A 60,948-nucleotide genomic window follows, 5' to 3' on the forward strand; every position below is an offset into this window, starting at 1 on the left:
AGAATTGGGAATAACCCACACAGTACTGCTTGGGCAGATAATGCAACACAATCAGTTGCTGCCAATGAGCAAAAAAATTGCATTTGCACATGCTAATTACAAATTGTGATAAGAAGAGAAAAAAAAAACCCAAGAGCAATGAGGAAGTAGGTTGTAAAGGTAATCACATGATGGAGATAATGACAGCGATCCACTGATCCCTAATGGTACCACTGATAAAGAAAGTGATGCTACTAGAAATATCTGAATTATTATAAGGCCAGTACGCAGCTCTATCCAGCATATTAGCTCATCCTCCACTCTGATGGGCATGTATGGGTGCAGTGGTGGGATTATGCAAATAGCAAATTGAAGAAGCCGGCGGTTTCCCTGGCAGTCAACTTCAAAGAGGCCCAGGCTGGAGATGGAATTAGTGCTTTGCCTAATCCCACTGGAGGAGGGTGGGAGGGGGAACTGCACTTTATTAATGCACCAACAAGTTTAATCAGAGACGGAGGAGTGGTGGGGGGAAAATTACAACATGGTGACAGAATGTGGAAAAAAATAAAGGAAGTGAAAAAAGGTAACAAGAATAAGAGATGCAGAATGGAGGAGGGAGTGTACGGTGTGATCGTGAATGGAGAGGGGGAGAAGAAGTGCTACACAGCGAGGAGTGGATCAAAGAGAATTTTTATGGCAGACCTGGAACACTGATTTCCCACAGTTGCCTGAACACTGATCCTTTTTTCTGCCAAATCACCACACCTGATATTCAGTCTAACAGCAAGAGCACATCAGGACAAGAACAGCAGCTTTACAACAGATCGATACACACTGCAGATATTTTGTGTTAGGAAGTTGTTCTCAGTGTAACAGCTCCCACAGCAACCACACACAGCAAAATTCTGCTCCATCTTCCAACCACTGGGATCATTAGTGATTACTGTCCAGCACCTCAATGTTTCCAAGAGAAAAATGGTCTTTATTAATATGTAGGGAATTGGTGTGTCTGAATTCACACTGTGACCTTTACAAACCAAATGATAAACTGTAAGTTGCTGCTACTGATGATGGTCCTGCGGTGGCATAGGGAGATTTTGCAAAGTCAGCTGTCTGTCTAAAACCTTAGGCCACAGTAAAGATCCTGGAAACTCATTGAATCGGGCCGAAAGTGCTATCCACAAAGTCTGCTGATAATGAAAAAGCCCTTACACTTCTAGCAACACCCTCAGTTGAAAACCTCCACTGTGAACATGAAAACTAATGTTTAGATTCCGGTGATGTTGGATTGTGTCTCAACATTACTGAGCAGAGCAGTTTGCATTTACGCACAGCAGCTATAATTTAATTGTTTAAATTTCCTACTGTGACACGTCTTATTAATGTAAATGTTTTTCTGCAGCAAACAGCCATTGCACAAAGATTCAGTATTTCAGTGAAATATTAAATTGGATTGAATAAATAGTGCAGTAAAAACATAGAAATGTTTTCAGGGTTAGAAGCTGGAATGTCATTTTAGATTTGCGTTTCATTACAGCTTCAAATGACCAAAGTTGACCAGACAGGAGATAAGAACTGCTCTTAACACTGACTAATGTGCAGCAAAAAGCTGCTGTGATTTAATAAATGGGCCATTTCACAGCACTAACTAAGCAGTAGAGAGTCAATGCTGTGTTTTTGGTGACCACCGGTTGTGAGATGAGAATAAGATCTTGAGGTAAGTGTACATACATTATTATTAAATGGGTTCATAAATTGCTATTTAACATTTTTAACTTTAACAAAAATCACAATTGAAATGTTGTCTATTTGACCACCAGATTTTCAAGAAATCCTCCATCCATCCAGAGGGTGGGAGTGTACTGTCCTTACATATGGAAATGAAACGAATAATTTAACCATATTTCCTCACAACAATAACCAACTATACAGCAGTTGAGGAAAACTTACACTATAGCAGATGCTTAAGTAAAAAAGCTGTAAAAAATTTAAGGAAACAATTCTTTCATCGTTTGCTTCACCATTTGCCAGTACAATGGAAAGTAGTTTATTATCTTAATTAAAGATAATGAATCTTAATTATCTATCTATGGATAGACTTCAATTTGTTCATGATAATGATGAATCCTCCATGCGCACAAAGGTTAGCTATGGGGTTCTACAAGGCTCTGTGTTAGGACTAATACTTTTTACTTAATATTTGTCTCCTTTAGGCAACATTATTAGAAAACACTCCATAAATGTCCTTTGCTATGCTTATGATACCCAGCTAAATCTATCTATGGAACCAGATGAAAATAAATAGTTAATAAAGCTTAAAGCCTACAAGACATAGAGGCCTGGATGTCACACAATTTTTTACTTCTAAACTCAGACAAAACTTAAGTCATAGTATTTGTGCCCAAAAATCTCAGAAATATGTTGTCCAACCATATCATTACTCTAGATGGCATAAGTCTGGCATATAGTACTACTGCAAAGAACCTTGGAGTTATTTTTGACCAGGATTTGTCCTTTTCCTCACATATAAAACAAATCTCTAAAACAGCCTTCTTGTTCTTCCTCATAGCACCATATCATCCCAGTAGACCACTTCGATCTCAGAATGCAGGCCTACTTGTGGTTCCCAGAATTTCCAAAGGTAGTATGGGAGGTAGAGCCTTGCTATCAAGCTCCTCTCCTGTGGAACCCGCTCCCAGTTCAGATTTGGGAAGCAGACACCCGCTCTACTTTTAAGTTTAGGCTTAAAACCTTCCTCTTTAATAAAGCTTATAGTTAGTTATAGTTATGCTTCTATAGGCTTAGACTGCTGGGGGACCCACCCCCCATTGCACTGAGCTCCTTTCCTCCTCTTGACCCTCTCTCCTCTCCTTTAACCCCTCAATTGTCACTGTATGACATTAACTCTGTGTTTTCTCCCATAGTTGTCTTTCTCCTTCGCTGTCTCCCTCTCTGCAGTATCTGCAGTGTGTGTATCGATCTCTGTCTCAGGTCCTACCAACCTGCCAGATGTTTTGTTGTTGCGTTAGTTGCTCTTTTTCCTTTCTCTCTTCACTTTCCACTCACCCCAACTGGTCAAGGCAGATGGCTGCCCACCCTGAGCCTGGTTCTATTGGAGGTTTCTTCTGTTAAAAGGACTTTTTCCTTTCCACTGTTGCCTAGGGCCTGGGCACCCCTCCAGGGGGAATTATTGGGTTCTCTCTATACATGTTTATAGTCTTGACTTTATTCTGTAAATTGGCTTGAGATGATTTTGTTGGGAATTATAAATAAAGTTGAATTGAATTGAATTGAATTGAATTGAATTGAATTGAATTGAATTGAATTGAATTGAATTGAATTGAATTGAATTGAATTGAATTGAATTGAATTGAATTGAATTGAATTGAGTCATCATCTCTGCTCAGAGGAAATCATGTCTAAGTGGAGTCCAGCCCTGAAGACACAGGTGGAATGTGACCCAGACAACATTAGGACTACCATAAAGCAGAAATGCTTGAGCCAGGCCATCAGGGTTTTGATGGCAACAAACGAAAGGCACAGTTTGTAGGATAGCAATAATCCACTGAAGCTTCACTGTGTGAGGTGATCACTGTGGCAGAGGGTTAGGAGATCATGCAGGATGATAAATTGTCTCTCCTTTTTCCCGTCTGCTGGTGAAGTGCCACCAGTTAATGATCAAGTACTCCAGAAAGGAGCTGGTCCTAGGAGATGCAGACATCATCCTCTTCACAGTCATTAGCATTGATGAAGAACTCTCTTTTGACTATAGGACAAACAAGTGTTTCCTTGTGACTGAACCAGTCTCCAACAACAAAGCAGATCCAGATCCAGACATCTTACAGCTAAGACTCTTGTTATTAATAATACAGATGTGGAAATAATTGTTTTCAAATGTTGTGCGATGTTTGCATTGAGTGTATTAATAAGCTTACTGTGCCTTCCTTTAAGGTCCTGCAAATGACATACTTTATTAGGTACACAACTGCTTGTTAACACATTTATCTAATCAGCCAATTCCAGGGCAGCACCTCAATGCATTTATGCGTGTAGACGTGATCAAGACAATTCGCTGAAGCTCAAATTATGCATGAAAATGGGAAAGAAAGGTAATATAGAACAAGGCATGGTTGTTGGTGGCAGACGTACTGGAATGCAGTTGGTATTTCAGAAACCGATCTGCCTGGTTTCTAGCGTTTACAGAGAACAGTTTGATAAAGACAAAACATCCAATTCCCTGGGTGGAAATGCCTTGTTAATGCCAGAGGTCAGAGGATAATGTTCACACTAGTTTAAGCTGATAGAAAGGCAACACATACAAATAAACACTAATAAACACTGTTTCAACAAAGAAACAGTAGACAGTACAGCAACTCTAAATATATAAAATTGTGTTACTAACACATCAGTTCATCCATGGCAACACCCTGGCCACTTCAGAGATCTTATTATTTAGCAAACTTCATCCTGCAATCTCCGTTGTACAAGCGCCCACCTCCTACATACCCCCAGACCTAAGTTACGGACTATGGGAGATCGAACTTTCTGCTCAGCTGCCCCCACACCTCTGGAACTCCCTTCCTGAACATTTAGCGCCACAAATGCCAGACTGATGCAACTTTATCCCTTAGGAATCTGCGGCTGTGTTTTTAAACTTTTGATCATGATCATAGTCTCCTTCCTGTACACACTGCAATATGGAGAAAAAACCTTGGAAAATGAATTTATTAGAATAAAACACAACACATTAGCCTAAAACAAACAGAATGCAAATCAGCAGATTGTGTTAGTTAAATAATATTGTCTTGATGGACAATCTTGTTGTGAGTGTTTCAACAGGGGTGTCAAATTTGGACCACTTAACAGCCATTTTTTGGGCTGCTTCTTGTTGCCATTCTGCTCTTACTAAAGGGCAGTTATATACAGTACAGGGGCAGGTGTGCAGCCACAATTACCCCCATAAAGCACACTTCTCCTAAAACCACATCAAAGGTCAAATCGAGAGCCAAGTGTATCCCACAATTCACCACAGCACCTTCTGCCCCACTGTAAATTGAGAATAAGCTGCAGAGGTTTTAGAGAGGTTGGTTTGAGAATAAAGAATATTATTTTTCCGCTGTTGAGGTTACTTTAGATAGCTCTTAACTTGAATTTAGTCACCATTATTAGTATGCAAAACTACAGGCCATAGCTTCCTACTAGTACAAATGTTTCCTCAGGGCCACTCTGGTTTGTCCATTCTAGGCCACTGTAGAAACATGACGGACCAATAGGGTGAAATCTAACCTCCTTCATGTGTAGATACAAAAGGCTCATCCTAAGATAAACCTCTGCAGTTCTTATTTTAGGATGATGACACATTCATGAAAAGATAATTATAAATACTATGATTAAATTTTTGTTAAAAGAGCCTTGTAAATCTCACACACTGTACCTTTGAGAAATTTTGTAAACAATAATTTCAAAATAATATCATCTTATGTCTCCTTTATATACAGTACCTGCTGTACACACTAGATAACTGTAATCATTACTGTGCTCCTCAGTGTCTGATTTCTGATGCTAATGTATGCTGTGTGGTTGAACTTATATATTTGTTTTAAAACTATCTCAGCTCTGTCGTTTATGAGTGAGAGCATGTAAAGAGTGTGTCCCAACCCACCATATGCTTAAATGACAGGAGGAGTCTGTGGATAGACGGAGCTGGCAAATTAAACAAGAGAGGAAGCAGACGGTGATGATTATGACACCACAATATCCTGTTATCTATGAGGAGATCATCATGAACTCTACAAAGCAGAAGTGAACTTGTTGGAGTGCAAAAGCTTGTGGGAGTACATCTGAGTACCTTAGTTTCAATGGCGAACCCAGTTTCTAGTCTGGTATACATTAATCCTATTTCTGTTTCAGCAGCAATTTACCTCAATTTCACAATTGTTTTTTTTTTATTTTTTCATTCATATTATAACTTGAAAATTGAATATTATATCAATATTAAAGCAGTTTAATAAATTCTGTTTATTTTTCATTCTTAATCTTTACTTTGAATTTGTCTGGAAATGCATCCGAACCAACACAGAAAAAGAAACAGAGAAAGCGTCGACATGCCTCAGAGAATAGACTGCTCACTGTCACATGTATCTCCTTTATTTATAGGATCATGGCAGCGTTCCTGACTCACACATCAGCCCATTTGGACTCATATTGTATATGAGTCCAAATGGGATATATGATGTGTCTGAGTGTATGTGTGTGTGTGTGTGTGATAATTTGCTGCCTCACTCTGTATAACATTACAGCATCTCTGCATGGATTTCCCAGACTGCTTGGAACAACTTCAGACGCTCGTGCTTAATCAATAAGGCAGTGTAGATAAATTTAACATAATTAGAGTTGCAAATATACAATCTGTAGTGGCCTTTTCCTGTTTCCTGGCATGCTGGTGTGAGGAAGCAAGAAAATCAATTTCAATCGCAAATGACTCACTTCTGTGCATTTTGAAGAGACAGTTAAAAACAAACAGATCACTCTTTTATAAAGTCTGTGTTAAACATTGATATAAAACAGAGAAAGAGTGCGTAAAACTACTGGACTGCAGACTCATTCTCATATTCGCACATGTGCTGCAGGTGTAGCAGGCTCCTGCGATCGATTGAAGTCAAGAAAGTTATGTTGCCCACTAGCACCTTCACATGGTCATTTGAAGGAACTGTGTCTCCATCAATGCATCCATCAGTCTCCACTGGATACGTCCTCAGCATCAAACTGGTTAACACCAAGCTACAAGCAGCTAAAGAGACATGTTTCCTTTAGGGGTTGGTAGAGACCAAAAACTGTGAATGTTGGGTGTAATGTTACATTAATATTTTGTTTGTGTTTGTTGTCCTTTCAGCTTTATCCTGTGAGTTCAGGGTCGCCACAGCAGATCATTGATTGCATGTTGATTTGGCACAGTTTTTACGCCGGATGCCCTTCCTGTCACAACCCACCCCAATTTCTACCGGGCTTGGACTGGCAGTGCACACAACAGATGTATTTTGTTGAAAAAATGACTGCAAGTGTTTAAATTTGAGGTTGCATGTCAAACTGAGCCTAATAAGCTCAGTGCCCTGTGTCCTTTGGTATATCAGATGACATGTCACAGCTGTGTTAACAACGTGTTTCCACTGTCCACAAATGCAGCTCGTCTTTGACTTTCGCCAGCTGCTGTAGTTGGCTTACTATGAGAGTGATACCCTGGTCCCATCAAAGTTTGGTCAGTGACTAAAACCTTCTTGCTCTACCAGAATGCATTTCAGCTGACGGATTACCTCCTCAGTGAAAGGTCACAGGACAGAGGGAGTGTGTGAAGAAGATGGGAATTGAGCTGGTTGTGCTATGTAAACTAAAATGTCATTACTAAGACGGAATTACAGTGACACTAACATATTACTGTTGCCACACAAACATTTGAAATTATTGCAGTACTGTAGCCCATAAAGAACACACTGCACTAGATTTTCAAGATGTTAACTTAAATCTGAAGAGAGTGTAAACTGGCCACCAGTTTTCAGGCAGCTATTAGTTTCAGTTGATTCCAAACATCTGGGTGCATGTTTTCTGTAAGCACTTCTGTCATTTGTCTTTTTCCTTGCCTGTGATCATCCCCTCTCCACTCACTAGATGTCCCTCTTGTATTTCTCGTTCACCTCTGGATTCCCTGCTCACCAACACACCTGAACCGCATTGTTTATCACAGCTCTCTGCACCTCACCTCGTTTCACTCAGACATTAACCCACAGTTTATGGGTTACTGGTACAGTGGTGAACTGGTTAGCGCTACTTTCTAACAGCTAGAAGTGTGGCCAATTTTTACCTTTGTGTGGAGTTGGCATGTTCTCCCTGTGCTTGCGTGGGTTTCCTACAGGCACCCTGGTGTCCTCCCACAGTCCAAAGACATGTAGGTCGTGTTAATTGATGACTCCATATTGCCAGTAGGTGTGAATATTTGTCTCTCTATATTGGTCCTGAGATAGACTGGTGATCTGTTCAGCGTGTACCCCACCTTTCGCTCTATGACAGCTGGGATAGGCACCAGCAATAAACAGGATAAGTGGTTAGAGATAATGGATGGATATGATCCAGACAATTTGCACAGATGTTTGCCTTATTGTCTGATGGGTTTCTGCCTTAGCAGTCCAGCCAGTTCCTTATTTAGTTTAGTGGATTTCTTATCTTATTTTTGGGGGATATTTCCCTAATTTTGGATTCCTTCCTGGATTGTTCTGATTTATTTCATGATATATGCAGTGTAAAACCGTTTCATTGACTTTCAATTGGAAATACAATAATGAAATAATACTCCAAAGTACACATGTTGCTAATTTATTTTTGTAATGACCAGTTATATTTTATGCCATTTAATCCAAAGCATTTTCAGATGTCCCATCTGTTTCTGCAGTACACTGCGGCTTTTTATGACCTACTCATAACCAACTTGAGTCCCATTTAGAGCATTTTAAAGTTGTTAAAAAAATCAGTACATACTAAACAGCTTCTGACTTATAATTTGGACCCTCTATATGTCCAGCTGGTGTAAATGACCAGTGCTAAAAAATGGCTCCAAAGTCATGGTCACATCTACAGTCTAAGTAAAGAGTGAATAAGGAAAAAATTGATTCAGCTCATTTTGTTAAACAGTCTGTTTGTACCTGGATTTACTTAATAACAAATCACTCCAAATGCAAAACATGCGAAAATAGCTGATTTAGTGTTTTTTAAGTGATAACGCTGCCAGGCTAAGATGGGTGTAATGATGGAGTAAAATCAAGTCAGACTAATGGGCTTCAGCTATTCTGCCAGCATGTTATTACAGCAAACGATCCCTAACTCCTTCACCTAATCAGTCCAAACAACTGAAAACATCTGGGTGTGTAGAGCCCCTAAGGGCTGAGAAGGGCTCAATAATGTTCGTAGTTATTATCCAAACAGGATTTTATTCTCTGAATCAGTAAAATATAGTTTCTGCAGAGAGAAAGCTTAGGAAGTGCTGACTGAGGACTGCCAACGCTAACATTAATGTGTCAAGCTTTAACACTGCCCTGCAGTTTTGACTTCGCTCTCATTATAGTTGGTCTGGAGCTGATCCGCACTAATCCACTGCTTTGATGTTACGTACATATATCTCCACTTGAATTATGATCACACACTGCAGCCTCCTCTCTCTCTATGATGTTTGGAAACATACTGGAAGAACACAAAGCATCCCTTTGACAAACTGTCTGGTAAGTGTGTTTGTATTTGTGTATTGGATTTCTTCAAAAGAACCATTTGAGTTTCTAGATATCGGTTAAAAATTATTGTTTTTGTTACTGAAAAAATTCAGCATACTCCCCAGTATGATTTGTTATAATGAACATCATTCTGCATATTTTGCTGTTTAAGAGCTGTACCATATTTGTCCTAAGATGTAGTTTTAATGTTTTATAGTGGAGCAGTGATGTTTGTCCAAAAATTGGGGCATATAAACTTAAGGAATTTCTCAATTTAATGTGCCATCAAAGACCAGGATGATAAAAACACAGTTGTAATATCACACTATGAATAGAGTTATATTAGAGCTATACTACATATTACAGTTAGTTTCAAAAGTGTTACTGTAAAGCAAATATTCAAATTTGTAATTTGGATGCCGAGTTTTTACAGCTAATGATGGCCTGAAGTCTGTAATCCTTAGACATGGTAGGATGCCGGGTTTGTTCCCTGGTGATTCTCTGCCAGGCCTTTACTGTAGATCTCTTACCTCCCTGCTTGTTTTGGAATGTCTTGTCCTCAGTTATTTCTTTGGCAGGTGAGGAGAGGAGGAGAGGAGGAGAGGAGCTTGGTAGCTAAAGGTTCTGCTTCCCATTCTACCTTTGGAAATTCTGGGGATCACCATTAGGCCTTCATTCTGAGATCCAAGTGGTCTACTGGGATGATATGGCAATGCAAATTATGGAGTGTTTTCTAATAATGTTGCCCAAAGGAGACGTATATGAAGTAAAAAGTATTGGTCTAAACACAGAACCTTGTGGAACTCCATAACTAAGCTTTCATGTTCCAGTCTCTTTAATAAAATGTTGTGATCAGTGGTGTCGAATGCAGCACTAAGATCTAACAGAACAAGTATAGAGACGAGCCCATTATCTGAAGCCAAGAGAAGTATGTTGGTGACTTTTACCAGTGCTGTTTCTGTACTATGATGAACCTGAATGAAAGTCTTCATACAAATTATTCATGTACAGTTGGTTGCATAATTGCTTTGCAACTACTTTTTCAAGGATTTTTGAAATAAAGGGGAGAGCGGATATTGGTCTGTAATTGGCTAAACACCTGGGTCAAGACAGGGTTTTTTAAGTAGTGGTTTGATCACAGCTACCTTATCGGCTTGTGGTACATAGCCTGTTAGATAGATTGATGATGTCTAATACAAATGTGTCTATTAGGGGTAAAGCTTCCTTGAGCAGTTTAGTTGGAATAGGGTCTAGCAGACAGGTTGTTGGTTTAGATGAGGTAATAATTGAAGTTAACTCAGTGAGATTGATGGGTAAAAAGAGGGACTGGCCTTATTGATGATTCTACCACTGTTGTACATGAAAATCTATCTGTAACATTTTGGGGGAGGATCTGGTGAAATCTTTCTTTAATATCTAAGTCATTGCTGCTCATAGTTAACGGAATATTAGGCTCAACAGAACTATGGCTCTTAGTCAGCCTGGCTACAGTGCTGAACAGAAACCAGGGGTTGTCCTTGTTTTCCTCTATTAATGATGAATAATGTGCTGTTCTGGCGTGCAGAATTATCAAAATGATAATAAACTGGTACAGGAGTAATGTTAAGTTGGCTACTCTCCATTGTATTGACACATGGTGAAGCAAATGATGAAAGAATCATTTCTTTAAATTCATTCACAGCATTTTCACTTGAGCTCCTGCTGTAGAGGAACTACTTTCTTACTGCTGTATAGTCTTCTTCTTTTCCTTTCAGCTGTTCCCTTTCAGGGGTCACCACAGCGAATCACGTGCCTCCATCTAACCCTGTCCTCTGCACCCTCTTCTCTCACACCAACTAAATTCATGTCCTCCAGCAATTGTTGTATTCTCCAGATACAACAATTACATGGCAGTTTCGTCTTTTTTTGTTTTATACATGAGCTTTTTCATAACTGATTCCAATATCAAAGGACAGAGGATTCTGTTTTTCTTTATGAGGCACATTTGGGATTAGGACTATAAATAAAAATGTATTTGACCATCTTTATTCCCCCATGGAATTGTTGAGGCTATCGTTCAACAATTCTTTAAGCTGTGTGTTCAGTACACTTAATAATAGACATAAAGAAAAAACATCTCTTGCTGGAGAAAATGTTACACACACTGTACATGATGGTGTCTACAGTAATCTTCTTTGATAACAGAGCATAGTACGGGTGGCTGGGAGTGCCAAACACTTCAGGACTGTTTGATTTCACATGTCATCAAATGGTGAGAAGAGGCTGTGAAGTGTGAGCCAATGAGTCTGTTTTGTCTGTTTGTAGAAGCTGGAAGGTTTCTGACAGTTTTCAACCAATGAACCTTAATCAAGGTTCGATTTTGTTATTGTTATTTTATTTCATTTTCATTGTGTTCTCAATCAATCCAGAAGTATTAGGGTTTCAACCTATTTAGCAATGCTTATCAAATTATAATTAAGAAAAACAATTTAAGAGAAACATGAGGTTTCCCTTACTACATTGATGGTGTGTTACCTGCTGAGGGTCCAGGGAAAAACTGTGTTGTATGCTGCACTGAGAAGAATTGGGAGGCAAATGTTGCTTCTGGAATGTAGTAAATAAAACTGACTTGACTGTGGCCTCCATAGTCATGAGGTATAACGCACTGCGAAACTAATCACACTCTATTTATTTATATCTATCTATTTTTACAGCGTTGAACACGATGATCTTTAATGAGGGCTTTATCTTTGCTCTGCTGTACCTATTACATCTTTTACATTATGATGCAGGTGTTTTCTGAAATTTACAACAAACACCTGCAAGCTCTAAACCTCTAAACCTGGAAACATTCACGAGACAATTCTCAAATATCACTGTTTCACACCTCAGAAAAAGAATCTGGGCTTTTATGTCTCACTTGTTTTTGCCTTTACTGCCCTCTAGTGTTCATTGACATTAAATACGATTTAGTGCAACAGGAAAAGCAGTAAATATAACCAGTGTAGCAACAATTAAGTTAGAATTACAATACCAGACCCATGGGTGTGTTTAATATATTTTTATATTCTATTCATATAATATTATGTCCAGACACAATATTCATGTTGTCACTCCCAAAGACAACCTCAACATCTTAAGCTCTGCTAACTCCAGCTCTGCCTCCTCCCTTTTCTTCAGTGTCACTGTCTGTAAGCCAAACAACATCTCTGGTTTCAGCACCGTCTTTAACACCTTTCCTTTCATTCTCGCTGATACTCTTCTATCACACATCACACCTGACACTTTTATCCACCTGTTCCAACCTGCTTGCACTCGCCTCTTCACCTCTTTTCCACACTCTGCGTTGCTCTGAACCGTTGACCCTAAGTACTTGCACCTCATGACCACCCAGAGTCTGACTCAATTCCTCCCTGAAAACTACTAAACATTCTTCCTTTTTCAACTTCCACCACTTCACCCTCTGCTCTGCCTTTGTCCTCTTCATCTTCCTCACCACCAGAGTCATTTTGCACACCACCATCCTGTGTTGTCTGGCTACACTCTCCCCTACCAATACTTTACAGTCATTGATCTCTTTCAGATTATAACATCGACACAAAATGTGGTCCACCTGAGTGCTTCTACCTCTGCTTGTATATGTCACCCTATGTTCCTGCCTCTTCTGAAGGAAAATGTTCACTACAGCCATTTCCATCCTCTTTGCAATGTCTTCCTGTCCTGAAGACCAAACCTGCCCATCACATTCTCATCACCTCTGTTCTCTTCACCAACATGTCCATTGAAATCTGCACCAATCACCACTCTCTCACGTCTGGGGATGCTCTGCATCACTTCATCTTACTCACTTCAGTATTTCTCCTTTTTTTTCTTACTCTCATCCTACCTGTTGGGGATAACCACTAACAACATCGCCTTCAACTTCCAGCTTCAGACTCATAACCCTGTCTAATTCTCTTTTTACCTCTAGAACATTCCACACAAACTCATCTTTCAGGATAACTCCTACTCCATTTCTCTTCCTATCTGACCCATGGTAGAACAACTTGAACCCTGCTCCTAAGCTTCTAGCCTTGCTACCTTTCCACCTGGTCTCCTGGACACACAGTATATCCACCTTCCTTCTCTGCATCATGCCAACCAACTATCTAGGTTTCTCTGTCATAGTCCCAACATTCAAAGTCCCTACTGTCAGTTCTACACTATTGGCTTCCCTCTTCTCGTTCTGCCTAGGGACACGCCTTCCTTCTCTCCTTCATCGACCAACAGTAGCCCAATGACCACCGGTACCCTGTAGATCAACAGGGCTAGTGGTGGTCGTTGTTAACCCAGGCCCTGACCAATCCGGTATGGAAGTCATTTTCTGTGTGAAAGTCATGATTCACATTTTTAATTTGGTATGTGTTTTACATTGGATGCCCTTCCTGACAAAACCCTCTGCTATTATTCAGACTTGGGACAGGCACAGGAAGACTAATTAACTGCACTAATCAGTAATTGTAAAGTAAAATTAATCATCTACTTTGGTTTTATAACATGTAGCTCTGGAGCTCTACAATGAGGCTTATTGTTTGAAAAATGAATCTCATGCGACAACCCCAGTAACAAAAAAAAAAAAAACACAAAAAACAAACCAAAAAAATACTTTAGCTCACTTAAGATTTGGTCATCTGATACAAAAGTTGTTATTTTCCATATAATTTATCGTATGTTAATCACAGAACTTTTTTTACACATTGACGGCTCATAAACTAAAACATGTTTCATGCCATCTACGGTGTCTGTATCCAGACAGTGCAAAGATACCTCAGTATGTGTGGCCAAAAAATAAAAAGTCAACTACATGTTAACTGACATTTAGTTTTTATTGTGGTCTCAAAATTTAGCACAGACAAATGAAGCAAGCCATCACAATATTAAGAAGTACTAGCTTTACTGAGGAATACAGAACACTATAGCAGTGACAATGAAAATACCCTCATGCAGATTGTGTCTTATACGCAGTTTAAAGCAGGATTTACAGCAGCATGTACCTAACTTCATCTACAGTATGATGAGGCATATTGGCCCTTATGCTCCAATACCACAAATAACTGATTTATTATCATAAAGGAAACTGTGTTTTTATTTTTACAATAGTGTAAAGCTGACCATAGCAAAGCAAAACAAAATGCAAGCGGGAGATAAAACCAGCATTGACATTCACTGAAGAAAACAGCTGCATAATACTGACAAAAAGCCTTAACATTCACTTCAATGTGACAAAGTTATTCAATACTATTAAAACACAATCAACAGTGCAAGCATGGCAGTAAAATAATATACATTTTCAGTTTTCTGATGAAACATTTGTCAGAGCTGTCAGCACCACACGCATTGTGAACGCTCATGAATAAATACAGTGGTGAAATATTCAAAAGAATCTGGAGAGAAGTGCACGTGTCAATTGTGAGCTTTTGTGGATTTTTCATTCAGTGAAAATGAATAGTGTGACTCAGAGCTGACATAATCAAGCTGATGCTCAATGGCCAGTAGATGTGATTTCATTTCGGTGCCCTTTATCAGTCTTGCCCAAGTCCATCTCATTAATTTGAGGTCTGTGTCACTTTAGGAGAATAAGTAAAAAGTTGAATTCAGAATCCATTAAACATTCCCTTTGTTTCTTCCAAACACTTGGACGATCACTGGTAGATCTTTACCTGTCACGGCTGATGTTACAGTAGCAAAGCTGAGATAATGCTGTCATAAATGACATTAAATATTAATAGTTACAATCATCCTATGAAGATAACTGCTATTTAAGCAAAACTTGAAGCAAATAAAATGAGAGTTTAAAAAAAAACTTCAATTATTCAGGGTTATTTGTTTTAGTGTCGTTGTTGGTACTTCGTAACTGTACTTATTTTTGGAATCCGCTATCAGGTCACCCTTGGAAAATGTTATAATGATGCTTTTCTGGTCAAATAAAAAAAATTTTATAAAAGCATAGCTAATTGTAGGGAGCTGACTGTGACATACAGTAACAGCGTGTTGACAAAATGACATTTTAAAGCAGGATTTTTTTCATATTGAGGAGTAGTTACTCTTTTGTGACACTGACTGACTGGCTGGTCAATGCCTCCATCCTTAGCCTTTTGAATTTTCACTGCCTGGTCTCCCTTTTGTTACTATGAATAGCCTTATTCAGTCTTTATGGAGCAATTCAACATTTATTTTTCAGGCTGTTGCACTTGGGAGAACTACAGTAATAGCAGATGCCCTCTTAAAGCTGCTAGGTGTAGCATTTTACAACCTGAATAAATCACTGCCAAGCTGACTGAAATATGTTAGTGTAAGTAAACGAAATCATGTTGGAGAAGATGTAAAACCACATTCATGCTTAGGAACATGATCACCTACAGTATCCCAAGTATCTTTGGCTTTCCAGATTGACAAACATGTTGTCTCTTCAGCAGATTCCCTGCCAGATGTGGACCTTGTTAAATGCAGCACAACAGCTGCCAGTAGTTAAACTGTTTTAAAAATTAATGTGGTAATATTTTACGTCTCTTAATGTTACATTTAGTGACCATTGAATAATCTGATTAGCATTCCAGCTCTGAGTCTGAAAGCAGGACATATACTTAGGCACGCATGGTGCAAATAAATACATTTTAAGAAATGTGCAGTGAGATGAATGTAAATTATTGCTTTGGCTGATATGACAGTGGACAAAGTATTACATTCAGTTAATTGAAACAGAGTAAAACAATCATGAATGCTAGCTTAGTGAGAAATATTTATAACAGAATACATACATGGGGTCAAATCAAAGGCCTTTTGCAAACATGTAAAAATGTTCAATAAATATTTTAAATATATTTAGTGGTTGCAAACATGTAAACTGTGCTGCCTAATGCTGCACATTCAATAGATGCGACTCAGCTGAAGTCTGAAGTTTTTAAAATATTTATGAACATCATTGAGCAGGTTTACTTCAATTTGAGCTGACAAGAAACAAACTGCTACTGTGGTTGTTGAAGTTCTCCACATTCAGTATTTTGGAGTAGAAATCTTCAGTCTAAATATCAAGCTTGAATAAAAGATACAGTACAATCTACAGGAGAGTTCATCCCTAAGTTAAGGGATGAACTCTCCCTATAATGTTAATAGCTTATAACAGATCCATCATCAGCAAAATTCCAGTTAATTTATATATAGCTCTTCATTTTTAATACAAAATCTGTTTTGACACATTAAACTCATGTCTAAAAGCTCAACCAGCTAATTGTCAAAATATTTAGAACTGAGTTCACTAACTTGCAATCTAAAAGGGATTTTTGGCTGAAAAAATTTGGTTTGTTGTTATAATAAGCAAAATAGCTAAAGTCTGAGGAGTAACAGCTGTGATACAATCTTCACAAATCATTAAAGCAACAGATAATGAGTTGGTGATGGTGTGGTGCAGCCTCCTCATGCACAGCTACAATCGCTATGGTCATCTCTGATGCTGGTGGTCTAACGCTGCAGTGACGGCGTAGAGGCAGTGTGTGTGTGTGTGTGTGTGTCTGTGTGTGTGTCTGTGTCTGTGTCTGTGTGTGTGAGCTGTTGGCAGTGACGCAACATGACGTTAGCTGGGACAAAGTGTGCTGAGCATAGAGGGAGGAGAGTCTCCCCAGATGTGTCCAGCTGTTTGAAGAATCATCTGTGTGAGTGTAAAGGATTTTCATATTTCAGAATTTTAGTTGACCTACCAGACACCTGGGGAGACCTCAGTCAGGATATGAGGACTCAGTGAGGGGGGTGAGGGTCACAGGTGAGCAGTGTGTGTTTTTAGAGGTTGATCAGGTGGAGGTCAGAGGCAGAGAAGTGGGGGCACAGAGCCATGTCTGGGTTCTTTAGCTGTCGCAGGATCCTCCGGTGGAACTTGGAACGAACCCGGTTGAACTCCATGATGTCACAGGGATCCTCTTCGTTCCAGAAACGGTGAAACTCCTGCATCAAGTAACCTATCAAGAAAAGTTAAAACGTTGATCCTTCATGTTCCTTGAAGTCACTTTTATCAGTAGTTTGAAAATTAACAATGAATCAAAGGGGATAATAAGAAAGCTCACAGAAAGTCTGCTGGAAGTGCAGCAAGCTGGGCATCTCTGGGGCCACGTTGTACAGGTGGGTCTTCAGAGCTCCGCTCACCAGCAAAGAGTAGGCCAGGTCTGTGATGTTGATGCCCACGATGGCAAAGGAGAAGCTGCATGAAGGTAATAAAAACATCCTTGTCAGAGGAGTGTGGGTATTAACCTCTAACAGCTTTAACAGTCCCAACCTTTTCTCATAATGTCAAGGCATTTACATATTAAATATCATGACAGAAGAGACAGAAACAGATAAATGTAGAACTAGGACTTAAAAAGAAAAGGAGCATTTTAGTGATGTGGTGAATTCCTTTTTAAGTGAATGTCAAACTCAAGCAAAGAAGAATGTGTTTGGTTTTTCTCAAAAAGACAGATAATAGAAAATAACAAAGAACATAAGTTCTTCGTCTCAGCTAGTGTGAGACATACCAGAGACATAAGTAAAAATGTAAAAATCATGTTTTCCTGCAAAAAGTTAAAATAAACTCACTTTAAGCTATAAGTATATAATAAATAGGAATATATTGAATGTATTTTTAGGCCTGATGCAGACTGGAGCCTGAGCAGGAAGGCAGCGGGACACACAGCAGTAACACACATCTTGCCTGTCTTAACACCCACAGTGTCGTCTTTTCTGCTTAAATATACACACACTGGTACTGAATACACTCACATGCACACACTGGCCCAATGGTAACGTTACTGAACCCTGAAACTGCTTTACTGAGGCCAAATATACACAGTCATCCAGTTTTGCCTTTTTATACACACTCTCCACACACACTCTCCACTGCACATGACACTTACCCAATAGCTTTGTCGAGGTTCTTCTGTTCCCATTCAGGGTTGGTTATCTCACTGTGAACAACACACACTTAAGTCATATACTGTCCACACAAAAAACAAAAAGTAACAGAGATATTTTTTAACTCACAGTAAAAACACATTTAAGAACCCTGCTTCACCAAATCAGTGTGTTACAGTATAAAACTGGAAATATTTATAGTTTGTACTGTGTTTACATTGTCTTCTATGCCTGAAGAGCATAGAGCCACATTACAGAGCATCACTGATGTAAAATATGAGATAAGTCTGAAGTCCTCAGTCAGTATTGTAATTACTAAGACTTTTATTACTAGTGTTTTACATTGTTTAATTACAGTGTGGCAACTCACAGTCCAAATAGCAGACTGACTAATACATATTTTTGTTAATATCATATGACTGTATATTTGTACTATATACTCATTTCATTCATAGTATAATAATTATAAAATGATGTACAAAGTCTCAATTAAGCTTACACCTCACTTAATTTACATTAATGTCTTTTTGCAGAGTAAAAAAATCTAATAATTTATAGTGTATCCATTAAAACATAGAACAAAAGTGATTTCTCAGTTAATTGTGACTTTATATTTTTACCAAACAAGCAACACTTTAACATAACATTTTTTATGTGATATACCTGTTTTTTATATATCACAATGTTGGTAAAATGCACTGCAGCTGTTTGAACACGATCATCAAATGCTACAAAATCTACAACATATTCAGTATTTTCTGAATACTCTAATGTCTAAATGATGATATAAACCTATAAAACATCCAGAATACTTTGATATTGAAATAAAATAGCATTTTCTAAATTTCATGCTGTAGTGTCTCTCTTCAAACTCGTTGTATGGCTGGGATGCTTTGCTCTGTTTTAGCTTTCCACTGTATTTCAGGCCAATAAGACAATGGGTTATTAGAATAATGCATAAATCGTGCTTAATGTAGCTTTGAATTCCACAAATCAACTGAAAGCAGAAAGACAGGAATGCAGCAAAAACCAAGTAAATGAAAGTGAAATTGAGTACCTTGGCTTTCTGTGTGTGCTCCTACAGTGCATGTGACAAACAGAGAAGGTGGCATGGGCAGAAAGGTGAAGGTGGAGAAGAAAAAGGACAGTCCTCATTTGTGAAATGAAACAGCTCACTGAGATATGGATGACAAGCAATACAAGCAGCAGCAGTCAGTAAAAGATGATGCAGTGAATGGCTTCAAGCTATAAGAATGAGAATAATCAAGCAGAATATGGTAAATGTTGAGTTAAGTATGATAAAATGAGGATTGAGGAGATACACCAAATGACTGGTAGAATTTTTAAAGGTTCCTTTATATTATTTTTGGCCACTAGGAGGAACTAAAACAAAAACAAACGTGATCAAATCCACAGTCTGACAACTGCAACATACTGTAATAAGGACATATGGCACTATGTACAGTACTGTATATATGGTGCTGTACAGTCATTAGTCAGTATTTGTTGTTGTCTGAATTAACTATTTATGACCTGTATTGTCCACATAGCTTTATGTTGTAGTTGTATTCTTTGTATAATATGGGGATTGATTTTAATGTGTTGGTGACCAGTGTTGTTTGATTAAGATGCCAACACTAAAATCATCTTTTCTTTAGCTTTGGATCTCATTACCCTGGAGTCAGCAAACAGAGAAACATTTGGTGTATTCCCTCAATATCGCCATGTTTGGTAGAAGTTGAGAATAAGAGCGCTGACATACTTGTGCTTTGGTTGCAGGGAGTCGTGGAGCATCTGCAGAGCAGTGGCCTTGTCATGTTCTGCAAAATACCTATGTAAAGATGAGAGAAGCTTTAAGAAAAAAGACTTAGGAAACATCTGAATGTCCCACTTACCATTGCGTAGATACTTATATATTGTAATAATTCGTATATAGTTGGCAGTCTGCAGATTTTGTATCAATAATTTCCAAAGGATTCTTAGGTGTACATCCTTCATCCACAGCATTAACACTAAAAAGATCAATGGCTTTTAGCTTGTCCCTTCAGGGGTCACTACAAACGGAACAACGGTCAACTGCCAGAGGGGCCACAACATTAACCTGATCACTGTATGTATTATTAAAGTGAAATAATGTAAAAAGTAAAACTTTAAGGATCATTGTTTTAAATAAAATGAAGTGCGTGAGAGCTTACAGCAGGTTGTGCAGACCCAGTAAGCCCATTCCTCTGAAATCTGTCTTGGGATCACTGCCTTGGAAGCCGATCTCACACCACTGTTTGGAAATGCGTCCAGTGAGAGGAGTGTCAGGACGCAGCTCCTTCCATAGCTGCAAAACGTACATACATGGCTCAGCACAATGTGCAAGATTTTTGGTTTTAGGTTTTAGAAAGCTAAAAGAGTTTATTTGGTTGTGCATGGACGATTGGCTATTTTCAGCTGTTCAAATTTAACCGAATGTAATGGATGTTGAAATAGCTGAATGAAACAGCATGCTAAATATAATAGGTAGAGCTACACATATACTAGGTAAAATGTTGCATAAACAGTTAAAATAGTTTCTTTTAGAATAGTCTAAAAGTAATAAAACTGATACCACAGAGTTGTGTACCTTCACCAGCATGTCTTCGTGCTCTGGGTTTTCACAGTCGTAAGGTTCCTTACGCAGCTTCTCCACCTCTGCCACCAGGCTCCTGTAGCCCACTATCTGCAGCAGGCTGGCCTGCAGCGAGATGCCCAGCCTGGGGACACACAGGACGGGGAGTGGCGTTTGTTACTTGTGGAGTCAACTAACTTGTTTGAGCACACTCATTTTCTACTTAGCCCAGTTTGAGCCGCCTCGCTCACAGGTAGCTAAGTGCTGACTGCTGAGGCAGAAGAATACTTTTTCACTATCTACCATCATTTTCACAGCTAGTCAGAGACATACCAGTGATATTCTATCCTTTACCAAGTAAAGTAAGGAGAGTTTAACATGTAAAGCAGCGTCTCACTGTGGGTTGGTGTCAGGGTTAATCTTCTTCAAGGCCATGATGTCATCAATGGCTTTCTCCACTTTATCAGAATGAACACTGAGGGCAGTCTGCAGTAGCTACGGATCATAAGACCAGAGAAGACACCAAAGGACAGGCAAAGGAGGAATCAACTAGATGACAGAAAATAAAACAGACTGCTGCTTCCTGAGAAAGCTGAGTAACCTGCATTCTACTGGACAAACTGATTATGAAACAGAATCAAAAGATGAACACATACCTCATTCTTTGAGTACTTCAGAGATGACTCTTTTCGATTTTGAATATAGTATTAGGACAGATATGAAATTAAAAATGAAAAATTGTGTCATTAAAATGCTAAAGTCATTCCTCTTTCTGAAGCTTATTTATGAATAATAGATTAATCTTATTGGGTTCATAAACTGATATATTAATGAATTAAATAAATTCAAATGTAAATATATTTTTGTTAAAGAAGAAGTGTGTGCACCAACCAATCTTGAGGGTCCTGCGGGCTCCATGCTTGTTGTTGTAGCAGATTCGTTGCAGCTCGCAGCGTCCCGTAAACTTCCTGACAACAAACTTCAGGACCCGCCACAGTAATTTACAGTAGAGGAACAAAAAGAACTGGGTCACCACTCTACAGAGAAGAAGAGAAGAAGGATTAGACTGATAGGCAGTTAGAAAGACAAAGATGACAAATACAACTCTGGTTTTTGACTCTAAACCTAATCATGAACTGTCACACAGGTTTCTGATGCTGTTCAGTATCTCTAAGTTTTGTGATTTTAAATGACTTTAATAAAAAGAAAGAACTATCATTCTGTGGAAACACTCTCACTTCTACGACTAAAGTATTATTCACCTACAACCCAATTAATTATCTGAAAAACACATTAAAGCTGTAAGCAAATGTCAAATTTAATTTTATACAGATGTGAAAAGAAGAAGAAATATAATATAATATCCACTATTAACTAAAAACATAATTTGTCACTAATATGACAAATTTTCTTCTGAAATTTGCTCAAACTCTAAAACAGACCAAATGCAAGAAACACACAGAAGATCAGCCTGACATAGATCTGTGACAGATTACAGGGGGGGGGGGGGTTGTTTGTATGTTTTCTGTCAAATTTAACAAAATAGAGCATAATAATCATAATCATGATGATTGCAGCACAAACACTCCGACAGAATAAGGGAAAAGAGAGACGTGAAGAGACAGAATGAAGGCTTGGCATTAAAGAAAAGAGCAGGCAGGAAGACGAAATAAAGGAAGTCAGAGAACTCGTGCTTCACTTCTTGTCTACCAGGGGAGGTTTTTAGCAGATCAGTGTGCTATTTTTACAGGTAACACTCCGAATGAAAATGGAGGACTGGACGTCACTCTGCACTGGAAGTTGGAAAGTAAGGTAACAAATTAAATGTTGTTTTAATCTGAATCCTTATTAACAAAGATCAAGGGAAAAAAACATTTTCACTATTATCAAAGCAAACACTGGCAGAAAATAGATCAGCACAATACCTGAACTGACCAACACAATGAGGCCGTCTTGTCTTGTCAATAACAATTTAATTCAGAAACCCTGTAAATCCCTCTGGTGCTGAGGAATCACTACTTAACATCATCTCCCTTCACATTAAAAAGAAAGTGCTGTAAGTGTTGACCAGGGAATGAAACTGACAACTCACATAGACACACTCATTTTCTTAACCTTCAACTAGTGGTGTAATATACATGTACAGTAGTAACCAGTGCTTAAGTACAGTTTTCAGGTTTAATACATGTTAAACTACCAGTAGAGTTCATGTATTCATGAAAAAGGCAATAAGCAGTTTGTTTAGGTTTCGATGTACCAAACTTCACTCTGTTCCCCTGTGCCCTTGTGTACTAGCATTTTGAGAGACTAAAAAAACTCTGATGTGGTCAGTATACCCAAACTCTGCTGCCTTGATTTAAACTGCTGTGTTTTTAAACGTGTCACTTGCGAGTTTCCCAATTGTCTGGAAGTACTGGAGAAATATTGTGATCAGCCAGAGCCATTAAAAGGTGCTACATTAATCATTTTTATGTTCTTACAACTATTACCAGATTCGGTTTGGCAGCATCAGTATATCTACTCTGCACAAACAAACACACCCATCAGTGAAAAAAAAAAACTCTGGCAGCTCCTATGGGCCTTAACAGTTAATTTAAGGTTAATGAACCTGCAGTAAATACCTTAATTATCAAAGCATAAGGAGATTTATTCCTTTAAGTAGTACCACAAACATCACGGAAAGAAGGAGAGGGCAAAAAATTATGGGATTTCTGCAAAATGTGGCTTAAACTGGGAGAAAGATTTTTAAAAGCACTGGTGAATGTGGCTAAAAATAGCAAAGTCAAGTGTTTGTGTAAGCTGCAATTTGTGCTGCAATCGATTTAAAATGCATAAAACAGCAAATGGTTTAATGCTAACTCTCTGTTCTAAGGACAGATCACATATCTGAAAAAATCCCAGAAAATGTTTTATTTATTTCACTTTTTCATTTAAGACTAAAGTATTTCAGTTTGTTTTTTGGTTAACCTGATCTATGGATTAGTCACTCATGACTTGACTGTAACCTTTAATTCCCCAGTTTATCCGTTATTTCACTTCAATGTTTCAGATGTAGCTTCTATTTTCCCTTTTAATCTTTTTTTTCTTACCACGTTATACCTTAGGTCCAGCACTTGTTGCTTGTAATCTATACATCTTTATGTATATATTTGGACATAAATCAAAGCTTTACAAATGCACTAGTCATGAGTATTATGTCTAACTAATGTCTGGGGTTCTAAATAAAGCAATATCCTTTGTTTTTAACATTATACTACAACTGTTTTAAAGATGACAGTTCGTATTTTATCAGTAAGGCGTTAATCATCATCTTCATATTAATTTTACTGAACCAGGTATAAAACACAGCTAGAAGAACAGATAATAGAAGAGCACTTAGTATACATGTGCTCAGTAATTAAAAGGGCTTCCTCTCTAAACCACCCACTCAAACCAGTTCACACCGCAACAGCCACTTACTGGCCACACAGTATCCTAACTGATGGTGAAGAGCTTAAATGGGAGTCCTGGGAATACACGGTGAACTGCTGTATTTAGTATAAACACTGCAGTAGCTCGCGAAAAGACATTATTAAAAGATTGTAGTTGTACATTTACAATGAATCCTTCGTGTTTGGACAAAAAATGTCAATCCTGCCCTGTCAATAATGTAATCTCGCTGGTATCTCGTTACCTCAGAAAATGCTTCATCTTGGCTGCGGTCACCTCTCAGGAGCCTTCGGTGGGTTTCAATTGAGTGATCGCCTGAAAACAGAGGAGACGACAGTGTTTTTCAGGTTTGAGGATGAGGCCGACACAGGCGCTCAGCCCGGGCCCGCTGCTCCGGAGCTGTCCGTGGTGCTTAAGGATTAAAGCGCGGGGAATCTGCGGCTTAAGATCGTGCGGCTTGCAGCGTTAGTGGACAATAAACCAGAAACACAAACGGGAAACTGTTGCTGAACGTGCATTTTGCCCTTCAGAGAGGCATAATCCTATAAAAGCGGCCGAGCATTGCTCGATCGTCTCCGGTCGGATAAGCAAATCACTAGAGCTGTGCACAATCCGTAGCAACAGACAATTACGACAACCTCGGCTGCACACACAATATATGCACGAAATTGGTGCAAAAATAGTCAAAGCTGTCTCTCACCGGTGTGAAACTATGTGAGGCGAAACGATGTGATGCGGCAGGGTGCAGCGTTTCGTCCTCTTCACTCGGCCGCAGTCTGCTTTTCCTCCATGACAGAACCTGACTGAGGCTGCTCAGGAGCTTCACACTAAAAGCTGCAGCACAGCAACGCAGGCTCCAACTTTTAATATATGCTTATTTTCCCACTTCGTTTGTGTAATGCTTTAATAGGAGCTTGTATTCTGATAGCAAACGGCAAAGGACACATTTGTTTCTTGCTCAATATTGCACTCACTATTCTGTAGGTTATATACTGGCTCTGGGAGGGAGAAGCTGCACTCGACCATTGTTGTAAGCAGTGCGCGGGTCTTAAACAATCTGACCCTTCAACACACTTCCTCCTGTTCGTCTTTTTAACCCTGCGCAAAATACTGTTTGGCCACTTGGAGGCAGCAGAACAAGCTGTGAGCACAACAGTGACCTTAACCCAGAAAGATAATCTATGAAATATACATTACCTGCCAGTTTGATTTAAACAATGCTAAATACGAACAAAAACATATAAGTGAAAGATTATTGGCCCGTATTGTTTTATAAGTTTTATATAGAGGGAACACTGAAGAACTAACTAGAGACTAGAATTACCACATATGACCACTATGTCCTGCAAACCAGTCACGTTACAGTTTGCATGCATGTAATGCTCATATTCTTATCAGTTCATCCATGAGTCCAAGTGAACATTTGTGGTAGGTATAATTAAATTCCTGACAGGAATTTCTGATTTACAGCATTGACAAGAATGGGATGGACGTGAATTCACATCAATTCAGACTTTGACCTGTTTACCATTAAAACTGAATCAGGTGATCTTTGGGTCCTGGTAGATGTGTGAGATTTCAGGAAATTCTCAAAAAGAGTTCCTGGAAGTTAAGGTCACCGTTTACAACAATGGGACAGATGTGAGGTCACAAGAATCTTGACGTTGGACCTCTGATCCCTCAAATTGTAATCAGTTCATCCTTTACTCCATGTGAATGCTTGTTGTAAAAGCACAATAGGGTTAGAATAGGAAGGACTAAAGGATTGGACATGATATGATGGTGACCACAATTTCGTCCTTGGGCAATACACTGAACGCCAAGTTGCTCCCAGTGGAGTCAGGTAAGCAGCTTTGCATGGCAGCCACCACCACGTTTGTATGTGAATGGGTGAATAAAAAGCAATGATGTAAATTGCTTTGGATAAAAGTAATATATAAGTGGCCATTAAATTAGTCCATCAAAAACTGGATATTTTTGACAAATTTGAAGAAATTCCCTCAACTAATCAGGTAATATTTCATTAACAACAATGGATGGCCATGAAATCACAGTGACCTTGACCAACATTTAATGAATTTACCCTATGGTCAAAGTTTGTGAAGAAATCTCTTCAATGCATTACTGTGTGTGCTTTATAAATAAAATGAATTATTATTATTATTATTGCATTAACAAAAATTGAAAGGACATATTAGAGGGACATGGTGTCAGAGAGACCTTAATCTTTGGTAACAAAAATCCAAGACATTTATACTTGAGTCCAGGTGGTTGTTTGTTTCAAAATTTAATACATTTTCCCAAGGCATCACAGAGAAATGGACAGACATGAGGTCACATTAACTTTGAGCTTTGATCCCCTCAACATATCAATTAATTCTTACTTCCTGGTGGATATTTCTGCTATATTAGGTATTATTGTTATGCATGTGAGGTCACAGTTACCTTGACCTTTAACTCCCAAATACTGATCAGTTCATTTATACATCATTTATACAATACATCTAGCTACAGTTGGCATAGTTGGCACCATCTGGCATCGTTTATGGCAGAGGCATAAAATGAAATGAGCAGCAAATAATTTTCATCAACTAGACACATGGAATGCCTCCCTTTTGGAAATGTATCAAATATATAGTCCATTACCTTTGCAGTGGGTCTCAGGTTGAATCAAGAATCTGTAATGTTTTCATTTAAATGTCAAAATAATCAGAAGGTTTGAGGTTTAGAGACACAAGATAAAATATGTGAAATTTAAAAAAATATATTTAAGAGTCTAGGTTGTAACTTAAGACAATTATTATCTCCTTTGTACAAGAAATCCAATTTTACTGCAATTATTCTTTTGTTTCAAATGACTATGGATTTGATGAACTTCTTAAAGGCTTTTTAAAGTTAATTTAACCTGCAGCCATTGTCCATATGTTATAAATATAGATTAGTCTCAAGTTTTCAACAGAACATTGCTGACTAAGTAGCACTCTGGTAGTAGAAAACATGGATTCAGAAGTAATAAAAAAGCATAAAAGCTGCAATTCTAAGCACAGAGGGGCTTTCTCTTCATTAAATCCTTACTATAGTCAAGGATATTACATGGCACCCTGTGACACTTTTTGCAAATGTATCAGTTTTATTCAAAGCCCAATTAGGGAAACCAGAAATGTTAACACTTTCAGAGGATTAACACTAAATAATGTTTTGGTCACAGACTGCCCAGTAGTCTTCTGAAAGAATGGGTAAAGGTATCTAAACCACTTTTCAGTAAGATACAGCATGAAAAAAACTTTTGGGGTGGGCTTTCAGAAGACTAGTGAACAGGCTTCTTACAGTACGTTTGCTAACTTACGTTTATTTAGCAAATTATTTAAACGTGATGAAAATGCTTTCCTGTCCCTTAATAGTAGACTAAGATCAGAAATTTTTTAAATGTTTACTGCTGTAAATAAGTCTTAGTAATCAAATTTTCCCTATGATTTAGATCTATTTATAAAAATGGCTTAAGACAGTCTGTAGGGAAAAACATTTTTAATGTAGAAAATACTTTTTGTAACTGTTACCCTCTGATTTTATACATATGACATTGTCACAGCTCAGAATTGTTCCTTTTTTTTTAAAATCCCTTTTGGAAATAAGGAAAGCTGTTGAAGCTCTTAATCCAAGAAAACCACCTGGACCAGATAACTCAGACCCTTATCTTTTAAAACCCGCAGCTGATTTTATAGCTGAACCCATTTCTTTAAAGGTGGTGACTCAACTGACTTAAACAACTATCGCCCCATGTCAAAATTGCCCGTTTTAATTAAAATAATTGAATGTCAAGTAAATGTGTTGAAAAAGTATCATCATACAAGTATTTGAGTTCCTGGCTGGATGACAAACTATCATTTTCGGAACACGTGTCTCCTCTGCTGAAAGAATTGAAAGCAAAAAAGTAACATTTTAGAACTTTGGCAATACAAGTTAGAGAAAGCTACTATATATAAGACTTCTAACAGCACCAGAGGCAACTTGGGAAAAGAAAGAAAACACCTCATAACGGTTCAGTGTTCATGGACAAATACTAAAATTTTACACTGGATTGTAAACGGCACAGCTGATTGATTTTATAAAATATTAAATGTATTCATATAAAAAGGACATATGACTGACAAGAGACTGATCAGTTTTGGTACAATAAATATCAGTAAAGGTAGGCACACAGTTTGTGTTGAGCACTTTACAGTACAGTAAGCGCAGTAACAGATGCCATTTAGTGTGTAAAAAAACTGCCTTTAAAAATGGCATATAAATAGATATGAAACATATCAATGCAAACTCTAGTCAAATGGAAGACCGTGTGCTTCTATGACTGTGTTTATACTGACCGTTGTCCACCGACTTACAGTACAGAAACAAAAAAGCTTCACTGCCTTCATCTCAGGACAGAAAACCAGCCTCTTCTCTCTTCAGTCAGTTTCAATCAAAGTGCAGCAACAGCTGTGAGTGTCTCAGTTCTCTGAGTGTCTCTGTCTCCTGCCAGGAGGTGGTCTGATGAGCTCTCAGCTGTGTGACCACCTAACACTTCAGTGGGGTCGTCCTCAGGTAAAGCAGTGTATGTGGGAACAGCGTTGAACATGATGAAACCCACAATGATGACAACAAGGGAGATGATGTACAGGGCTGAAAACTGGATGAGACAGGGGATAGAGGTGTTACTAATACTTTCAGGATGAAAGGTTCTGTGTATTTGTCTGTGACTCCACTTTACCGCATACAAGACATTACCCTTACATTACCAGTTTCTACCAATATTTACCCCACTACTCTTCTGTTATTACCAAGATGTGAAGGGCTACCAAATATATGTATATATATTTCAGTGTAACCACTGATAATATAAGATTGCTTTTTCTTCAACACAAGCTGGAATGTTAAACAGGTTTCATGGCAAAACAAAAATAGAACATAAATGTTAAATGACAACAGCACCACTGCACCAGCAGTCGAGACACTTACTGTGTAGTCAAAGAGGAAGAGGCCACAGAAAAGGCTGAAAAGGTCAGCGGTGAGCAGAGAGAGGTTGACAGCAGTAGCGCCGGTCATCTTCATCACAACAGGCATGAAACTATACAGTCCGTACATACACAGGGCGTAGCCTGCGAACAGCATGGCTGCACAAACAATGAGTGGACTTTAGTTAGACAAGGCTTGTTGTTGTTTAGTTCAATTTTTAATCATATATCTTGCATCATGTATTAACTTAACAAGACAGAAAGTTAACTTACAAATATGAAGATCCCACTTTATTACTGCTATAGCATGGGTTTCCAGTACAGCTCTGCAATGCCAAGGAACATGAAATTATGATGCTGTAGAAAACACATTTTTCATATTTTCTTGTGATACACACGAACGCGTGGACATTGACTAGTGCCGTGTGACAAATTTTTGACAAAGTGTTAAATATCATGTTTTGGTTACAGTCCTTTGAGACCAGGATTTGGCCATATTTCAAATATATTTTAAATCTGCCTCACACGTGTTACTTTAGAATTAAAACAAGTTTACCCTTCATGCTAGACTTATGAATTGTAAACAGTGAAGACACTGCTGTCATGGAGGGGGAGTTCAGAGGAAAAAGACAACATTTCAAATTAAACACCATACCGTAAGTAGTTAATTAGTCCTTAAGTGAGTATAAAGTCCTTTTGGTTTAAATGTTCAATGTATGACACTGTATGACTGTTACTGCTTTTTACTTTAGTAAGCTTGACAGAAACTCCACAGCTGTGTTTGATCAATGTTACTACTTAATGCACGTCGGATTTTGAAAACGGATGTGTTCCATATTTCAGAGAAATTAAGGAAGGAAGAGACAGGGAGAGAAAGTCAGGGTGCTACATGGAGAAAGTAACCTAAACAAGTCGATGAAGGAGTGTAGCAACACACAAAGAGGAGAGTGAACATAAACACAAATAGTTTCTGTTTTCAAAGATTTCATGGACTTAGTTGTGCCAAGCAAATCAAGCAGCATTAAACATCCATTCTGACTTTCGTTCATCTATAAGCGCAAAGTTTAATTTCTTTTAGAGCAGTTAACATTAGCTTGTAACACAGATACAGCTGCTGAACATCTACAGAGAGCTGCTGGCAACTGTTAAAGGTGAAATAACGTCTTATAGTTACTCAGTGCGTGAGCTCATGTTGTGAATCAGTCAACAAACCTCAAATTTCTGTAAAATATTTTCACCCTGTGCACTACTGTGTATACAACAGACTAGACTCACTGCCACCTACTCAGAAAATAATACAGAGATATAATATTGGGATGAGAGCCATGAAAGTATGCTGTACATTTAGTAACAAGGCTAATTACACTTTACATAAAATTTTTAAGGGAAAAAAGAAACAACTATGAGTATGGACATTTTGGATAGTTTTGGATAAACACACAGCCCTATGTAGCAGTAAGTAGTTGAAATAACCACAGTAATTGAATCACTGGTCCAAAAACAAAATAAAAAAAATGTTTTAATGATAACTTACAGCTGTATGCCACTGATGAGAGTTCCAAAGAAGCCCATCATGCCCACGAATTCAACATGGCTCAAGTTCTTCACTGTGTGCTCTTGGCAGATGTTGGATACAGCGTACAGAATGGCACTGAGCAGCACCAAACCATCACCCAACACCACATCACTGGCTGAAAGAAGGGCGGTAATTAACATGCAATGTAGTGAATACTTTTTAATAATAATATGAACATGAGCAGTTAGAAAACCTGACAGGTTGGAAACAAGACAAAACTATATCCAGCTTATATAAAATACTTAGCTATAAGGAAAACTTGTGGTTGGAAAGGGAAAGTTTGTTGGGCTTGTTAGTAATAATGTACACATATTAAAAGAAACGTGTCTCTGTGGAGGTCTATGACACAGATGAATGAGCAGACATAATTCGTTGTTGTTTTCAGTCTCTACATCGGATTTGTAGACAATATCGAAAGTACAGAACATCTACAACCACATAATCTAACAGTCAATACAATAGGCGTGCATCAGTAAATACTGAAAAAGTGTACTTACTGGATCCCTGGTCTCTTTTGGCCAGAATGTCAGCTCCTACCATGGCTCCCACCCCTAACAAACACACCATCACTGCTACAAAGTGGATGAGCCTGTAGCGAGTCTTCAGGAAGAACCAGGAAAGAAGCATCAGCACTGGGATCACAAAGCAGTCCAGCAGCTGAAACCCACAGTTACAACAATAGACAGGAGTTACACTGACTTGTTGACTAGGTCTGTAAAAAATAAATATTGTGTTAAACAGCTCAGGATTACACATTAATATCTAGAATTCACATCCAAATTACATTAGTGCACTATTTCATGCATTAGATGATTTTGGCAGTAAGGCACCAACAATAAGTTTAAAATCGGAACAAAGATTTTATTATAAGAAATCCCAATTGTCACAGAGCTGCAAAAACCTTCTGCTACTGTGAAAATGTGATATACGGTCCAGGTAGGACATATTTGGACAGTTACACATTTTCGCTTCAGTACATTCATTCTGAAAAAAAAAAAAAAAAAAACTTTGATATAAAATAAATTGGCAAGACTTACCTTTAATTTGATATGGTTTAAGTCATTAAAGAAAGAACTGTACTGTACGTAGCTCTTTAAACAAAAATATCCAAATTGCAAGAATTCAAAAGTAGCTTGGCTAGTAAATGTTTGATGGGTATCTGTAAATACTTGTAATACACTCTGGACTCCACTACCACGAATTTTAAGCTCAACCCAATTCATGGACAGCAGAGGAAACAGTTTTGTCTTGACTACTGGGCAGAAAAGTAATACATAACTCTACTTAAAATCAACTAAGCATTTAAAAGTCTCTTTACACAACTCTTTATTTTTTAGATAAGGTAAGGTGTTCGTGTGTTTACTTGTTTTTAAATTTAAGAAGTTTGTTTTATCGAGTTACACACAAATGATTTATATTTCTGTAAGTGTTTTCAAAAAAGGTTTTTTATTCAGTACACATACTCCAAAATTGTGTATCTAGACAGCTTGTAGACTTCATAGACCAAAGTCTATCTACAAAGTATACTCTAGGGCTGTGCCATATTGTGTCATTTGTCGTATAGCATGATAATTCGTCCCCATGTTATTTTACATAACAGAAGGGGAGAAACATTTCTACACATACTAGAAATCACTGTTACTGCACTGAACATTAAATTATTGTTTTATATTTGGTTTTGTGTATGCACGACAAATAGATATTGGAAATGTTATCATTAGTAATATAATGATGTTGCCCTTTAATACTAAACGTACAATGTATAACATTCCCAGTGTGTCTGTAATGTAAATGTCAAGACAAAGTAATGAGTCTATAGCAGCATGACATTTTTCTCTTACCTGGATACTTGTAAGTGTTGTAAACTGATAAGCCTTAACAACTGCATAGTTTGCCTCCACATCTGCCAGACCCATCACCAAATACTTCCACCACTTGGTTTTTAAAATCTGTAGGATGTTTCTGTCACCTGGAAAAACATCAGTTAATTTTAGAGTATGAATGGGAATACTGAGAAAGATTATTTCCTGATCAATGTTTTTAGGAATCAAAAACTAATTCTGGTATTGTGAGTATTTAGAATAAACCACTTCACTTATTACTTGAACGAACCCTTCAATGAAGAATTGTGTCACTGCAATTTCTACAAGGCACCTTAAAAACAATCTTTTTATAGGAAATTTTAGCAACCATTTCAGGACTCAAACAAAATAATCAAGCAGCAGGTATTGCCATGTGGACAATTTTCACCTAACTTAACTAGCATTTAATAGCTAAAAGCCAGGTGTTGGAGCCTAAAACAAAAGGACGGTACTGTTTCTCCTTACCTTTGATAACCCATTTTTTCCTGAGTGCTGAGTTTGCTATAACAACCTATCACAATGAAGCATTTTTGGTATTCATAACAGCTACTTCAGTTTTTTGACTGTAAAAATCAGACAAACAATTTTATCTTACTCAATTAAAGAAATCTTAAATGTTTGCTGGCTTTGAGTTTTTAGGAGCAATTAGGAAAATAAATATCCTGATTGAATAGTAGCTGACCTTTGCGTGTACTGAGGATGGTGGCATAGACTAGAAGCAGAAGGACGTAGTTGAAGAAGCTCTGCAGCATGGGTGTCTCGATCCCAGCGTTGGCCAGGTACTGACAGCTCACAGCTGTCCCACAGATCAGCACTGACAAGACCTGGCCCATGAGTATTGTCTTCAGCAGACGCCTGGGGGTTCAAAAAGAACATCACATGTCAGCTATATGTAAAGTGCCCAAAAACATTAAAGTATTGACACAACAGTTCCCCCCGAGTGATTCTTTGTCAGACTGGTGAAGGTGCTGTGAGAATAGAAAGTCACAGGTTACCAGGTATGAACATGGATTCAGTGCAATGCCTCCTAATATAAAATTCATACTGCAAATACAAGACATTAAAAGATTTTTTCATACATGTCTGGGCTCAAGACAGGGATTACCTGTCTAAAAATCCTATCAGTATGCCTGCCTATGGAGGTTCACCAGCATTCCAGGTGTAGTGTGGAGGAACTGCAAGGAACTGAGGGCAGACCGAAAACCCACTCAGGTATACATTCTGAATTGTCTAAGAATACTTTGAGATCCTTAGTGAGAACCTGACTAGCCTTATATGGAAGATAGCCTACATTTATTTCAGATTTAATTTTATGCAAGGATGAGTGTTTTTTTAATTTCAGTGCAGCTCATTCAACTAAACAGCTGGATCAGTGCTCACCATGTGAAGACATCCCTGAAGTTGTAGCTGTACAAACCACAAGCAACCCTCCATTTCTCACACCGTTTGTCTTCTACTCGCTCTGCCATTTCGTTGAGACCTAGAGAGACAGAAAAAAGAAAGAGCAAGAACTTGATATAAGAGGATTAGCGTCTTGTTCACTTTGTCTCTATTAGACTACCCAAGGAGAACATCTCAACAAGAATGTGAAATGCCCTGTGTGGTTAAGGGATATATAACTCACTCAGAAGAATTATTGTTGCCAGTGACAAATAGGAATCCAAAACAAAAACCCATAAAGCCAGAATTTCATTTTGATTATACATTCTAAAATACGACTATAAAGCCAGCAGACTTAAAGGATGCGTTTACATTGGAGGCGTTTACGCTGTTAGAGTAACGTAACATAAAGCAGCTAAACATGTTTTACCAAACAAATACAGCAACTATCAAAGTATTTACTAAATTACACTTACCCCGAATTTGAATTCAATCGCCAGTAATTCGTATTATCGGGTTTTTTTGCGCTAAACAGGAAAGAATGACCGCCAAGAACCACAGCAGTTTTAAAATGATCTTTTTTTCAATCCAGTATGGTTTATCATGCTACGCGTAGTAACGTTAGTGACACTCATTCATCGATGCTTCCCCAAAGTACCGTCAATTCAAAAGATAACGTAAGTACAGGCTCTATACTAACACATAAAAAAACAATCTGGGCTTACGTACGTTTTCTTCTTCAGTCATAAGAGTTGTGTCGTAGGGGAAATAGTCCGTGTCAGATTACATTTCACAATAATAAAAATATCCCTAAATTACAACCAACGAGGATTTACTTCTCATCCTGAGACTGAATCTAACCTCGTGGTATCTAGGACCGCCTCCTACGCTGTGATTGGTTGAAGAAAAGTTTGATGACGTCTGCACCGTGCAGTCAAACTTGGTCTGCAGCTGATGAGAATAAAAAACTGGTACAAAGTTTATTAATTTGAGGTGACCCCACTTGACTTAGGCGTTCCCATTTGAGCCACAGCGCTACGTAAAGTAAAAGCGTGCAAGAATAATCAGAAAAATATACTGTACTCATTGTGACCTGGCAGGCTCAGAAAAATGTGTCTCTAAATCAATAGTGACTCTTCAGGTAGCTTTTCATTTCTACAAATATTTTAAACTTCCATAATTCTACCTTGACTCTTGTCATCCTTTTATGAAGGACAAAATCTCCATTGCTTGTGTGAGAAAGCATTTACCCAAGATAAACAAGGCATGACAACAACAACAACAACAAAAAATACTGATTATAAGAAACCATAACTGTCCTTGAATCTTAACAAACAAAGCTCACATTTTACTCTCACTGTACAGTAGGGGTTACAGTTTGCCTGTTGTTCTCTCGCTCAGTGCGGAAAGTGCTGCTTAAAGTGGTAAAGAATGTTCAGAGTAGTGGTAGATGTCATAATGTAATTTGCCAGGAGTTACCACAGCACACACTTACTATAAGCCCATAGTGAACCTCTGACTTTCTCGAGAGGTGTTCGAAGCCATGCTATAAAATCCTACTTTGCGCAAAAAATATTTTTCTTTAATTGAATCATTATTCGTTTTCAAATAAAGCATGAATAATTTACCATTGATCACACAATGCTTGTTCTGTACATATTGTAATTATATTAAATTGTAAGACATGGGTATATATATTTTCTCTTTTGCTTTTTTCTTTTCAATATGAAATACGTAGTCCTTAGAAAACTTACTCTAAATCTCTCAGTCTATTTCCTGTATAAAATCATCTTAATTTTGTCAATATTACTATACTAAAGGCTATAAAAACAAAAAAGTGCGAAGACGGGGAAAAGAAAATCGTGTAATAACACAAATTTCCGTCGTTGTTTAGTTGTCGCGAGATTTTACGAGAGGATAAGTTCGGGGAACATGGCGACGTCTAATTTGCTAAAGGTAGGATCCACTTTAATTCAGCTGTTTGTATTTAACGCTCGCCCGAGTGCATGTCACGTATACAGTGTCATGTTGGTGTTTAGCTCTAACCTTAATAAACAGTACACTGTACGTGTACGTGGCTGTGCTGTCAGTGTGAACTCAAGCTGCGATCAGTTAAGTTACATCTGGCTAACATTAGCTGCCTCTCAGTTATTTTAGCTGGCTAAATAGACACAACACAGCTAGCGTTGAATGTGATCTAAAGAGGCGGGCATGAGGAAAACGGAGAGACAGAGATATATCACGGGTGGGAGACATAGCGTTGTGTATACGTTAGCCACAAATCTTATCATCTGTCACTGAATGGCTCTGGAACCTCCTGCTTACCAGACCCTTAAATAGATGCTAAATCCTGCAAAAGCCAGTCGTAGTAAAATCTGTGCATTGACTCAATGTTAATCTGCTGCTGCTACCTGTCTAAACAAGTTTATCTTGACAGGAATACAGCAGTCGGTCCAATGAATCAATAAGTCACATCGTCTAGATATAATTTAGAAGTTACAATGTAGTTAAACGTCTGTTGTAAGGAAATCTGTAATGTTACATTGTGGGTTCTCAGCTGTACCATAACTTGCATGTGATTTAATGGGTAGTTAGCCCCAGTGCATTAATTATATATCCCTCCTGTGCACTGTTCTCTCATTTTTACCATTTTTGTTAGCACAACCAAGCACTAAGTTGCCCTCAGTTTCTTGTCCCTCTTGTTAATATTAACCTCTGGTAGAATATGAAATAATATACTAGGGTGTGAAGTGTTGTTTTAATTGAGTCTGCTCAATTGAACCAAAAAAAGCAAGAAAACATTAGAAAAGTTCAGATTTTTCACAAACCTGCTGTACACAACAATGTAAGTCATAGGGCCATGTAAATCCTACTAAACATCACCTTAGTAGTCACATCTTATTTCAGTGCAACACAAACCTGTGCAAACAGGATTAAAAATAATTTTAACATAACATAAACTGCTGTAAATCGGTAAGCACTCGAACATCATATCCAACACGTCCCTAAAATCTTCCCTTGGCTAATGAGGTAGGGTCAGTTAGGTTTAGAAGGCTGTAATAAGATTCATATTATACTCGTTAAATCATTAAGAGAGCCCTTATGTTCATAGGGAAGGATCCTCATTTGTTGATGTTCCCAATTACTTTGATTGTCTATTGTCGAGCATAAAATAATTTCCAGCTTCACAAACAGTTTGCAGTTTAATTATATTAAATGAGATGTATATAAATCCAACAAAACCAGATGATTGACTACTTTACCTTAAACTCCTGAAAAGTGATGCCCATTTTTCCCTGTCTTATGATATATTACAGAACATGTGATTAATCAAAATGGTAAATGGCAGTTTAATTATGCCCTAAACCAAAGACAGTCAGATACTGTAAGTCAGAGTACTATAACTGCTCAACTGCTTAATGAGAGGTTACCCTATAGAATTACTTTATAATTGCATTTTATATTTTTGTTGCTTCTGTTGTATTGTTTTTTCTCTTTTTAAATCATATTTACCCTACTGTTTAGGCAAATAAATCCAAGACCTTAAAAAAACTGCTAACTTTTTAATAAGTTTGAAGCAAGTATAACTTACAGGAGAAATACTGATCTATAATGTCAAATAGTAATTAATTCTAAGAACATGTTCTAAGAATATTACAAGAATATGTAATATGTTGAACTAGTGTTCATGCAAGCCTTACTGTAAATGTCATAAACAGTCTTAACCATGCATTTAATTTCCTTCTGTATATTTCCAGAACAAAGGGTCCCTTCAGTTTGAGGATAAATGGGACTTAATGCGTCCCATAGTTCTGAAGCTCCTACGACAGGAGTCTGTCACCAAACAACAGTGGTTTGACCTGTTCTCGTAAGTTTTCTGCTTCTGTGTGCATCTGCCTACTGCTCTGGCACGGAAAGAAACTGCATGTAAACAGAGAGAGGTAACATTGTATTTCCTTGTTTCCAGAGACGTTCATGCTGTATGCCTGTGGGATGACAAAGGTCCGGCTAAGATTCACCAGGCCCTCAAAGAGGACATTCTAGATTTCATCAAACAAGCACAAGCAGTAAGACTAGAACTCTGATTAGATTTTTTTCTCGGAATCTGTAAAATTATGTTTTATTACACATCTAAATATGTTCCCACTTATACACTAACGTCCTAAGTGTTTATACAAGCACTTAAAAAGCAAATCAACTGCACCATATGATCCATAAAAGATCTTGCTAAGAGGAAGTTATACTTTTATGTAAAAAATGGTTCGCTTGTCAGCTACTTTGCATTTTGGTCTATTAAGGCTACTGTTGCTGGAAAAATTTATTTCATTGTCGGTAGTTTGATACATTTCTAAAGAGTTGCTCAGGGTTTTATAGTATTATATTCTGGAAGGCTTGCTTTAAAATTTCATTTAACTGTTCTGTTCCACACTGCTCTTTCACAGCTTGAAGGTTGACAGTTTGACTCTATGTGATGAATGTGGCCTTTCTAAGTGGATTTTGCATGTTCTCCCCATGCTTGCCTAGGTTTCACCGTTTCTTCCCACATGTCAAAAACCTGCGTAGGTGTGAATGTGAATGTGCATGTCTCTGTGTGTTGGCCCTGAGATAGACTGGTGACCTGTTCAGGGTGTGCTGCGCCTCTTGCCCAATGACAGACAGGATGGGTTCCAGCCCTTTGCAACTCTGAACAGGATAGATAATTGTTGGGAATTATTTTAATTTTTTTTTCATTTCTCCTTGTGATTGTTGTTGCACAGTTGCAGCTCAGTAAAGGTTTGATGTTAAATGTTGAACAAATTTTCCTGGGATACACTAAGTTTACTGTCCTAATGTTATCTTCTGTTGTACATGCCGTAGTTTAGAGGGGAAAAAAATCTAATTTTAAACTCTTAGCATCAAAAACTGTTCTGGTGTTGTACAGGGAATTTTTATAAGCCCTGCTTTCCCAAAGTAAACAAGTTAATAATTTTTTTGCTTGTTAACAACACTTTCTTTCTAATGTTCACCTTTATAAAAGTTTGCTTTTCTGACCCTTTTAAGCGAGTTTTGAGTCACCAGGATGATACTGCATTGCTCAAGGCCTACATAGTGGAGTGGAGGAAGTTCTTCACACAGTGTGACATCTTGCCCAAGCCTTTTTGCCAGCTGGAAATCACTCTTATGGGAAAGCAGGGAAGCAGTAAGAAGTCCAGCATGGAGGACAGCATCGTCCGCAAGGTGAGGAGGAGCAGAATATGGGAAAGACTCACTCTGTGTTTCTTTTCTGTATATTGTGATTTATACAATTTTTTTATTTTTGTCTCTTCTCTTTGCACAGCTGATGCTAGACACATGGAATGAGTCTATTTTCTCCAACATCAAAAACAGGCTACAAGATAGTGCCATGAAACTTGTTCATGCTGAGAGGCTGGGAGAGGCCTTTGACTCTCAGCTGGTCATTGGAGTGCGGGAGTCCTATGGTGAGAAACAGTTACACATATCGTGTTTAAGTGCCAGTATCTCCACCCACAGAGACTTATAGGAATTTTTAGGAAGTTTATATAATTTTTACATACAAAGGGTCTGGACAAAATCTTAATCTAGAACATCTGGATACCAGAGAACCAAAATAAATTAAACTCATATCTTTTGTTATTTTAATAAACCCTATCTGTAATATTTTAAGTGTTTGCTAGGATGAGTTAATATTTTATATTTGATACCTTTTATTCGATTCTTTTAGTAGCTTATCAAGTTAAATCTCCCTCAGGTCTTTGGTTTTAAAGAGTAATTTGTGCTTATTTGTAATGCAACAAATCTATATTTGATTTAAGATCCAGTGCCAAATTAAATTTGCATTTGAACCTTTATGGTTAAAAAAGCGGTACTCACTAAAACACGTTTTCTTTTCCTGAGGTTTAATGAACAAGTTGAATATGTTTCGTTTCTTCGCATTGTATTAAATTTATATTATGATAATTATTGATCGTCATATATATATATTTTTTTACACATTTAGCCATATTGGCTATTGTGTACAGTTTTTTCCTTAGGATGCTCATGTTTGTGCGTGTGTGTGTGTGGTTGTGGTTGTGGTTGTGGTAATGGTTGTGTGTTTGTGTTTTTTTTTTCTCCTCTGTACAGTAAACCTGTGCTCCAACCCAGATGACAAGCTTCAGATTTACAGGGACAACTTTGAGAAGGCATACATGGATTCAACTGAGAGGTTCTACAGAACACAGGCGCCTGCCTATCTCCAGCAAAATGGGGTCCAAAACTACATGAAATATGTGAGTATGAGTAATGATTGTACCTAAAGGTCCTGAAAACTTGTTAAAACCTGTTAGGCTGTGTTTATGTTGAATTACCTAAAATACATTATTTTGCCCCTCAAATTTTTATTTTTTTAACCTCATACTAGGCCTGGAACCCTTTTGCTTGTGGTCCTATAGCTGATTCATATCCAAGTCTTGTTAAAGTGATGCCTGAAAATGAAGAAAGTTCGGGGAAATTTTTTTTTTTTGTGATTGACTGTTGCACAAATAAAATTATTGTACACACAGCAAGCATTTTAGTTATATTACTTAACAGTGTTCACATCAGAACTAGAAACAAGTCAGTTACAAACATGAGTGCTTGTAACTTAATTGTTTTTTTAACTTTTTTAAATTATCTTCACTAACTCATTAACTTTCTTTCATAGCCAAACTATATGCCAAAATGGGGAAAATAATTCCACATTTGAGATACATTTTAGTAACACAAATGTACAGTAAATACATTTTTATAACAGTTATTTAATGTCATTTGATAATGGCATCAATTTCTCTGCTCTGTTTAAACCATACACGCTCTGGGATTTCCATTTGCCACTCACATTAAAAGAAACTTCAGTTCACTTTGTAACAAATACAGTAAGTCAACTGCTGTCCTACAGTTAGATATTCCAGCACAAAGCACAAACATAAGATTTGAGGCTATTCCCTGTTTTAAGGATCTTGGCAGTGAGCTAGTTTGCTAATTGAGTAGAGAAAACAATCAGCTGCTGTAGCTGATCTCATGCTTGTCCTCTTCACAACACCCTTTTTACTTAAATGAAGCTGACGCCTCCTGTCTGTTTAAAAACAGTAGGGGCCAAAAATGTTTAGTTTCTGCTTCTTGTCTCCCTCTTCATATTCTCAAAGTTCCCCAAAGAACCTTTTGTTTTGGACACTAAAAAGCTGAAGAAACCTTAAAATTAGATTATCTATTATACTGTATATAGATTTAAAATATCTTATTACCTGTTGAACAGAAATAAAAAGTAGACTGATATGACTTGGATAGTTGGATTTTTACATTAAGTGTTGTTTTTTTCAAAGATGCCTTTGACCATTGTATGTGAAATCACTATATCTAACTGTAACATATACATGTATTTGTGTTTTGTTTTTTTTCACTAGGCTGATTCAAAGCTGAGGGAAGAGGAGAAACGTGCGCTGCGATACCTCGAGACGAGACGAGACTGTAACTCTGTACAAGCAGTGAGTACTACAAACAATGCTGACTCTTGACATTTATTTAACTTTACAAAACAATGCCCATAATTTAACAAATAAAACACATAAATTGTTGTTTGTCAATAGATGAAAAGAATAAGGGATTGATATTAATTTTATAATCTTACTCAGTAAGAAAACACTTGCATTTTCCAAACTTTTATTCATGTACTGCACATACAGTATCTTCATTCTCTCATGTATTTTTACTAAATTGGTTCTGTTCTGTTTCTTCTCCCAGTTAATGGAGTGTTGTGTCAATGCACTGGTAACATCATTCAAGGAGACCATCTTAGCGGAGTGTCCAGGCATGATAAAACGAAATGAGACAGAGAGTGAGTACGGCAGGACTGCTACCGCCAAGGGCTCAGCCAGCTCAGGTTTGCACCAGGAGTTAGCCGTGACCAAACCTTCGTGTCTAGCATATGAACTTGTATATTCATGTGTTTCCACCACTCCTCGTAATTTATCTGTGATGGTAAACCAAACATTGTATTTTGTAATTCTAGTTTAGATAAGTGTCAGTACAGACACCAAAACATTTGTTTCGTTTCTCCATTTAACATCTGTTGGTTTTTATTTAAATGTATGGAATATAGCAAAACAAAACTTAATAGAAAACCTACATTTAAAAATGTGTAAGGGTGTAGAATTTTTTAACCTTAACACTATGGACTCTATGAACTATGGATTTTATCTTAACTTTACATTTTTGTCCTGTAGAATTGCATCTGATGTTCTCTCTTATGGACAAAGTGCCCAGTGGCATTGAGCCCATGCTGAAAGACCTGGAGGAGCACATCATGAGTGCTGGCTTAGCTGATATGGTGGCCTCCGCAGAGACAATCACCTCTGTGAGTCTCTCTCTCTCTCTCTCTCTCTCTCTCTCTCGGTCTCTCTCTCTCTCTCTCTCTCTCTCGCTCTCTCTCTTATTGTCTCTCTTGTATTCTCTCTCTCTCTCTTTTATTGTCTCTCTCTCTGTCTCTTTTATTGTCTCTCTCTCTCTCTCTCTCTTTATTCTCTTTAGTTTATTAAAACTTGGATTTTACTATGTAAGTAAGCAAGATTACTCTAAATATTTGCACTTAACTATTTAAACAGTTGATTCATTAGTTTTAGATTAAGCTATTTATTTTAAGCATGAACCATTACTTTTACCCAAAAGTTTAATTTGCTCTATTTTCTCTTTAAGGGGAGTCTAAGTTGAATGTTTCTTGCAATTTATTAATTTTCCTTTTCTTATTTCACTGTGTAAATTTTTGCTTTAGATAACTATGTAACTTCTCAGCTTGTTAGATAACATTGAGGTGTCAGCTGACACCTAAATGGACGAACTGACTGACTAATTCAATTTATTGTCCACATTGTTTTACCACATTTATTCTTTCAAATTGGATGATATATATAGACTGCTTATATATTTCTTTACCTAAGCAGACAAACAGATTTACAGTTGGCCTCTTTCACCCATTCAACCAAGAGAGATAAGGGGCTGTCTTAATTGCGGTGTGATGAAGTTGACTAAACTAGACATTTAAATAGATGGTTTCCAGTCAAAGGATGCTTAAAATAAAAGCCATCTAATTGATTTGACAAAATTATCTCAACTCCATATTCACTTACCGGCTTTTTGGGAATATTTCAACATTATTGCATGGATAAGCTGCTGAATATCATGACATATGTTTGAAGGCTCTGGAAAAAGCTAGTTTTAGGAATTTAACTTATTCTTGTCAAAATACAATTTTTAATATTAAGAATGAACTTTCACACCCATTATATTAATCAATGACATCACCTGTTCTTTGTGACAGGATTCAGAGAAGTACGTGGAGCAACTCCTCACATTGTTTAACCGCTTCAGTCGACTGGTGAAAGAGGCCTTTCAGGACGACCCACGTTTCCTGACAGCTAGAGACAAAGTAAAATATTACCTTTTTACCTTCTCCATTACACACACACACAAAATTGTTGGTACCCTTCTGATAAAGAAAGAAAAACCCACGATGGTCCCTGCAATAACTTGAAACTGACAAAAGTAATAATAAATAAAAATGTACAGAAAATAAACTTATGAAAATCAGACATTGCTTTTGAAATGTGGTTCAAAACAAGCATTAAAAAAACTAACTAAAGAAACTAACCTGGACAAAAATGATTGTAACCCTAGAAACGAAGAAAATTATTTGACCATAGCAACATGTTAAAATAAAGCATGTCCTGTAATTAGCATCACAAACTTGTAATGAGTCCGTCTGTCTATTACGAAGGTGAATAGTAGTCACTGTCGTGTATAGTATGAATGTGTGTACCACACTAAACACGGACCACAGGAAGCTAAGGAGAGAGTTGTCTCAGGAGATTAGAAAGAAAATGATAGACAAACATGTTAAAGGTAAAGGTTATGAGACCATATCCAAGCAGCTTGGTGTTCCTGTGACTACAGTTGTGCACATTATTAAGTTTAAGGTCCAAGCAAATGTAGCCAATCTCCCTGGATGTGGCTGCAAGAGTAAAATTGATGAGGTGGATAATGCGAATGGTAACCAAAGAGACCAGAACAACTTCTAAAGAGGTTAAAGGTGAACTCCAAGGTCAAGGTACATTAGTGTCAGATCACACCATCCGTCACTGTTTGAGTTAAAGTGGACTTAATGGAAGACAAACAAGGACTGCTCCACTGTTGAAAGCAAATCAACATGGGTCCTCCATTGGGATAATGACCAAAACACACAGCTAAAAACACCCAGGAATGGCTAAGAACAAAACACTGGACTATTCTGAAGTGGCCTTTTATGAACCCTAATCTAAATCCTATTAAACATTTGTGGAAGTAGCTGAAACATTCAGTCTGGATAAGGCACCCTTCAAACCTGATAGTGGAGCAGTTTGCTCGCGAGTACCTGCCAACAGGTGCAGAAGTCTCACTGTAAGTTACAGAACTCCCTGGATTACAGTGATTGCCTCAAAATGTTGTTAACAAGATATTCATTTAAGGGGACCATTATTTTTGTCCAGGCCAATTTTATTAGTTTAGTTTTTTTAAGTGCTTCTTTTGAACCACAATTCAGAAGCAATGTGTGATTTGGAATTTAATGTGTGAAGTTAATTTTCAGCAATTTTGTATTTATTATATATACTTTTGTCAGTTTCAAGTTGTTTTAGTGATCATTGTGGGTTTTTCTTTCTTTAATGAATGGGTACCAACAATTTTGTCCACATATGTATGATTCACCTGTTAGAACATGTTCTTAAATCTTTTTTAAAACTCTTTACAGGCATACAAAGCTGTTGTGAATGATGCCACTATATTTAAATTAGAGCTTCCTATGAAACAGAAAGGGTAAGAGGTACTCCCTGTCCAAAATGCAGTTTTTAATGTGAATGATAAAGGCAGTAATGTGTCACTATACAACTCTTTTTTTTTTCTTTTCTTTTTCTCCTGACTTTACAGGGTAGGTCTGAAGACCCAACCAGAGTCCAAGTGTCCAGAGCTGCTGGCCAACTACTGTGACATGCTCTTGAGGAAGACCCCATTGAGCAAGAAGCTAACCTCTGAAGAGATAGAGGCAAAACTCAAAGAAGTGGTATGTTTTAGAGAGTCTACATACCCTGTATTCATTAGCTATGTGGTCAGAATTGGAATGGGTGATATTACAAGTGACAAAAGAGCTAGATACTGTTCCAAATGTGTTCTGATTCTTGATTATTGGATATGGTATACAATTTCACACTTTGTTTAATAGCTAGTTGATTGAGACACACTTCAGAACAGATTCTGACTAGTATTGAGTAAGAGCAGGTACAGTAGAATGTTTCATTACTGTTCATGGTTTGAACAGTTTTTAGGACTTTCACGTTTTTAAAGTTTATGTTTGGGCTTCTTATTGCACAGTGACAATGACTGGTATAAAGTGGTATGACAAATTTTGTTGATGTCCTAAAAATATATATATTTTAATATTAAAAATATATATTTTATGTACAGTGGCACTTAAAGGCTTTTTAGAATTTACTTTCTGCATAAATATGAGATAAAGCATGATCACATTCTCACACAAATCCTAAAACTACATCAAGTGAACCTAATTAACCCTAAATTAAATGTATTCATTTATTTATTGTGGTAAATGTTCCAGTGTTAAATATTTGGTTGTAGCAAAAGTACACTCATTTTGGTCTCAGGGTCTAAAGGGTTTATAAACTTTCATGTGACACTGTTGGTGCTTCAGGGCTGGGTGAACTGGAATATACTGTAGGTCTGAGGGAGTGGTTATGGGTAAACATCAATGCTCACAGTGCACTATGACAAGATTTCCTCTAATCTGCTGTTTTTCACAGAAATGGCATCAAAACCAAAGTGCTTTATAAAGAATAAAGTTTACATTTAAGCAAAAAAACAATACACTGTCACACATGCATGTCATATATACAGAACGTCAGTCTTCTTAAAAATATTGTATATACACAGTAAGCAGATATTAAATAGGGTAATGTCAGAAAGATACCAAATACAAGAACCAAAAAACACAAATTAATAGATGCAACATCTGGGGACTTGACTGTAACTGCAAGTGTCCTTACATCATTAGAGTGTGTTTAAGGCAAACACTAAACTGTAGGCATAAACATATATATATATATATATATATATATATATATATATATATATATATATATATATATATATATATATATATATATATATATATATATATATATATATATATATATATATATATATATATATATCTTTTGATATCTTATGCAGTTTGGATAAATGCATATTGCTGATGAAAAAATTGGATGTCAGTGGAATTGAGATTGTGATGATATCTTAAAAATGTAACACTTGTGTTAATAATCTGTGTGCAATTTTACAGCTGCTAGTGCTGAAATACGTTCAGAACAAAGATGTGTTCATGCGCTACCACAAAGCTCACCTCACCCGTCGACTCATCCTGGACATCTCAGCAGACAGTGAGATAGAGGAGAACATGGTGGAGTGGCTCAGGGTAGGAACTGAGGGAGTTTGTGTCATACCAATGCTGATGTAGCTAAAAATCCAAATGGAAATACTTGAGGAGGCAGTTTTTCATTGGCTATAAATATTCTACTCTTTATTTATATGACAGGAAGTAGGCATGCCAGCTGACTATGTCAACAAGCTCGCCAGAATGTTTCAAGACATCAAGGTGTCAGAGGACCTCAACCAATCCTTCAAGGAAATGCATAAACATAACAAACTTGCTTTACCAGGTAAGAGACACAATATAAATGGCCCCACTAGTGCAAGTGCATCTTACCATCCTGCTCACCAAGCACCAATCATATCTGAGCAGTTACATCTGATAAATAGTTAGCATTTCTGCTTGATAAACGACTTAAAGATTAAATATATTCTCTAAAGGATCTTTGATTTGTTAAAAAATGGTCAGTGAACATTTTATTTTCATTTATCATCCAGTAACTGCAATGTTCATGTATTTTCCCATGCAGCTGACTCTGTCAACATAAAGATTTTGAATGCTGGAGCATGGTCGAGGAGCAGCGAGAAGGTTTTTGTCTCTCTTCCTACAGAGCTGGAGGATCTGATACCGGAGGTAGAAGATTTCTATAAGAAGAACCACAGCGGTCGGAAGCTTCACTGGCATCACCTTATGTCCAACGGCATTGTGAGTGCAACAAATCAAAAAAACAAACACAAACTAAAGCTGGTAGTTTTTTTCTTTTTTTTTCTTTTTAGCTTTTTGGTTTCTGGTCCCCAGACTTCGCTGTCATTAACTTTGTTTCCAGTCACAGCTGGAAGCTGTTTTGAGTAGGAAAAGCTTGACAACCTTGCCAAACAGCAGACTGACAAGTTAACAACTATCTGGTGAATGTAGTGGAGGAAGGGTTAGTGAAACACCCTCATATTTCCCTTAGGAGTTAGTAGAGATCAAAACAGAATTAATAGGAGTCAATATTGGACTTTGGACATTTATCAGATGCTAAGAAAACAGTCTACTTGAAGGATGTTTCTCTATCTCTGATGACCACAAGGGACCTATGTCATTGTAGTGTTTACAGCTTGTTCCAATCTCATAAGCCTCCAAAAATCTGTTGGATTCAAAAAAACAAAAACAAGAATATTTGATATACTTTATAATCCCCTTGAGGAAATTATTTTTGTAGACTCCATCATGCAGTAACAGAAAAATGAAGCACTAACTTACACATAGTCAAACATATACTTTTACAAGGCAATATACAGTTTTACCAAAAACCAATATACCTTAATGTTTATGTTGTTTGTCTAAATATTATCAACAAGGTTTTTGTTAAGTGTGTCGCCTGTTATTTTTAAATCATATTGGATGGTCAAGTATGTCATAATTAAATCCTTGTTTTGTCCAATATTTTCTAGGGCATATTTACATACATTGATATCAACCACAATTTTATGGGAGTAAAGGATAAACATTTTTGAATAGCAGATTCCTTTATTTTATTCTACACCACAATGAATAGGTTATTTTTGTGAGCAGACATGATTGTGTAAACTTTTAGAATTACTCAACAGATTACTTGAAGCTGATGTCCTTAAATTAGTTTTAATACATTTTTCTCCCACTTTGAATGAATGTGGGAATGGGACTAAATATAATGTCCTTCACTTCTCCAGATAACATTTAAGAATGAGGTGGGCCAGTATGATTTGGAAGTCACCACCTTTCAGCTGGCTGTACTGTTTGCCTGGAACCAGAGGCCCAGGGAGAGGATAAGCTTTGAAAACCTCAAATTAGCCACTGAGCTGCCGGACGCAGAGCTTCGACGCACACTTTGGGTAAGGGAAGATTTGGGAGAGTCGATAGATGTTATGGGACAAATGATGAAGATAAAATTGACAAAGTTTTCTATATTGTCAGTATTTAATCAGACATTTGCATTTTTTAACTAATTTATGATTGGTTTTGTAAACTCAATAGCTCTTTGCGTTTTGTTTTTTTTTTGCAGTTGAAGTTGTTCCTGATTTTTTTTTTCTGCCTTTTCCTCTGAACCATCCTACTTTTCATTTTCCCAGTCTCTAGTGGCGTTTCCCAAACTCAAGCGGCAAGTGTTGCTGTATGACCCAGTGGTGTCTTCACCTAAAGACTTTGCTGAAGGAACACTATTCTTTGTCAACCAGGAGTTTTCGCTCATGTAAGAAACATTGTTTTAAAGCCATATTTTCATCTTTATTCTCTTTTCTTCACACCATTTGCCAAATCAGCATATTGGCTTTTGAAGTGAATTTCAAATCATGAACTAACTAAACAAAAAAGATGTCAGGGGTTGTGCCATCTGCTTCAATAGGATCGTGTTATGTTTTGATATAAATGTTTTATTTTTATTTCCTGTTTTTAATTTTTGGTTAAGCTATTTTTGCCATATGTTGAAAAATGGTAATGTGGCAAACAATTTAGAGCAAAAAAAGCTATGTGAGGGTGGTCAAAAATAATGCCATGGATCCTTCAACTACTTTATATGTATCACTTCTCTGATTACAAAATACTGAATAAAACATTTGGATACAAATTAAACAATCTACACAATACTATTGATGTTTCCTTCATTGTGATCGTTGATTTAACGCAGAGCATTGGTTTTTGTTTTATATATAACAACAGAAAAAACTCCAAAGTTCAGAAAAGGGGGAAGATTAACCTGATTGGTCGACTGCAGCTTACCACAGAGCGAATGAGAGAGGAAGAGAACGAGGGTATTGTCCAGCTCAGGATACTAAGAACACAGGTATGTTCACAGCATGAAGCTGCTGGTCTCCTATTTCTGATATGCAACACCACCGACTGTGAATAAATGTTATCGTCTTCTGTTTCCCATCATGGACTTTGAACAGAAATCTGGGTTGTTGTTTGTATAATCTCACATGATAGAATATAATCCATAATGTGCTTTGTTTTAAATGTTTTTATTTATTTGTTAATTTTTAATATGTTTCCTGTGTCCAGGAGGCTATAATCCAGATCATGAAGATGAGAAAGCGCATCAACAACGCCCAGCTGCAGACAGAGCTGGTAGAGATTCTAAAGAATATGTTTTTACCACAGAAGAAGATGATCAAAGAGCAGATTGAATGGCTGATAGATCACAAGTACATAAAGCGGGATGAGACTGATATAAACACCTTTATCTACATGGCATAGCAAAGCACATTAGGATGACTTGTATTAACTTTGGTTACACTGGCTCAGGCCTGATGGACACTAAAATACTTCCAAGCTCCCCGTCCTCTATTTAATTAAAAGAAAATCCATACTTGTGAAGGGAGCCATGAATTGGACTGAAGCCTTTTTCAAAAAGTGGAACTTCCTGCCTTAAAGTTGTACAAAAAAATGAAGAATGCTGAAGCTGCAGTTGGAGTCTGCACCAAGTGGTTATAACTGTTTTTAGTTCGAGGGAGATCCCTTTGCTGCCCAGATGAGGTTGGTTACTGGTCCATTTTTGATGCAGTGATGTTCCATCTGGGCAGCTACTACAGTACTCCTGTTCAATGCTTTTGCAAGTCTAAAGGCATGCTGAATGGAAAAGCTGAGAAATTTTGGATCTCAAAATATCTGCATTCCAGTTTTAATACACATCAAATGCAGACCATCTGAATCATGAACAAAATGCTCTTCACTCAAAGACGAAGCTGCTTTAAACAGGCTAGCTGGTGTTTCACAGGGGCCCTGATGCTGTCACGACTACCTACCGTCATAGTTAAAGTAATCAAGCACTTAATCCTGACATTCCAGTGTATGAACAGCCAGATAAGCAGGACTGAACATGACAGTGGAGCAGAGCCAACTCCAAACCCTCTGTCCCTTGTTACAAAGAGAATGTGGGAAATGGTTTCATATTGCTATAATCCAGAGTCATTTCCTTCTACTGAATGTGTCCAAAGACAGAGCTTATGCTGGAGTTCAAACGGGCTTGGTTTATTTTGTTTGTGAAAGCCCTCTTTTCTGCAGGAAGCCTGGGAAAAGAGACTGAGGTCAGTATTACACATGGTAAATACTACAATTCAAAGCTAAAGGGGAGTGTACCATGACATGTGAATAATAAAATTATTAAATAAACAGCACCTTATTATAAAACAATACATTGTCATGTCAACAATGTCATTCATATTAACTCATACCAAAAAATTCCCCATTATGTTTTTTTAATAATTGTACTGAGAGTTAGGTGAGAAAATTTATACTCTCGTGTAAACACTGGAATTTAGTGATATGATGATGATATGCCATTTAGATTCAGTTCAGCAAGGAAAAACCACCATTGCAAAAGATGACAAAGGTTAAAAAAAAAAAGGGAGAGAGAAACCAATATGGATCGCGTTTCCATATCTGGAAAATCAGGTTTCATCTAATAGTCCTGAGAACAGACCAAGCACCTTAAGAAGAAATTTTGTCAAAAGTGTTTGGTCAATTACAAACCTGAGGGTCAGACCAAAGATCAGTCATTAAAGATTAATTAATAAATGAAATAATGGTGGGTCTTGCAAAGTGTAACCAGTTAAAAGTCTGTACTGTATGTTTACATTTCATATTGTATTAATTGTATTTCCTCAGGTTAATTTAAAGTGCAGGTCCGGTTTGCTAGTTGAACAGTTTATCACAGAGCCCAGCCCACTCATTTGTCTAACCAACCAAACTGCTGTTTTTGAGCACACTTATTTTTGCAAAGAGCAACAATTTAGCATCCCCTCTGAATGAATTACGCCACTCGAGTTGTCTTACAAAGTGACGTGCATTTTGAACTGAATTTGTAAGTGTGAAAGAGCAGACAAATCTCCTGGGTCATCAGCTGGGCACTGGTGTTTGGTTGAGTTGGATTTCAAACACACACAGGCCTAAGGTTTCAGTGTCCTGAAAGCATTAGAATCCACACATGGTTCACACAGCCCAAAATAGCAGGTTACCTTTAGTTTATTGAAACATTGAAACAAAATGTAATGTTAATTGATGTATTAGCCAAAGACATGTCTAGGGCTAAATAACTGCTGTGCATAACTAAAAAAATTAAAATTTAACCCCCCCCCCCCCCCCCCCATCAAGGAGACAAGAGTAGTAGTGTCTGACCAGTAGATGGTGCCAGAGCAATGTTGCATGAAGGCTGCTTAAAGCCAATGCAAAGAACTATGTAGTCAGTGTGGAGAAAAGTATAAACTTTGCGTACTTGTATTCTTGTCTGTTTTGGAATTTTTTTGTCTATTTTTAGACATTATGTGTAACATAATGGCTCATGGGCTCACTGACCTCTTGGGCCACTGGGTCTGTGCCTGGTAGGTCAACTTAGTGATCCATCCATGAGTAGATATACAGCCAGAGTTATAAAGAACAATCTTTACAGACAAGAACAGCAAAGCATATGTAATAAATGATATGACCCCTATAGAGCCCTTATCTCAGTTTGATGAAGTTTGTCTAGGATTATGAGATGAGACTTAAGACACAGAGAAAATTCACAAAACAACTGTGGACTGTTCTCCAGGACTTTTGAAATAGCTTACTAAAGGGAATTATAGCTATTTAAAGACAATTAATGTATTTATTTGATTTAAACATTTACTGTTTACTATATGGAGTATTCTATTCAGAGAAATATATTTGAAAGTATTTCCACACCTTTTTTTCACAGGGCTTTTATTTTACCTTCATATTGTTGGGTGTTATGTAAGACGTATGGCAATGGAAAACAAAAATGCATCCTCACTAATTCATGTACAAATACCAGCACTCAAACTAAACTGATGGGTGATTGGGAAGATGTATCTCCTTAAAATGGGTCACAAATATATAGTAGTAATGTTTAAAAAACGACGGATGAATTTCCTATAACATATGGAGAATGGTATTCAGCAATCATTACTTGGGAGTTAAAATAGTAATAGACAATTTTCAGTTGTATATTTAAACATAAAATGTGGGTTTGCAATTCATGCAAAAATTATCCATGGTCCCTAATGAAACTGTGTGGCACATTAATGTCTTTTGGAAATAAGGAAAAACCCTTTTTGATGTATTTTTTGGAAACAAGTTTCATAAAACTCACCTTTGTCTTATATACAACTTCACTACACTGAAGACACCTGTTCTTTTAGGTCTTTTTATTGGATTTGTTGACAACAAGAATATTGTTGAATATCCCCTGGCTTTGTTACTGTTAAAATGGTGGTCACTGGTATGTTAAACAATACCATAATTAGCGTCAAATAATATTCCCATATGTGTGTGTGTGTGTGTGTCTATATATATATAGACACACACACACACACACAACAGGGTTTCTTGTTAAATGTGTTTAACATGTGAAAGCTTACTGTACCCATATTATTTTTCAATATTAACATCTCAACTGTTACATATAGGTGCGCTGACACAACTGGAAAGCTGTAATTAGAGGGATTTTTTAAGGGTATATTGCAACCTCTAATGTATAGCAAATGGGATTACAGCAGGCCTGTTAGTTTAGCGCAGGCTCAGTCTGCAGCATCCTCACACATCTCCCCCTCCTCTAACCCCCAGAGTAAAGTCCACTGAAATTGACTGGGATAGGAAATGTTACACTTCCTGTCCATACTTTCAAAATAAAACGGTTTGCTTTTGTAGAAATTGGATTATATGTTTTAGCAGAATATACAGTAATTTCGTTTGTACCTTTAGGAATGACATACTGTGATTTGGTTGAGGTTTTTAAATTGTAAGGGAGTTGCAGAACTCTTCCAGTGGAGACATAGAAGGAAATGAAACAGGTGAGAGGTGTATCAGTTCATTTGGCTGCTTATGAACCCAATCCACTCCTGAAGCAGCTGTGGCAATTAAGGTAAGCATGACACTATTGCTGTAATTTATATAAAGACTAAGAAACAAAAATGAAAAAGGTCTACACAATTTTTAAATTCAGTGTCACCTACGTTCAAAACAGGCAGCAGTGTGTCATGCTAGACCCTCCATCCAGTCGTTCTCTGAATGACAGCACATTTCCTACTTTTGTAGTGATTATTTTAGGTAATTAAGTTTCTGGAAGCAGTTTGAATGGTTAAGAACAGCGCAGTTAAGTTTGCGCATGCGTAATATAAAAACATTGATTTCACGAATATGGACGAGACACAATTGAGTTGTTTTTTTTGCATGTGACATATGTCTTTTGCTCACATTCAGGATGGGCTGGGTGGTTTGGCAAGACACAAGTAAAGAAAATACATTACACTATATCACGTTTTCATTCATTTGCTATTTACATCCTTATATGTAAAAGTTTCAAGAACGCCTTTGTTCTTTTAGATATTACTTTTGACGGAATTTTGGAACCTGCAATATTTCTGTTCAGCCACTTTGGGGCAGAGTAAACGAGCCAATAGCGAAGTTAACGGGTTTTAAGTCTTATATTCACTCTTATCTTTTTAGCAAAACTGTTTGGGGAAACACACGGTTTAGCTGCCGGCTAATGCTTCATTGAGATCACCTGGTTATGCTAGCTGCGTAAAGGCTAACCCTGGCCACCAGATAGCTAGCGATTAGCCGTTAGGGAATTTAAGTTTTGAGTTGTAGACTCAATTGTTGCAGCTAAGGTTCAGTACTGTAGACTACTCAAGTATAACTCTGAGGTAAGCCTACTTGTAGTTTTTCTTGAGTATTTGTATTACATGTTAAATATTGGGCTTTTAAGATTTGCACACTTAACATACTACGTTAAATGTTTTATAAATTTTGGGGAGAGTTTATTAGCTGTAGTTTACTGCAGGCTAGCAGGGTTTTTAGCTGATTGCGACCCAGGACCACCCTTATTTTATATATTTATCTTATGGAAAGGAGTAACTTTATTTAGATGGTCAGTAAAACTGATTTTCGTTTTCCCACACACATGTTACCAAAGATCGCCTGGATGGGCAGTATTTGTCTTCTGAATGTCACATTAAAACTGATATGTTTCCATGAGTTGGACCATTCAGAAATATAAAAAATAGTTTTGTTTTTTTAATACAAGAGTGAATCCCACACTGAAACTACATTAACAGAAAACACCTTGTAATACCTTGATGAGCCACCGCAGACCACTGGTTGATATTCCCAGATCTACTAAGTAGAAATTAGTCAACAAAACGAGTTAGACGGTTTCTTAATGCAAAATAGTCTAACAATTATTTGTTCCAGTTTGTGAATTGCTTGCTGTTCCTCACTTACAAGTAATTTAAAAAACTGGATGGGAGAGCTAATATGAGGCATCACTGACAGATTATGAATGTCCCAGTGCAGCTGGATTCATTGTTTGGTAAAAGGATGTTGATATTAATGGTTATTGGTTGTATTTGTGAATAAAGGCATAAGAGGAAACCCTGTGTTGTCCCATACAGGACTGCTGTTACTGGCTGCTTTCTGTGGAATGTCGTCAAAAAGATTACTAGTGTTCATGTTTGGAGCAGGTGAATGTGACCCGTAGGCATCAACATGGACTGCAGAAGTTGATGCAGCAGCACTGTCAGTTAGGATTTCCTGTGACATGTTGCCAGGACCAGCAGTGTTTATCTTTGGAGCATGTGAGTCAGACTTACAAATGCGAGCATCATCATGCACTGTAGTTGGGTCATGAAGCAGCAGGTTGAGTTGTTCTCTTTCCATTTAGTGTTCCATCACTGTTCATGTTAGGAAATTAAACCGGTGTTTGTTTGTATGCATAAGAGATTGGTGCTCCTAAAAGACACTAGCAGCCCGTCAATTATATCAGATATACAAATGTCAGCATCTCTCTTCAAGGATCAAAGAAATCAGAGGTAGCAAGTAACTTGGTACATTTACTTAGTTCCTGTGTACTTCCAATTTGGGGCTCACATCTTGGGGTAATTTCTAGAGGAAACAACCTCATACAACATTGTTATTGGAAAAACCCACAGATGTGGAACTATCAAATTGTCAACTTTAATCTGCTTTTTAGTCCATGTACAAGAAGAACAATGCCTTGTTCAATAAACAATATGTTGTTATTTTTATTCAAAATATTGTTTCAGTTTAATTCTTGTGTGGGCAATTTCTATTAAAAGAATGACACACAAATATATAAAATATATTTATATCTCAATCAAGTAGAGGCCTTTATTTTGGTCTTAACAAAAATGTAAATATTCACTAACACAATACAATGCTTAGTATTTACAAAAATTACTAAATGCTTAAAGATCTGTTGACAACACATAAGCACAGGTAAATTTAGTACTTAAAACAAAGCAACAGGTATCTTGAATGAGACTTTTCACTTCAGTAAAAACTGAACATTGAGGTATGAAAACATCATGTATACATAATTTAAAAAGTAACAATTTTAATGAATAAGTATTTTATTCAATAAAATACTACAATTAACTATCTCACATTGACTCATGGCAACTGGACTTTTCTTGTTAGTTTGAGGATTGTGACGCACCAAACCACACAACGGTCAGCCAGCGTCGGGCTGTTGGTGACCACCGATAGTCTAGTTTTTGGGGGTGTGTCCTGCATGGTTGGCATCACACAGCTGTCGGCCTTTGTCGGCTCAGTGTGTAACAGCCCTAAAATTTTTTGCTACTCATCCATGTAGCTTCTTCAATCTGAGGAAACTTGGTTAGGAAGTCACAAATTTATTCCTAAGTTTTGTGTTGCTTCTCACCGGACCTAAATAGTCTTGTTAAGTGAACAACAGAAGATGGTTTCCTTAAGTCCTCTTTCAAGCCATCAAGCTTTTCTGCCCAGTGTACAATATTGTACATACAGACAGTAATTTAAGAGAAAAACCCCTGGAACATTAAGACCCCTTAATCACAAGGATATTGGTTTGATGTGCTCCTCCACCAGCTGAAACAAACTCACTTTTTACATTTCATTACAAGTACTAAGATATCTGAAAAAGATGTGCAACATCATGTTAACAAAATATGTTATTATACAGCTTATGATAATTTAAAAAAAAAGAAGTAAAAATTCTTACATTTTCTTTTATATTTTGAACATGCTCTGCTTAGGTGCTTTCGTGAGTGGTTCCTGATTGGCAAAACAGGGGCACAGTTCGCTGACAAGCAAGAAATGTTAATTATTCAGGAACTTTACAACACATAAATATTATTTAAAACAACGGGTAAAAGTAGTGATTTAAAGAAAAAAGTTATAATTAAGTGAGAAATCTACACAGATAGTACAGTAAATTAAACATTTCTGTTGAGCTGATAAAGTTTTCGATGAAAAATTCTGATTAGATTCAGTGGCTAGTTATAGTTCATAGAGACATGGCAGTAATAATGATTTCACTCTGTATTAGTTGGCAATAATTTTACTTATTGCAGCTAATATTGGTGATTTGTGGCCAGAGAGAAAACGACAACAATATTGCCCTTGTTGCACAGTCACTCAGTTTTTTAGGACGACCTGCTCTACGTAGATTTACACTTGTGCCGTATTCCTTCCATTTCTTAATGATAGATTTAACTGTACTCAAAGGAATATTCAGTGACCTGGAAATTTTCTTGTAGCCATCTCCTAACTTGTGCTTTTCAATAACATTGTCACGGACTTCCGTGGGATGTTCCTTTGTCTTCCTGGTACAGTTTTTGGTTATGTTCACTAGCTCTCTTTTTGCACTTTCACTCAGTTTTTGAGGACGCCCTGATCTATGCAGATTTACACTTGTGCCATGCTCCTTCCATTTCTTGATAATAGATTTAACTGTACTCAAAGGAATATTCAGTGACTTGGAAATTTTCTTGTAGCCATCTCCTGACCTATGTTTTTCAATAACCTTTTCACGGACTTCCGTGGGATGTTCCTTTGTCTTCCTGGTACAGTTTTTGGCTATGCTCACTAGCTCTCTTTTTGCACTTTCACTCAGTTTTTGAGGATGCCCTGATCTATGCAGATTTACACTTGTGCCATGCTCCTTCCATTTCTTGATAATAGATTTAACTGTACTCAAAGGAATATTCAGTGACTTGGAAATTTTCTTGTATCCATCCCCTGACTTATGCTTTTCAATAACATTCTCGCGGACTTCCTTTGAGTGTTCCTTGGTCTTCACAGTGTAATTTTTGGCTACAGTCAGTAGTTCTCTTCCTGGACTTTCACTCAGTTTTGGAGGATGCCCTGCTCTAGACAGATTTATACTTGTGCCATATACTTTCCATTTCTTAATAATCGATGTAACTGTACTCAAAGGGATATTTACAGGCTTTGAATATTTCTTGTGTCCATCCCCTAAGTTATGATTTTCAATAAAATTTTCGCAAAGTTTCTTAGAGTGCTCTCTTGTCTTCACTGTGTAGTTTTTGGCTACACTCACTAATTCTCTTCTTGCACTTTCTCTCCGTTTTTGAGGACAGCCTGTTCTAAGCAGATTTAGGCTTTTGCCATATTCCTTCCATTTCTTAATGATGGCTTTAACTGTACTCAAAGGGATATTCGAAGACTTGGAAATTTTCTTGTATCCATCCCCTGACTTGTGCTTTTCAATAACATTTTCACGGACTTCCTCGGAGTGTTCTTTTGTCTTCATGGTGTAGTTGTGGCCAGGATACTGGTTCAACAGTAACTGGACCTTTAAGATACAGGTGTATTTATACTACAGTATAAACATGCACTGCACACAGGTTTATATTGCAGTAATTGTGTAACTTTTAAAAACAAACTACCCGCATCAGTGATTTAGGGGAATTAAAGGGGCTAAATATGTGTGCATCATTTGTTTTTTTTTGTATTCTCAATTTATTTCAATTACTTTGTGGCAATCTGTTTCACTTTGACATGAAAGAGTTGTTTTTCAAAAAAGCCCAATTAACTATAATTTGGTGTTGTGGGGGGTAACAAAAGGCAAAAAACTCCAAAGGGGGGTGAATATGCAGCATATGAAAGGGGGGACATAAACAAGTAGAAACACTAATTAATACATTTCCAATCATTAAGCCTAAATCACTGACAGCATGTATAGTGATATGTAGGCAAGGCAGACATGAGACATTAACATTTTCATTTAATATTTTGTCTGCATGAAACTTTAGGTGCATCATGGCCAGGTACTTTGTATGCTAGTTAAGTGGTGTAAATGGCTACTACGGGGTCAAAATGAATAAATTGCTAAAATGGAACAGAGCCCACATTGTCTTTATTTTAACCATTTTATACTCAATTTCCAATGTACTTACCAAAGCAGCAGTAGATGCCGGTCAGTCACTTTCAGTGTACCTTTGAAAATATGAACCTAGTTTCAGTACTAAAAGCAAGGTTTATTCCCTTGCTACCAAGTTATACTATGCATTGAGTTGCAATTGTAAAAGCTATGTTTGTCAAAATTAACTCAATTTATTGACATAAATGTTTTTCAGTAGCTCGTCAAGCTCATGCTGCATAGTATGTTTAGGAAAATGCTTAAACTAATATATACAATATATATAAATTCAATATACGTCAGTTTTTTTGACTCAGTAACCACAAACTAGAGATAAATCCCATTGTATTCCATCTCTGAATATAAATAACTGAATTTGGGCGTTATTTTGCAATAACGATTGGAAAGATGGCCTGTCTGCGTTTACTTGGCCTTTTCAGCTATTTCATATTTTGTACTTACTATTCAGAGTAGTCAATGGGCAGTGAGCAGAGTGATCCCTGATAACTCTAGTGTAAGAAATGCAGATTAAAGAAAAGTATGAGAAAGACACAAAAAGCACAAAAACATCTATTTAACCAATTCCAGAACTAATCACTTGTCTTAAAACTCACCAAACAATGGGGACTGCAGGTCTTCTCTGGGTCTAAGAGAAAAACAAAAATGTTCACTGTCTTCTCTGTGTGTGCGCGCGTGTGTGCATGCATTCATTCATTCATTCATTCATTCATTCATACAACAGCATATACATGCACCTAGGGGCAATTGTAAATCTGTTTTTCAGTTCCCTGTTTTGTACTTTCCCTGTTTTGAGTGTATAATATTCCATCATGAAATATTTATACTTTACAATTTGACAGTTTATTAGGTACAGTAAAATAAATAGATTTTATAATCCAGTCCTGCATAGAATTGCCTTTCAGGAAAGTGATAATATTTAGCTTTTGTTTAAAATGTTTCACAGATCTGTTGATTTAACCGTAAGCTTATTAATAAAAAATGTCATTTGTGGTGCTGTTGAATGATTTTGTATTATATGATACTGTCATGTTTCAATATATTTTTCCTCCCCATTTATATAATTGAGGAAGGCTAAATAACAAGTCTTTCACTGATTCTACGGTCAACAGTTCTCTAAAATTCGCTAACAATTACAACCTTCATTACTACTGCGGGACCGTTTTAGATTGCCTTGATGTGATGTTACCTTTTTGTTGAGCAAATGCATTAACGTTAGCAATAACGCATCAAAAGACTGTGCAGCTTACGTACGATCCTATTTGTTCAGTTCTTGCTGGTACCCAGCTAATAATACCCTAACATTTACCCTTACATTTTACTCATTGCATCAAATATTGGTGCTTAGTGGTTTGTGGAGTAAGAGAAAAATGACAACATTTGATTTGCGTAAATAAAATTCTAATGTCATCTCCGTCACTTACCGTGGTTAAAATTGGTTTTCGAACGCTAGCATCGCAGCTAAAGTCTTTAGTCTAGTTTCAACCCATGGGGAGCTGGTTCTATTGATAATTCCACTCTGTGTTAGACATCAGACCGTTCTAATGTTTACTTCTATTGGAACCAGTGGATTGTACAGTTGCAAAGTTATCTGATGTGAGACGGGAGAAACGACTTACCACCAGGAAAGCGCAGAGCAGAGTGACTGCAGCGATATAACTCACGTAGTTGATGTAATGAGCGGTTTAAGTTCTCTCGGAAATCCGACGATTATAGACAAAGGCTTGAGATAATTGCCAAAATCTCTGTCTTCTTTGTTAACCAACATATAATTATGATCAGAATTGCTCAAATATATGCAACAATACATTTAAATGCAGTCGTTTTGGAGTAATCTTTTTATATGTGTTTATATAAAACTCTCATGTAGTATCCCAATGCATTTGTGAAGCAACCCATGCATCTCTCCCAGTGTGTGTGTGTCTGTGTGTGTGGGTGTGTGGTTTTATGGTAGCCATTTTATGTTGTCATAGCCCAACAAACATTGGTAGGTTTGTTTACATTTATGTAGTCCTAATTAATAAATAAATAAATAATCTGTTAATGTTATATTACCTTAATAAGTCTAGAGTGCTGAAATTTACATAGGCAGACACTGGACCTGGTTTGCTTTAATGAAAAGCAAACACAACTTTCTAAACATGGAGTTGACATATTATAAGAAAGACCTGGTTAGACCAGATAGATAGTAAATGTTAGTAAATAGACTGCAAACTGCTGCATTGTGCCTCATCCTTAAGCAGAAACATCCATCCATCTTTCCATTATCTTAACTGCTTATACTGTTCAGGGTCATGGGAGTC

General features: G+C 37.2%; 4 protein-coding genes across 9 annotated transcripts; 1 reads left to right on the forward strand and 3 right to left on the reverse strand.

Moving 5' to 3' along the window:
* Positions 1-14,055: 14,055 nt before the first annotated feature.
* Positions 14,056-25,247, reverse strand: elmod1 (ELMO/CED-12 domain containing 1). 2 transcript variants are annotated; one of them, XM_067492130.1, is made up of 12 exons: positions 24,851-25,247; positions 24,395-24,465; positions 21,613-21,758; positions 21,378-21,406; positions 21,119-21,216; positions 20,737-20,866; positions 20,321-20,454; positions 19,888-19,956; positions 19,183-19,203; positions 18,128-18,178; positions 17,303-17,436; positions 14,056-17,197 (listed from the first exon to the last, which is right to left on the reverse strand). In XM_067492130.1, the coding sequence occupies exons 2-12, from the start codon at positions 24,409-24,411 to the stop codon at positions 17,022-17,024; spliced, it is 1,005 nt and encodes a 334-aa protein (XP_067348231.1). In that variant the 5' UTR covers positions 24,412-24,465; positions 24,851-25,247; the 3' UTR covers positions 14,056-17,021. The 2 variants fall into 2 exon arrangements, with proteins under 2 accessions (XP_067348231.1, XP_067348233.1); XM_067492132.1 differs by lacking the exon at positions 19,183-19,203 and having other exon boundaries at positions 24,851-25,244.
* Positions 25,248-26,418: 1,171 nt separating this feature from the next.
* Positions 26,419-34,827, reverse strand: slc35f2 (solute carrier family 35 member F2). Of its 2 annotated transcripts, none has more exons than XM_067492128.1 (9): positions 34,689-34,827; positions 33,960-34,059; positions 33,262-33,434; positions 32,559-32,686; positions 31,215-31,374; positions 30,676-30,832; positions 29,415-29,467; positions 29,146-29,300; positions 26,419-28,816 (listed from the first exon to the last, which is right to left on the reverse strand). In XM_067492128.1, exons 2-9 carry the CDS (start codon positions 34,046-34,048, stop codon positions 28,610-28,612), a joined length of 1,122 nt encoding a protein of 373 aa, XP_067348229.1. In that variant the 5' UTR covers positions 34,049-34,059; positions 34,689-34,827; the 3' UTR covers positions 26,419-28,609. The 2 variants fall into 2 exon arrangements, with proteins under 2 accessions (XP_067348229.1, XP_067348230.1); XM_067492129.1 differs by lacking the exon at positions 34,689-34,827 and adding an exon at positions 34,436-34,657.
* Positions 34,828-35,867: 1,040 nt separating this feature from the next.
* LOC137107929 (cullin-5-like) lies at positions 35,868-50,598 on the forward strand. Of its 2 annotated transcripts, none has more exons than XM_067492093.1 (19): positions 35,868-35,915; positions 37,718-37,827; positions 37,927-38,026; positions 39,000-39,176; positions 39,277-39,418; positions 40,083-40,228; positions 41,381-41,461; positions 41,718-41,856; positions 42,200-42,330; positions 43,291-43,398; positions 44,755-44,819; positions 44,931-45,063; positions 46,360-46,491; positions 46,612-46,735; positions 46,976-47,151; positions 48,141-48,302; positions 48,540-48,658; positions 49,126-49,249; positions 49,468-50,598. In XM_067492093.1, exons 1-19 carry the CDS (start codon positions 35,892-35,894, stop codon positions 49,660-49,662), a joined length of 2,388 nt encoding a protein of 795 aa, XP_067348194.1. In that variant the 5' UTR covers positions 35,868-35,891; the 3' UTR covers positions 49,663-50,598. The 2 variants fall into 2 exon arrangements, with proteins under 2 accessions (XP_067348194.1, XP_067348195.1); XM_067492094.1 differs by having other exon boundaries at positions 41,718-41,811.
* Positions 50,599-52,282: 1,684 nt separating this feature from the next.
* On the reverse strand, positions 52,283-60,318 carry LOC137107930 (uncharacterized). 3 transcript variants are annotated; one of them, XR_010912107.1, is made up of 6 exons: positions 60,070-60,258; positions 59,242-59,273; positions 59,090-59,136; positions 58,665-58,704; positions 56,465-58,060; positions 52,283-56,377 (listed from the first exon to the last, which is right to left on the reverse strand). XR_010912107.1 is itself a non-coding variant. In XM_067492096.1 (5 exons), the coding sequence occupies exon 5, from the start codon at positions 58,016-58,018 to the stop codon at positions 56,804-56,806; it is 1,215 nt and encodes a 404-aa protein (XP_067348197.1). In that variant the 5' UTR covers positions 58,019-58,060; positions 58,665-58,704; positions 59,090-59,136; positions 59,242-59,273; positions 60,265-60,318; the 3' UTR covers positions 55,447-56,803. The 3 variants fall into 3 exon arrangements, 2 of the variants coding, with proteins under 2 accessions (XP_067348197.1, XP_067348196.1); XM_067492096.1 differs by lacking the exon at positions 60,070-60,258 and adding an exon at positions 60,265-60,318 and having other exon boundaries at positions 55,447-58,060; XM_067492095.1 differs by having other exon boundaries at positions 55,447-58,060.
* Positions 60,319-60,948: the final 630 nt, after the last annotated feature.

The sequence above is a fragment of the Channa argus genome, chromosome 22 (genome assembly GCF_033026475.1).
Source record: "Channa argus isolate prfri chromosome 22, Channa argus male v1.0, whole genome shotgun sequence".
In the NCBI taxonomy this organism is placed as follows: domain Eukaryota; kingdom Metazoa; phylum Chordata; class Actinopteri; order Anabantiformes; family Channidae; genus Channa; species Channa argus.

Coding starts and splice junctions, on each gene's coding strand:
- LOC137107929 (XM_067492093.1), top strand. CDS start 35,892: ATGGCGACGTCTAATTTGCTAAAG. Junction 38,027..38,999: donor TCATCAAACAAGCACAAGCA/GTAAGACTAGAA, acceptor GACCCTTTTAAG/CGAGTTTTGAGTCACCAGGA. Junction 40,229..41,380: donor TCCAAAACTACATGAAATAT/GTGAGTATGAGT, acceptor TTTTTTCACTAG/GCTGATTCAAAGCTGAGGGA.
- slc35f2 (XM_067492128.1), bottom strand. CDS start 34,048: ATGGCAGAGCGAGTAGAAGACAAACGGTGTGAGAAATGGAGGGTTGCT. Junction 31,375..32,558: donor CAACACTTACAAGTATCCAG/GTAAGAGAAAAA, acceptor TGTGGGTTTCAG/CTGCTGGACTGCTTTGTGAT. Junction 28,817..29,145: donor TCTTCCTCTTTGACTACACA/GTAAGTGTCTCG, acceptor TGTCTCATCCAG/TTTTCAGCCCTGTACATCAT.
- elmod1 (XM_067492130.1), bottom strand. Junction 20,455..20,736: donor ACGAAGACATGCTGGTGAAG/GTACACAACTCT, acceptor TACGTTTTGCAG/CTATGGAAGGAGCTGCGTCC. Junction 19,957..20,320: donor CTGGGTCTGCACAACCTGCT/GTAAGCTCTCAC, acceptor ATCTTTACATAG/GTATTTTGCAGAACATGACA.
- LOC137107930 (XM_067492096.1), bottom strand. CDS start 58,018: ATGAAGACAAAAGAACACTCCGAGGAAGTCCGTGAAAATGTTATTGAA.